The 72,089-nt window shown below is 40.8% G+C and overlaps 1 protein-coding gene and 1 pseudogene across 1 annotated transcript; both read left to right on the forward strand.

Moving 5' to 3' along the window:
- The first annotated feature begins 7,374 nt into the window (after nt 1-7,374).
- Nucleotides 7,375-43,289, forward strand: ubl3a (ubiquitin-like 3a). The gene is made up of 5 exons (XM_030746114.1): nt 7,375-8,088; nt 35,423-35,531; nt 38,069-38,155; nt 40,816-40,893; nt 43,015-43,289. Exons 1-5 carry the CDS (start codon nt 8,062-8,064, stop codon nt 43,065-43,067), a joined length of 354 nt encoding a protein of 117 aa, XP_030601974.1. The 5' UTR covers nt 7,375-8,061; the 3' UTR covers nt 43,068-43,289.
- A 21,652-nt stretch (nt 43,290-64,941) lies between these two features.
- On the forward strand, nt 64,942-65,668 carry LOC115792564 (olfactory receptor 1500-like; annotated as a pseudogene).
- The last annotated feature ends 6,421 nt before the right edge of the window (nt 65,669-72,089 follow it).

Consider the following 72,089-nt stretch of genomic DNA (forward strand, 5'->3'; position numbering starts at 1 on the left):
TGCATGTTCTCCTCGTGTCTGTGTGGGTTTCCTCCCACAATCTGAAGACATGCAGTTACTGGGTTTAGGTTAATTGGTCACTGCCCACAGGTGTGAATGATTGTCTGCCTCTCTCTGTGTTAGCCATGCAACAGGATAGGGCAAGAGGTTGGATGGAAAAAGATATGTTTAATAAAAAAAATTTGTATATATTTAATTTACCCAGCTTGATTGATTAAATGACATAATTTAATTTTTAAGAACTATAAAAGAAAAGTTTGGTCAATTAGAACATACAGTTTAGTTCAATTGGTAATGGAGTAGTGCTTACTTAACAAGCTGAGTTAAATAAATGGGTGGTGAATGATTGCTCAAACCTTCAGTTACTGAAACTCTGTTATTAGTACATTCAACTTAGATCTTTCATTTCATTCCAAAAGGGCCTCAAGTACATTGAATATAGTCCACTGCACTTATTCAGCTGATGTTTCATTACTTAAAAAATTTAAGGCAACGAGTTGCCTTGTTTTTTTTGTTTTTTTTAAGTAGATTCAACTTATCCAGGTTTACAGAGTACAAATCCCCTGTAGCATGAATGTTTAATCTAGGAGGTGTTGTATACACTGATCAAGCATAATATTATGACTACTGACTAGTGAAGTGACTACCACTGATTATCTCTTCATCATGGCATCTGTTAATGGGATATATTAGGGGGAAGTGAACATTTTGTCCTCAGAGTTGCAGAAGCAGGAAAAATGGGGAAGTGTAAGGATTTGAGTGAGTTTGATCTAGACCAGGGGTGGGCAATTCCAGGCCTCAAGGGCCGGTGTCCTGCAGCTTTTAGATGTGTCCCTGATCCAACACACCTGAATCAAATGGCTGAATTACCTCCTCAGTATGCAGTCAAGTTCTCCAGAGTCCTGCTAATGACTTCTATATTTGACTCAGGTGTGTTGAAGCAGAGACACATCTAAAACCTGCAGGACAGGGGCTCTCGAGGCCTGGAGTTGCCCACCCCTGATCTAGACTGTTATGGCCAGACGACTGGGTCAGAGCATCTCCAAAACTGCAGCTCTTGTGTGGTGTTCCCAGTCTGCAGTGGTCAGTGTTTATCAAAAGTGGTCTAAGAAAGGAACAGTGGTGAACCAGCGACAGGGTCATTGGCAGCCAAGGCTCACTGATGCACGTGGGAAGTGAAGGCTGTGGTCTGATCCAACGTATGAGCTACTGTAGCTCAGATTGCTGAAAAGTCAATGCTGGTTCTGATAGAAAGGTGTCAGAATATACAGTGCACTGCAGTTTGTTGTGTATAGGACTGCATAGCGGCAGACCAGTCAGGGTGCACATGCTGACCCCTGTCCACCACCAAAAGCGCCAACGATGGGCATGTGAGCATCAGAACTGGACCATGGAGCAATGGGAGGAGGTGGCCTGGTCTGATGAATCAGGTTTTCTTGTACATCACCTGGATGGCTGGCTGAGTGTGCATCACTGTGGCCTCTTTCAGCAGGATAATGCGCCCTGCCACAAGGCAAAAAAATAATTCAGGAATGGTTTGAGGAGCACAACAATGAGTTTGAGCTGTTGACTTGGCCTCCAAATTCCCCAGATCTCAGTCCAATCAAACATCTGTGGGATGTACTGGACAAACAAGTCCGATCCGTGGAGGCCCCACTTCACAACTTACAGGACTTAAAGGTTCTTTTGCTAACATCTTGGTGCAGATACCGCAGCACACTTTCAGTTCCCTAGTGGAGTTCCTGCCTCGATGGTTCAGGGTTGTTTTGGTTAAGGCGGGACTAACACAATGTTAGGGAGGTGGTCATAACATTATGTATGTACACCGTTTTGTCCCTTACTCCTAAAACACAAGGGATCATCAATGTGGTTTGCTTAGGATTTCCTGGAACATCCTTCAAGTGTTTTCCAGGTCTGACAAATACTCAGCTGGAGTAACCACACTGACAGTTTGTATATCATTAAACTGAGCTCATGGCTCATTATTAGGCAATAGTGCTAGTTTCGGTCGTTATGCAATTGTTTAACGCACTAATACCGGTCCATGTTTTTTCAAAGGTAGGCTGATTTATTTCTACAGAGCATGAGTAATGCAAAAAGACACACAGACATCAAGAAGATTTTTTTTTTTTGATCAGGCAAGCTGTTAAACCTAGTTCCATCAGGAAATACCTGACATGCATGCACTGAACAAGTTGAACAGGCAAAGAGAGGGAAGAGTACAAAGCCAGCTGATGGACTGAACAGAGGCTCTCTGTTTGGTATCTTACAAACGGAGAGAATAAATGCTATAATAACTCCCACTCACAGGTAAACAGAAAGTGCACAAGTAAGCGTCTACACTCCCCGCGGCAGGTGTATGTCGATACAAAATACAAGCGCCGAGCATTTATTTTATTCCCCTTCTGTGCCAGACAGATGGCAAAAATGTACAATGATGACAAATATTTTCACAGCCAAAGGGACGAGGTTTTTAACTGTGACGGGTGTGTGCTGCCTATCTCCCGAGAAACCACCGACTGCACTTGATTCAAAACAAACAGATAAATGAAGTAATTTGAAATCATAGATGCAACTGGATTTAGCCTTCAGCAAAATGTCTGTAAGAGGGATCTCAGGGCAGATCTCTGCGCAGATTTAACACTAAGTCTGTTAGACAGGTGGACAGATTAGAGGTGTACCCACGTCCCCTTGATCCCCAGAACAATAGTTAGCTGTAGATAAGCTCAGGCTTTGGCTGTCTCCTGGTAAGTCTGAGCCTAATCCAACTCAGGTTTAGACTACAGCTTTTGAGAGGGACCTGATTTGCATGATAATGGCAGCTCTTTGGGGATTGGTGATATTGGTACCAGAGCTGTCAGTCTCAGAAAAGAATGGATTCATCGGAGCGCCTCACAAAAATGACAGGGAGACTATTTCAAATGCAGGAAATATATGAATTCAGTGCCTTTGTGTGTGTTTCTAAACTATTCCTTGTATTGGCTGTTTGTTGGTTTTGTTCATTATTTGGATAAACATGCGTTTAGGTCATTGATCTCTCTCAGTGAGGGACTGATGAGCATGAAAGAAGACTGTAGACGAGCTGGAAAAAGACATAAAATGCTACACTGTGCCTGTGGTAGGGAAATAATTGCTCATACCTCCTCTGGGAGAGACAAACTGGATTGTCCTCTCAGTCTAAGGGTGTGAAGCGTCACACTGGGTGTTGTGTTGCGTTAGTACCTTCCAGCAAAAAAACAAAACATCTCTGTGCCACAGTCCGAGCTCAAAGTCGACTTCAGGATCTAAGAATAGCTGATGACACACGGTGCATGTTAATAATCTGTGGGAAACATGGAGAGGCAGCAGGCACCAGGAGAGGAATATCTCAGAACTGCTAGGCTGAGAGTCAGTGTTTATATATGGAGCAGTGTTAACCACTGAGTGTGTTCTGCATGCCGCCCTTCAAAGCCAAAATGCGACAACTGTTTTGGAGCGTCACTGGAAATGGAAAGAGATCTTCTCTGAAAGTGGATACACCGTGCTGCTTAATCTCTAATCACGTCCGCTGACCTATGAAGCAATCAAAAATTTGTTTCCTTTTCATGGCCAAGCATTGTGGTTCCATAAATGTGTTTCTGTTTGTGTGTGGCCTGAGTGAGACAGCAGGTGGTCACGAGAACAATCTAGAGCACAGTCAAAAGGCTCAGGGGCTTACAGAGGTGTGCTGCCTTTAAACCAAATGTAACATTTCTATTTGATCAGCAGACTTTAAATAGAGGAAGTAAGGGACTGTAGAGGTGACCGGGCAGTTTATAGCACACAGACCTGCACTGTCAAACAAGCAAAGACGAGCGGTGAGCAGGGAAACACATGCTGTACAGACGCACAGAGACTCCGAACACATACACATGCTTGTATTTATCGAATCCAGATATGTAACATTTTGGTTGGAATACATCTACAGAAGACCGCTGACAGTCTGTCTTACATCCATTCTTGGATACAGAGCACACAGATCAAATAACATGACATTAGGCATCAGGTTTGTGTACAATTTTAATTTAGTGCAAATAATCTGAACCTTTTAACACAATACACCAACAATAAAATGTCACCCAGTCAAAGTAATAATATTCTTAATGTGGAATTATGCTGAAATCAGCAAAATAACCAACTAATAACTAAGCCAAGTATGTGGAGATTTTACAACCAGACGTTTCCTTTACGCATCACAATGGAAAATATCTGCATATAAACTCATTTCACTTCATTAGGTACACTTTGTTAGTACCAGGATGGACCACGTTTCACCTTCAGAACTGCCTTAATTCTGTGGCACAGATTCGACAAGGTGCTGGAAATATTCCTCAGAGATTTTAGGTCCATGCTGACACGACAGCGTCACACAGTTGCTGCAGATTTGTCGGCTGCACATCCATGCTGTGAATCTTCTGTTCCACCACATCCCAAAGGTGCTCTGTTGATTGAGATTTGGTGACAGTGAAGGATCGAGAGTACTCTGAGTACAGAGCTCATCGTCACATTCAAGAAACCAGTGTGAGATGATTTCAGCTTTGTGACCAGGTGTGTTAACACTGCGGTCTTAAAAAGGGATGGACACGGCAAAAATACTCAGGTAAGCTGTGGTATTTAAACAATGCTCAGATGGAGCTAAGTGGCCCGAAGTGTGCCAAGAAAATACTGCCCCCAACCACACTACACCACCACCATTAGCCAAGGCAGTTGGCGTGTTTTGATGTTGTTTGCACCAAATTCTGTCTCTATCTGTGTGAAAATTTCTGTTTTAACGTTATATTTTATATTTTCACCCAGAGAACTGCCACTCACTGAATATTTTTCCTTTTTTGGACCATCCTCTGTAAACTCTAGAGATGGTTGTGTGGGAAAATCCTAGTAGTTCAGCAGTTTCTGAAATACTCAGAACAACCCATCCTGCACCAACGATAAGGCCACGTTCAAAGTCACCTTTCTTCCTATTCTGATGCTGAGGCTGCCTTTTTTACAAGCATAAATGCGCCGAGTTGCTGCCGTATGACTGTCTTATTAGATACTTGTGTTAGATGTACCTAATAAAGTGACCCAGGAGTGTATGTGTGGCATGTATCTATGATATAATCAATAGCAAAATGACACTTATTAAGCTTCTAAAATGTGACGGTTTTTGTGAGAGGGTTAAGGCAAATCAAGGAACTAGAAGCCATCATCTTGAGCCTCTGGAAGTTGTGATTTGCAATCAATTTGTCTAACATTTCTGTCATTTTATATATCACATAATTATCAGTCAATTAGAAAATAATCAAGCCGTGACTTGACAGTGACAGTAATCGTTAGTCGGTGCTCTTCTTTGCTTGGTGAAAATCACACACTGACCTTAATTTTGAAAACACAACAAACAAAACCACTTTCACACTTCAAAGTGCTTGTGCAGGCATGCTTACATTTGTGTGTGTGTGTGTGTGTGTGCACGTGTGTGTATGTATGTGTGCACACGTGCGTGTAACTCACTTGCCCTCTCCACTCTCTCTTTATAGTGGGGAGATTAGGTAGTTAATCCAGTAGATCTCTGAGAAAAAGCCTCTCCTGATGCCACAATGGATTTCATTCAGTCCACTAGAGAGATGACAGACCTGCTGCCGATACGCATCTCGACCCCTGACGGAAAGAGGGCCACACAAGTGTGCGCGCACACGCGCATACACATGCATACACACGCATGCACAAGAACACATACAATGCGGAGCACTCCATCAAGGACAGGATATTATATTACATGTAATAGATGCATGCTATAAATAGCCTGACAGCTATATTGATTCCATATTATAAAACTCTCATGCTTTTTTCCACATCTTAATCACATTACTTGTTGAATATTCTATTTATTATATATAATACTAATAATGTTAAACATAAAATACACAGTACTGCATCCTCACAACTCTGTACTCTCGCCATGTGTTGAATCCCTGATTTTTTGATTGAGTCATTAAAGGAGGATCCTTGTTGCCCTGTCTCATCGTCTAAGTTACAGCTCACTAATGGAAGTGATGTCAGTCAGTCATGTTTGCAAGTGAAAACTGTACAAGCCTGATTCCCTGACCTTTAACCTTTCCAGAGGGGCACTGGCCAAGAAAGGTTTTTGCTTTACTAATCAGCAGGAGCAGGGGTCTCTTAATTTAATTAGTGACAAATGATTAACAAAGGCTTTGGTAACTACGATTTTCAAAATAAAAACAACTGAAGAATAAGAAGAATAACCATCTGTAAAAGATTGGATACAGCCTAACAAATTTCCACCTTTGCCCCTCTTCTCTGTGGTATTGGTTATTCTTCCACCAAACTGCACTGCGCTGTCTTCCAATCCACAGTGTCAACGACTTTTATTGACTAGGTTCAACACTCACTTCCCTGACCCACCCCCAACCTGGACACTGACGCCATGTTCGTAAAAACGGCTGTATCAAGCAGCGCAGACACCCGGATATAAAATAATATTGACTTCAAAATAAAACAAAAATGAATCCTGAAAACTCTATTAAACATTTCTGAATAAATTGCGATTTTATTACTATTCTTTACTATGTCAGTCACATCAACCAAGATGTTAAGCCTATGTCTTTCTCTTTTATACTAACACTCTACTACCAGTACTACTATATTATTGTTGTTATTATTATTATCAATTTGGCAGTATGGTGGTGCAGTGATTAGCACTGTTGCCTCACAGCAAGAAGGTCTTGGGTTCAAATCCACCGACCTACGGAGGCCCTTCTGGATGGAGTTTGCATGCGCATGGGTTCTCCCCGGGTACTCCAGGTTGCTCCCACAGTCCAAAGACATGCATGGGTCAGGTAAACTGGCCACAGGTGAGAATGAATGGCTGTCTGCCTCTCAGTGTTGGCCGATCGACTTGCAGAAGAATAATCAGATGGATGGAATAAATAAGATTGAGAACATGCATAACCACTGTGGCCAGTTTGGGATAATGGTTCACTTTTCTCTTGAAATGGGGACATTGGGTATTTTCAGGCCCTGGTTCTATATGTAAGTTCGCTTTTTTTTATTATTATTTTTTTTTTTATTGTACAGCTCCTCTGTATTAATAAAACAAACTAACAATTAATGATAATAATAACAATTGTACTACAAGTGCTAATAGATAGATAGATAGATAGATAGATAGATAGATAGATAGATAGATAGATAGATAGATAGATAGATAGATAGCCCAGAATGCTAGACTACTGCCACGCTTTCATTTTTTTCAAATGAATTAAAAAATAAACTTTCACAAAAATACCGTCAAAGAATTAAATTGTTTTATTTTGAAAGCTGTGACCGGATGCTCCGGATCATTTCCCAGCTTTACTCGGATTTGGGGCAGTAGAGTGACAGCTGAAGGGGTCCGAAAGGTGCAGCAGTGCAGTCTGTAACGCCAACAGCGGTCACACACGCGTTTTAAAGAGAAGCACCGACTCATATCACCGTTTCGTCTTTTTGCACCGACCGGCGGACGTGTCCGAGTGTGTAAGCGGACGGCAGCCGTTAACCTTGCGGATGTTTTTTGTTCTTTTTCCATCCAGAGAGAAAAAGGTCCGTGTCCGGATGTGCCAGCAGCAGTGTTGGGTTTTTCGCATGGCGTAGGCACCTTTTCTGAATCAGGATATTGTTGATGTTTGAGGGTCAAAGGAGGCCCTCGGGTCGACAGCTTGCCCCTCTAATCTTAAGTATCTTTCCTAAATCGGTGAACTGTGTGGGAGGGAAATTAACGAAATGATTGTGCAATAGAGAGGAAGAGGCATTTTCAGACGTCTCGACTACCTCAGAGAGAGAGAGAGCGAGCAAGTCGCCGGGAATAAATTTTGTTTCCTGCTTTAAAATCCGACAAGGACGCGTTTATTGGAGCTTTTTTACAAGGACGAGAGAAAAAAAGAGGGGATATCGGCATCTGTCCTGCGAGGGAGAGTTGTGTGTGTGTGTGTGCGCGTGTGTGTGTGTGCGCGCGCGCTTGGGTGTATGTGCGTTTGAACACCTCCGAGTACCGGCAGAACCTTCACGATGACGGGCAGCACCCCAGCGGACATGGTAAGAGAAATAAATGCCTGTCAGCTCCTCCTCTGTTTAGCATTCACAGCCATTCATTTCCTCAGGGTTTGGACCTGAAAGCGGACCAGAGCTGCATGTCTGAGTGTGCGGTTCACTACTGCTACTTCTGCTTTTATTAATTCAGTTTCTACACACAGCTGTATGGAAGCCTTTATATCTGAGTAACAACGCACCGCTGTCCCTGCTCACAGTTGGTTCTCCAGAGTTCCTTGAGGAAAAAAAACAAACGGAAGTTTAACTATTGTTTTGCTGACTGTTTAAAAATACGCGTTGTGAAGTTTTAGACAGCCACTAAGTGGCTTTTGAAACTTTATAATGCTTCACCAAGTGTACCTTCATTTTATAAACATCATGCTGTGGTGAGGCATTTGTATCCAACTTAAAAAAGTTTGAGCAGGCTCATGAAGAACATGCAGGTTTGCCAGAAAGGAATGTGGACTTTCATGTTCATCAGAGGCTACACGATATATCGGGGAGTTGATCGAGGACATTAGCTGCCAGTTTTGAATAGTTATCCATCAAGGGAATAAAAAGAAAAGGGAAAAAAAAAAAACTTTAGAAAAATCAGAATTTGCTGCTTTTCTCTGTGAATTGAACATATTTGTGTTTTTATGGCAAAAGAACAATTTAGTTGCAGACGCTCAAGCAAGTTTAGTTTAGTAGTTTAGTTTATCCTGGAAAGTTAGATGAAATTAAACAGACCACACTCAAGCAAGTTTCAAGAGATCAGTACATTTTAAAACACAAAGTCTTCACTGAAAAGAAGACGTGAACATTTGTAAAAACAAGCTAAAACTGCAAAAAACCACCAGCACGATCTTGTGGGAACAGATACTTTTAATTATTTTGGTAAGATTTATTGCATTGCGATTGCTCTGTGTCTCCCAGTTTGACGATACTTCCCACTCATCCATCAGCGGCGTTCCACTCGAATCTGCTCACCATGCCTTCATCAAATTAAGGCCTTGTACCATCACTGATGTCTGCTGTTGAAGTTTTGTGACCCTCCAGCATCACAGAAAACATGGCTGCAAGGACCCGGGGATTTATGAGACCAATGTCATGCAGCAGCATGGCATCGCTACTGATGTAGACCTTTCAGTCACTTTCCTCACATGACATCTTAACTTGTTTTACACTAGCTTACTGGCTGTTGTGTGCATTATGAGCTCTCCGTCAGCTTCCCGTGCATCGCCAATACCACAAATTAAAAGCCATACAAAGTGCGGTCTTTAGACGTAATGCTTCCCTTCCCTTTCTCACGGGTATGACAGTTTTATTGCCATTATCTTTGCTGCTAGTGTGCGGTGGCACTAAGAATGCTTACAGGTCTATGTATAGAAAGGATAAACCACGTAATATGCCCCTCCAAGAGATCAGCTATCCCAGCTGTGGCCCTGCTTCGGCCTGTCCAAGTTCAGCTGATCCCCTGAGCAGCAGGTCCATTATGCTGTCAGGATATTTGGATAACGCTGTGTGGAAGTAAGTGAGACATCCACTGTGTATATGTGTTCCAGTCTGAGTTAATGCACCTAAAAGTGTAGAATGGCAAGGAAGGGATTCTCACAGAATATAGACACAATCATGAGCCAGATCTTTCATTTTCTGACCTGTAAAGAACTGAAAGCTGAATACTAAAATGTTATGTCACTGTGTCTCTGGTTGTATAGATTATTATTATTATTATTACTATTTTAATAGCACAATAGCATTGTTCAACCAGTGAACTTTGGTTTTCAGCCTCAAGCCTCCTTCTAAATTGTCTTTAAGTAACTCAGTGAATCCCTGCCAGCTGGTTTATGGCTCAGCCTGATTTGTTCTCTGAGAATTTCCCCGTTGGGGAAGTATCACATTATTATTGCATCATTTATCGGCAGTGCCGGCCATAAAGTTCATTTCTTCTGAGGTAGAGTAATAATATTCTTTTCACTTCTTTAAAGTAGTAATCCTTTTTTTTTCCCCAGCTGCCAACTTTCAAACTTGGCTTTAAATCGGTTTTATTCATTCCAGCTCCAGGCTTATGCTATTAAAATGTCTGCAGAAGAAACATGAAGGTCAGATTCTGCACATAAGTAAGACGATTCAGGTTTTCTAATCTTCACAACTGCTTCCCTTTGTGGTGTGGCTCAGTCTATACATCAAACTCGCTCCTCGTGCTCCCCACGGAAATTGGGGGGGAAATCTCAGCTCTCAGCACTTAGCTGATCTTGTGTGGCTGAAATCAGCAGCAGATGCACATTCTCCCCAAGCCCCCCCCCCCCAACTTTCACTCAGCCCGAGGAAGAAGCAAGTGTATACACACAGCCTTATAAAGGCTGTATAGAGTGGGAGTGAGAGTAGGAGGAGAGGAGATTGCTGGTGCCAAACACTGTGGGTGAATGAATCTGACAGAGAGAATAGGAGAAGCAATAGTCATGCCTCTCGAGAATGGAGGATGGGATTTTTTTTTCCCCATCTTCGAATGGGAGAAGAAGAGGAGGAGGGGACAGAGAGAAAGACTGCGGGGCATGGGGAGAGGGGCAAATTACCTCTCTGGGCAGATCTTAGAAGTGCTGACAGGGTTGAAATAGTCCCCATGGCAACAGTGAGACGCTGGGATGTGAAGTGTGTGTGTGTGTGTGTGTGAGAAAGTATGTAGAGGGATGGGTCTTTGTGCACTGCAGGTATGTGTTGTGGCAACAAGGCAAGACGAGAGACAGAGAGTAGCGGGATAGAGGAGAAGATATAAGCGCCCCTGTTCAGATAAGCCGAGCTGAATGAATACACGGCAGACAAGACTGAAAGGCCCACAGAGCAGAGACTGAATTTCAAACATCACTGCTTTCGATATGTCCCGGCTCAGCAGGCAGGATGGGGAGCTCCAGCTCCATGCAGTGTAACAGTTCATGAAACAACAGCATTTGCATGCTAATGCTTATTATAAGCCATCAACCACAGGAAGTTTTGGTTTAACCTGTTTCCAGACTTCTTAAGCACTGCTCATAGCTCGGATTTCTGTCAGTGATGCAGAAGAGAGCGGTGACTTGGTCAGTGAAGGGTGCTTCCCCAGGTCGGTGAATTAATCATTTAGCTGATCAACTAAAAATGTTTTGGCCTCTATTTTAAAACGAAAATGTTGCTTTTTGTTGTTTTGTAGTATTTTTCAGGCAAAGGGGAACTTGAAGTCATCCGCTGTCTTTAAGAACTTGCAATGGACATTTTCCACCTATCTTATCAAGTAACCAGTTAATCAGGAAAAAAATAGCCATTTGATTGGCATTAAAAGAAATAGTTTAAAAAAAATTAAAATAACTGTTTGGTTCTTCTTCCCGGTCAGAAGAGGTTACTACTACAAGGAACACATGCGATCCTGCTATGAGCTGATATGAAGAAATAAAGACTGCGATCGCACATACTCACTCACACTATGAGTGTAGTATTCAAACACCCCGTCATTTGTGCAGTGGCGAGAACATGTTAATTTGTGTTGGAGGAGGCAGTTCTGACTCAAACAAACCAGGTGGTACAGCACAGTTCTAACCCTTCAAACAACATTCATCCGTTCTCTTCTGCCTCTCAGGAGTTGGATTGAGGTGGTAGCAGGCTAAGCAGCATTTTCCGGTACCCCGGGGTTTCCTCTCGGTTGGGCGTGCCCGGAAAACATTGAGGAAGCCGCCCAGGAGGCATTCTTAGTAGAAACCAAACCGCCCTGGACTGACTACTTTTGACTTGAAAGACCTCGTTATCATTCATTTCTGTCATTTATGTTGCCAAACAAAAACACAAAAACATCTGCATGAGCCTCTAAAGTTAATGAGGTCTTCTGTTTTTGCGTGGAAATGCTGCTGGTGTCTTTTGATGGAGACGTTGAAGTTAGTGTACGTGGCCAGCAGTGTGTGGTTGACTTAATTTGTTTGTTACAGCAATTATTGAAACTTTGTAAGTTTTTTTAATTAACTGAGCATTTATTAAGACTATAAAAATAGAAAATGGTGTAAAAAATAAAACAAAACACATTCCACATTCACAGAGCCTAAGGGAAAAACAAGATATTCAGTTTTCTCACCGAGGAGGAAAAGATGAGCAAACTCTCACACATTTGCATAAACGACTTTCTTCTACTTATTATTTTTTCTTTGTTCTGGCTATTGACTTATTAATTAATTGATAAATGGCTAAATGCTTATTGCTATTTATAATATTGTGATTGTTTTAATTGTGCAATTGTGACTATGTTTGAAGTAAACAAATACTGAATAGTGGATTTGTTCACTGGTATCAGTATGGATAAATCTACTAAAACCAGTTCACTGACCCACTTTGGACACACACACACACACACACACACACACACACACACACACACACACACACACACACACACACACACACACACACACACACACACACACAGAGAGAAGTCAAAGGTCAGGGTCAGAGGCCAGCTGTGTGTTGGTGGCAGATGAGGGATGAGAGAAACAATGGGTGGGGAATCCTTGCTGCTGAAAACTTTGCTCCCAGTCCCAATCCAGCTTGAGCTTAACTCAGCACGTATGTCGTGGAGATGTAAAGAGGTCTGCAGGCGTTCTCCGCCTCAGGCCGGAGTTGCTAACAAGACTTTGATTGACACTTTCAGAGGGAGCGAGAACATGACTGAATCCTGACAGCGCCAGTTGAAGAAAGCGTGTCAGTGGAGATGTGTGTGTTACCAATGCCATGTGTTGCCAGTCTTGAGTCACAGATCAGGATTACATCATCTTGGCCTCCCCCCCCCATGCAGTTGACATATTGACTCTGACATTGTCACATGCGGGCCTTGCAGAGGCATGGACAGTTCTGATGGCAGTTGTGAAGGTGCAGGAGCTGTGTGCTTGATTCTTATTTACTTCAAGCCTGTCAGGAAATGGGGACAGATTGGCATATACGTTTAGTCCATATTTTGATTGATGGGATTGGAAAACTAAAAACAGCTGTTAAGGTTTTTGATGATCTGTCTGTGGACTGTGTTGCAGTATTTAGTGTTCATCTGTAAGGTGGTGCTCTGCCGCTGCAAAATGGACTGCATTGCTCTTTGTAGTTGTATTTACAGTTAATGATATTAGAAAAGCTTTTGTCAATGTATATGCCCAGCAGTCCTCTCTATAGAGGTAATTTAATTGTATTGATGCATGTCTACAACACCAACAGGAAGTCCAATTGAGAACCTCTCATCCATTGATTGCTTATGTAACTGTTTTTCTTGCTCGCGTTTGCCTGTGTGTTCCTCATTGTGCCTAGCCATGTGCATCCTGTGAATGTGCTGCAAAGATCTGGTGTTACTTGTCAGTGTTCCTGCATCCCCTTCTCCCAGCTTTCATGCCTGCTTCCAATGGCATCTGATTCTGTTGAACAATACTGTCTTTGTTAATGTAAAATGTCCAAAATATTGAATTTTCAAGAGCTTGTAAATGTAAGTTTTCAAAAAGCTGTGAATTTTTTTTCCTAGAGGTGCAGAGTATAGTAGAGCTAAGCTAGTAGTGTAAGTGAATACTGTAGACTATATGTCAATGATGGACTGAAGAACTTGCATGTAATATGCATAGACAGTATAAAGGATGGATGTAGCATCCGTGACATCATCATTGTCTTTGGTTAACAAGCTGCGTTCATAAACTGTTTCAGTGCAACACAGACATGCACATAGTGGCTAATTAGTGCTAAGTAACAAACTAATAAAATACTATGTAAAATTTCACTCACTAAAACTGAAGTATAAACATCAAACCACAAAATCCATCAGATAAGCCATTAAAAAAAAGGTCTAAAAGGGTTCCACAGCACAGAAGAGGTCTGATTTAATAACTGGAAGTATGTAGACGAGGCCTAGCAGTTGACTTTGATGGGATACCTGTCAAATCAACGTTGCCATGCCACTAAATTATCCAGGTGGATGACATAAAAAAAAAAAAATATCCTGCTCAGTTTTTATGAGGGGAAACTGTTCATACAGCCCCAAACTGTATTTTGTATCAGGCCATAAGCATACTTTCTAAGGCTGTAAAGTTGGCAGTTTTAACATGGGAATCGACTCCTTTTAGGACCCACAATTAAAAACTGATAGGGTTGTTCCACATAAGTAATTCTTCCTAGTTTGTCTCCTTAAAATGAATTTTGAAGTTAGATTTTTTTTTTTTTAATTTAGGATTGGCACAGATTTCACAAAGTATATCTTAAGCCAGCTTTTAGATTCCCTCACTCCCCAGGCTTGAAAGTGAGACCGTCTCTTTTGTTGGTTTGCATTTTCAATCAGAATGACTAGAAAATAGGGAGTAGTTGTGTAAGTAACCTAGAGGATTTCTAAGGAAAAAGGCAGAGTGTGCTTGTGTTGGGATAAGGAATTATTCCATTAGAAAATCCTCCTTTTTTCAGCAGTTGGTGTTGGCAGGTATGGCTTTGCACAGGCTGAGGAATGTGTTGAACTGCTTCATCATTTTTGGGGGCGAGTGGGGGCTGGTGGTAATTCAAGATGAAACAGGTCTACATTTATGATTCTGATCCTCTTAATAGTAAGCAGGCAACTGCTGCATGTAACAAACTTTAGTTATATAAAACATGAAGACATTTTATTATAATTTATTTATTTTTAGTTAAATTTGTCATCACGGCCAGCCAGAGGAGGATTTGTTGCATATGTTTATTGAGCCTGAGATGTCTACATGACCCTGAGTGACGTGTTTGTATCTTAGGTGTCACTTAACCACCTTTTGTCATGACAAGAAAAATAACGACCAACACTGAAACAAATGAAACTAACTGAAACCATAAAAGCTAAACTGAAATGAGGAAACCAGCTCTGTTAAATTACTGAAACAAAACTGAAATTGAAGATACAAAACTGTATATTATTCTGTTTGTGTGCCTTGAGTCCTTAATGTTTGTATCCTAGGAGCAATAATAGTGATGTGCTAACTCTGATTCCTTGGCGCTGAGATCTGCTGAGATCTCATGCTGGACACGAAACACCTCAGGACAAAAGTCAACCAGGGACGCTCTTACGCTTTTATGCCAAATGGTACAAAGTCCAAGCATGACACAAATGAGTGGGTATGAGTGAGTGAATGATACACAAACGCTCGCTAACACAACAAATTAATCCCCCGTGTGCTTGCAGCTGCTTTTGATATGTGTGTTTATTTTTTGACAAATGTATGCTTGCGCACATTTGCATGAAGAAAGCAGCAAAAGCACAACCTGTTCTTGCTGTTACGTATGACGTATTTGCTGTTGGTGTTGCCAGCGGAGGAACACCCACGCCAGTTCACTTTTGCTCCAGATCCCAGGACAAACTGGGCTGGATTCAAAAAGCCATTGTTTACAATGTAATGATGTTGTTCCTGTGCTGCTGGCACTGCATCATTTAATGCCTTATGTCACTGGCTAGCCATGCAAAAGACTGTGTCATTCTGTCATCATGCAAATGCAAATAATATATTCAATTATATTTCCTGTAGATTGCGTCTCCTAACATGACGCTGCTGAAGGCCCATCCCACGGTGGCACAAATATAACTCTGGTGGAAAAATACACAAATGCGCAATCCCATCACTATTCTTCATCTCATTTAAACCACCATAAACCCAGAAATATTATTAAAGATGAGACCGCAGTACATCTAAGTTAACATGGAAACAGCAGCTTAATGGTAGAAGAAAGATAAGGAGAAGATGAGTTACCGCCTAATACTAAAGAAATGAAATTCATATTTCAGCTGGCTGAATTAAGAAGCTGAAAAGAAAGAAAAGAAACGTGAGTTGAGAAAGGGCCGCAGAGTTGCACGTAAAAAGGAAGATGAGCAGTCTGATGAGCAGCTCATTATAATGTGCTTTACTTAGAAAGTCTTGTTTTGTGAAAGGAAGTGAAGTGAAAACCTTTTGTTCATTTATATTGTTTTCTCAACCACCCGAAGCAGTTGTGTAAAGGGGCATGATAGCATCATTAAATATTCTACCCATTGTCATTTTTCCCAACCGACAATGTGAATTAATGTGAATCATTAATGCAGACTGGAAGCTTTTGTATTTTTCTTTTCTCATCAAAATTCTGTTCATTCACAATTGTTAGTGCATGTAGTACATTTATTTCAGGTTTAAAGCTGGTATTCACTGCATTTACAAACTGAGTTTGCTCATTCTGTGTTTTATAGTTAATGTCATTCATAAGACATTGCACAAGGCAGACTTTACGTAAAAATGACACTGTTGTTTTTTCTGTATAAATTAAATAGATGTAAAAGAAAAAATGGAAAAAATACCTTGGATTTATTTGTAAGTGTGTGCATGGTTTTGTGTAGGAGAAATGGGAGATGGGTTGGGGTGTTTAACTAGCTCAATAAAAGCGGTCTTTCAGCTGCACTGGAAACAATTTCCAGCTGAGGGGACATTTATGTTAAAGCTTTACTCTGCCATCACACACTGTGTGTGTGTGTGTGTGTGTGTGTGTGTGTGTGTGTGTGTGTGTGTGTGTGTGTGTGTCTGTCTGCACTGTCTCTTTATCATGTTATGGAATGACTGGGTCAGAAACTGCCATTCTCTGCCAACTTATCAGTAATAGCAGGCTCCTAATAAACTAATTAGTCTATTTTATCTTTATTGTATCATGTATTCTGTTGTATGTTAATTTTGTGGAGAATATTGTATTTCTGTTCCTTTTTATTTTAGCCGTCAAAGGTTTCGTTCTCTGCACTTGTCGTGTTGCTGTGTCCTCTGATCGATGCTGCAAATTTAATTATCCTGGCTCTGCTTTGTGTGATGACAATAAACTGAATTGAATTTAACTTAATTGAAGCGAGCATGAATCAGATGTCCCTCTTCTTTATACATTTCTGGACAAGCTGCTGTTTCTAAATCGGTACTTAAATCTGTCCTGATATTTGAATGTCCTGTGCCAGAGCAGTCAGACAGACAATACGTACCGAGAGAATTAGAGGGTCAGTGTTGAAACTCTTTGGGCCCCAGACAGGGGAGGCATGAGCCATAGAGCAGTCATCCAAAGGTTAAGCCTCATTGACTGGATGTTCCAAAAGGATCCGCTGACCTCAGGTCTTCAAACGCATGTCTTTTAAACCAGACTTTTACTCTGCTGTGGCTGTCAATAATAGATTTTCCTTTCTGTGCTTTCAAAATGTAAAAGTCTTGACAAAGCTTTTGTAAATGAACCCACCTCAGCACGGCTCAGAAGCAGCTTGGGGAGGGCAATTTGCCAAAAGAAGATGATTTTATGTATTAGTCAAGATCCAAGATCTGAATCACTGTTCTCCCAACAGATTTAGATGACCCCATGAGATCTGATTATTAGTTGTACATATGGTTGCCTGGATACAAAACTTTTAACATCAGCTCAACTGACAAATCTGCATCATTTTGGCTCTGAATTTATTCTGAAACTTCTGCCCCCAAGTGGCAATTCATGCCTTGTGTTTTGATGCTTGTTTCAGGATGTGGGTTTACAGAACAAGTCAGTAGGGTCACTGTTGTGATGGCCCTCAGTTTCATTCACGCAGGTGGACTTCAGCATCATCATCTTTGACTGCAGCTGGCGAATGTAGTCATTGTGTGGCAATGAACCAGCTCTCAGCGTGGTGGTTGAAGCGGTCCTCCAGGTTGTAGGGCATCTCCTGGAGAGCAGAACCAGGACTACCATCACCAGCTGCAGTCTGAGACACTGGAGTTAAGAGCCTGTCCAACTTCTGGGTGACTCATATTTAGATCATCTGCGATCATCAGATGGGTCCACCCCTAGGAGCAGCCATGTTTTCACTATCTTAATTGTATAATAGCTAGTAGAGGCATTGACTGATGATGGTTTCTGTAAGCACTTTTGCTGTTGTGGTTGTTTGATAATTGATTAAGTGATTAAACAACCACTTTGCTTTTTTCAAATAAACTCCAAAGATCCCCAGAACATGACCTTTGTGATAATAAACAAAGGGGGAAAAATGAGTGGCTCAAGCTAGAAAATATTTCTCCACCATCTGAACTTTTTGTCTCAGCTGCTGAAAAGCCCTCTGTAACTTCAGTCCTTACATCAAGCCAACCAAGACTAACTCCTGTGTGTTTGTTTACGGGATAGTGTTCTTAATGCTGAGCTTATGCTGAACAGGATGTAACAGAAATTTGGCAGGATATTTTTTTGGCTTGTTTTTGGTTGTCATGATGTCAAATTAAAGAGTAATATAATCAGTGTCTTTTGCATCCTTCTTGCGTCTTTCTGGTTTTAATATATTCACACAGACACAGATGGTGGAAATGGGCAATGAGGAATAAAGAGGCAGAGGTCATAGATGAGTTAAAGAGGTGTGTGCGTGCGTGTGCATGCATGCATGTGTGCGTGCATGCGTTTGATGCTATGGAGCACTTGAAGATCTCTGATGATCCCAGCAGGGGCTGGTTGTGTGTATGTGTGTTCTTATCCAAACTAGCTAGAAGTAATGAAGCATTGGACCTTGAACTAAAGTGATTGAGGGCTTTTGAATTGTTTTGTTTCCCCTCAGTTTCTGGTAATGAGAAACAACCGTTTATGTCGAAGGAAACAGGAGAACTTTGACTTGAATACAAGACATCAGATATCAACCACGGTTTTGTCTAATTACACATTTCTGTGAAGTGGCTGCTATGTGTCAGATATACAGTTTTTAGCAGCCCCTAAATTAGTGCTTCAGGCTAGTGGCACTTGAAAGCTCACATGCTTGTCTGTGTAAAGCTGGCACATTTGAGCTAAGTTTAGCTGACTTTCATTTAGCGCAGACTGCTCAGTCAGCTGATGTCAGTAGAGTTACAGTTCATAGTACAGTGCAGTTTAAAGTTTAGAAGAGCCAGTAAGGCTCAGTCACAGTAGTCCTGTTTGATTTTGACTCTAAAGGTCACAGTGTTGAATAAACAGCACTCTGCACTGAGACGTGATGTTCTTCATTCTCAAATGGTTAACCTACTTCTGCATCTTAAGCCACTTCTTTTCATCCCAGGTTTGTTATGTGCAATGCAGACTCTCTTATTGTGAAACCTCTAAGCAACCATCTTGATTCTGGTCACATTACAGCCAGCACATTGCCCCATAAACAGCTCTCATTAGCTGATCATGCTATCCATATCCATACTATGCGCTGTTCTCTATTAGAACAGTATGAAAGATCTTGAATCCCCTCCCCCTCTGTCGCTGTCTGGTGCCTTCCTGTTGTTGCTTGTGTAACTGGTTGTCTCCACTGTCTCCCCACAGAGGCTTCCTTTTTCCTGTTGAGCATAAGCGGTGGATAAAAGCCCTAACCAGAACAATGGAAAAAAAAAAAAAAGGAAACCCCTATCAGTGTGTGTGTCACATTCTGCAGACACAAAGAGCCATGCACTAATTTTATGTTTGCTTTGATCAGATTAGTAATTTGTTTTTATTGTATTTTCACTTAAATACGATTATAGAAGATTTCTATTGAGATTAGTGGAAGTTTAGAATCTATGTGTTTAAACTATTGTTTGTGATGTAAGTAAATGGATTATATTGTAAAATGTACACAGTATAGTGTTTCTAACCAAAGTGTTATTTTTTTGGGGCTCTTTACCCTTTATTATGACAGGGCATTTGAAAGTGGTCAGGAAAGCTGGGAGAGAGAGTGGGGGAAAACATGCAGCTGAATGGCCCGGGGGTGGGGGGGGTGGGGTCTCTGAAATAGCCTTCTGGCCTTTGGCCCCCCTTCTCAACCTGGTGAGCTGTAGTGGCATCCACTGCAGTATTATCTAACACAACAATACCACAACCTGTCTCAAAAAATGAGACTAAACATAAATGTAGACATTCCAGCAAACGGCAAATGAGCACTGCTGGCTTGATGGTGATAACATTCATCGCAGAGCTGTTGTTGTAAGGCTCTTTCATTAGATTACATTATCTTATACAGCATTGTATGGTAATTTGTTCACCCTCAAATCTCTAATGTGCCTACTCTTGCAAGCTTGTGTCTAGCTTTATGAGGCTTAGCGCTAGTTGCATTGGTAATATTGTGAGTGCTTAATAGTCCATTTTTAATTGCAAACACCCAGACGACCTAAGTTTAAAATTTGCTTTAGGCTTGTTTTATAATTATTTGGTTTCTTACTGCATATTTTTGTGTCAAAAATGTAATAAATTACTTTAATTTTCATTCTTGAATAGGCTCAGATATTGTACTCTGTGTGTGTGTGTGTGTGTGTGTGTGTGTGTGTGTGTCATAGCCGTGGTTTCTGTCCAGTACCATCTGGTAAATTCCAGCACAGAGGGCATTTTAGCTTGCCAGCTCTCTCTCTCTCTGTGTGCCTCCCTCTCTTTCCCTGCAACAGACACACACTCAGACACATTCACATGCACATTTTCTCTTCTACACACACTCAGCATCACGTGAGTCGTGACTACAGGGCAGTGCTCTTTTCTGAAGGAGAAAAGAAAATGCAGTGTTGTGGATGTAAATGTTGTCTCCCAGCCGCTTCTACTCTCTACTCTGTCTTCTCTCTCTCTCTCTTACATGTTACATCAGTTTGCCCTTTATGTTATTGCTAAGCTTTTACTTAATAAACATGCACTTTTAATTTCAAGACAAGACTGATTTGAATTAATCTGTTGGCTGCAAATCCCTGCCAAAAAAGATTTACAAGGACGAATGCCAATAAATCTTCTGATGGCTATCTTCTTCTATTTTATTATCATCCAAATTCTCACACTCTAGAAACAATTAACAGGGGAGGAATTGCCCTCTTTGCTTAATTAATTGCTGGCTATGAATCTGAAAGTGCACGTGAGCAATTAATTCCAGAAGCATAGTTTTTTTTCCAAGCTTGTTCTTGGAAAAAAAAAAAAACACCTGAAAGTTACAAATTGTGTAGGTGGTGTACAGTACCGCGTTGACTGCACACCTCTTGGGAGACCTAGAAAGAAGACGGGGGTGGGGGTGGGGGTGAGTGTGGGTCGCGACACAGAAGGGAGGAAGAAGAGGAGACAGGGGAAGGCAGAGGTCATCTCAGAACATGCAGCTCTCTTGGGAGGTGGGGATGGGGGGAGCAGCTTTACATGTCTCCAGGGGTTTTTACATAGCAATAGGCAGGAAAGCACAGGGGAGGAAGTCACATTGGTGAGACACTGTGTGATGGAAGTGAAGGACAGTGAGAGGTGGAGGCGTGAGCAGGCAGAGCAAATGGTAGGACGAGGGAGGTAAAGGACAGGATGTTCCTGTTTTAGTGTCATCATCAACAATCATCAAGTCTGTGTGTGGCATGTTGACCTTTGGCTTTGTGTCTGATGATAGCTGCCTGAGCAGACATAATATGGAAAATTAGAATGAAAGAAGGAAAAGTCAAAATGGAATCAATGCTAATTCAAAATAAGAAAGCTTTAAAGGTCTTATCGTATACATGTAAAAGATAGTGTAAGTCTTACGTGTCCCCAGAGTGCATCTGCTTTTAGATCTGTTCCTCCAGCCTGTTTCAGCACCTGTAGCTTTCACACTCTGAGAGTTGCTGGCTGATGATGATGGCTGATGATAACGAAACCCTGTACCCTCAAAACTTTCATCGGTACCAAAACATGGAGAGATTCCTGATATAACACACAGTGTTTTCTGTGCTATGGTGTTACTGTTTTCAAAGGTACTTGCATCGTGACCATTTTCTTACCTGCACCATCAATGAGTGCTTTATAAAAGAAAAAAGAAAAGGCAGCTCAGTTACACTAGAGCACAAAAGGCAACATGAAAAAAATAGTAACCTACACCCAGCTCGTGTTTACTGGTTTCACAGCGCTCTTCAAGGTTCCTGTTTCTGATTTTCTTTCAGCGTTACAGTCCAGACATAGCTGCAATGTGTGAGCACATGATCACAGCTAATTGTAATATTACCCGCAATACTAATGTGCTATTAAGCATTTTTGTTTTGTTTTGCATGCGTTGCAATCAAAAAATAAGATTAGTTAGCTTAGGCTTCAGTTATTAATAACTGCACTTTACACATACCAAAAAAAATAAAATAAAAAATGAAATGCTGGGTTTGGGTAGGCCGTGCTGTGGTTGAATGTGACTGTAACTGACATTGCATCATCACTTCTGGATCATTGTGTTACTTGTGAGCTGAGTGTGATACTGCAGCACTTTGACCTGCTGTATAATAAAGACAGAAATTCAGGAAAAGTTACTGTTAATAGAGATTAGATTAGTTACAGTTTCTTGCTCACTAACCCAGACTGTTTTTATTCCCTGATTCTATTCATTGAAATCTTTATACTGGTATTCACAGTAGTGTTTATTGCAAACACTTACCTTGAAATATTTTTGTGTCATCTTTTGTGTGCCTCTTCAGTAAATCTTTCCAAGAAAAACACAGTAGGTCAATACTGTGTCAGTACTGGGGCTTTTGGTGCGTTAAATTTGTCATTCAGAAGACAGGAAGCTGAGCATGTATCTGTTAAGTGGGTTAAAGTTGTGGTTTCACTGTATGGTCTGAGCCTGTCAGAAGTTAGAGGTGTCTAGTTGTTCCAAAAGCCCACGCTTCAAGAAAGCAAGCAGCTGGGCAGATTGAATTGAGTTCATATAGGAAGACAAAAGGTGCACATTTTTACACTTATTGGTTTGCTAGAAATACGAACATGCACACGAGAAGAGTGACAGAATAGTTTTAAAAAGTTCAAGCTATGGGGAAGAGGGGTTTCTGAAGCTATTCAACTGACAAACATTTATGCTGAAATATGCTTCTAACCTACCATATAGCACTTTTCCAGAGGAAAGTTATAAACAGCTCTTGGTTTCTTTTGTTTTCACTCAGAAGCACTTCAGAAGCAGGTGATGTGTGTTAACCCAACATGTGGGTTTGAATCACCATGTGGGCAAACGTCTTGCTGAAATCGTTATCAGCTCCAGATGTGTTTTCTTTGACTTCTTTCTCTGCCATGGAAAGCATAATTTCATCACCACTTTGCTCGGCTAGTGATAGATTTTTTATCACTTTACCACAGGTTAGCAGCTTGTCATTTCTTTTTTTTTTTTTTTTGTGTGTGTCATCTTTTGCCTTGAATTTACCCACCGTCTAGAGGCTGACAGACAGATCAGGGGAGAATCACCCACATCTTTAAAAACAAACCATCAGCAGCTCCCCCAGCTGTCATTTTGAGAGTGCACAAATGATTATATGTTCATGTTCATTATATGTTCATGTGTGTGCACTCTGCTGAGAAGGTGATTGGCTGTAACCTCCCATCTCTCCAGGACCTGTACACCTCCAGGACACTGGGGCGTGCAGGTCGGATCACAGCCGACCACTCTCACCCTGGGCACAGACTTTTTGACCCTCTCCCCTCAGGCAGGAGGCTACGGTCCATACGGACCAGAACCTCCCGCCATAAGAACAGTTTCTTCCCCTCTGCTGTTGGACTCATGAACAATTACCCTAAGACTGTTACCACCACCCTCCACAAACGCTGATGACCCTATGTCTATGCACCTGTCTGATTGCACTGATGTACATATTAGTGGAATATAGTCTACATTCTTTTATCTTTTAATTAGTCTCTGCACTGTATATTTTGTAAGCTCTAATATCTCTGTATATTTGCAATTTGTATACTTGTATATTGTCTTATAGTTTTTATACTTATTTGTTTTTGTTTTTTTTCTGTAAGCACGAAGTACCGCAGCAATTTCCTAATGCTGTGAACCTGTTCACCCATATGGCAATAAAAACCTTCTGATTCTGATATAATGTGTATATGTTAGCAGTTAGTGAATGACTGAAAGTCCCAAATGTATTTTATCTCATTGTTTCACCATCACACTTCCTCTTCTCATCGCCTCTTGCTGACCTTTGTTATTTCCACCTTGTGTTCCTCTCTCTTTCCAGTAACAATGTCTCTTTTCTTACCTCGTACTGCAAGTGTCAGTGTTTCCTATGCATGCTATAGCTTCAGGTGCCGTTTACACGAAGCCGTTTTCACTGGAAACGGTGTCGTTTTGATGCGTTTCAGCCTTTCGTTTACACGATGGCGTTTCAGAAATGATCCGCGTTTACACGAGGACGTGAAACGATGGAAACGATGAAAACGATGTAGTTCCCATGCCAGGCCACAAGTTGGCGTTGGTTTTCTCTTTGCAAAGTTTGTTTATGCAAGACGCGCATGCGTGGAGTGACAGTAGGTAGTGCGGCAAATTGTTCATTACTTACAAAACGGCCAATGTGAGAGGTTTTGTGTGGACTGACGATGAGGTTGGATCGCTGCTGCACACAACGCTGAATTACAAAATGGTAAAAACACAAGAAAAGCATGAGAAGCACTCGTGAATCCGCGAGTACTGTTTATCAATTTGCGCGTGCGCGAAAAACTGTGGCCGTCGCAACCATAGTGCGCATGTGCGAGTCGAGCGTTTTCAAATCACCCCGGTTTCAAGTGGTTCGGCCTTGCGTTTACACGACAACGGTGTCGTTTTGATGCGTTTGCGTTTTGTCACATCATCTCATTTTTTTGTTGTTGTTGTTTGTTTCATTTCTCTGAAAGTATTTAGCGGTGTTTTGTTTTCCTTGTTGAGATAATGACAGTGGAGCCGTCCCTGAATGAAGGGTGAGGATAGGGCTGTCTTCCTAAACCCTAAACTGCTACAGATGCTCACAGACACTGGGAAGTGTCACTGAAAATACTGTTCAACTATTTATGTGAAACCATCATTGTTTTCTTCTCATTAATATTTCTGCATCGCGTCCTTCAAAGCCTCCTCAATTCTTGTGTTTACGCTGTGAAAATGTGAAAAAGCTCAAAGGGATGAGTCATGGTGCTGCTGTTTTTCCACACAATTTTCTAAGATCAAATCAGTTTGAACAGACTTGTGTTACACTTTTTTGGGCTCTTGGGTGAAATTTATTTATTTATCATTATTATTATTTTTATTATTGTTCTGAGAAAGTAAGTAGGCAGTGTGTATTACATTGTGGAAAGAGCATGGCATGACCTCCGTCCTGCATATAGCAGCTATCCTCTCTGCATTAGTAACCATGTTGTGTTAACCCTCACAGCTAATACACCACATGTTGTCGTCTTAAAGTAAAGCAGACATGTGTCATTGGTGGAGGTGGATTTTATTTTTGACTAATCTTTGCAGCTTGGTTAGATCTATAGACTGAAATCATTTTCTTTGACTTCTTGAATATTTGTGTTTATTTATTGTCCTGATACATAAAACCTAAGGATTGAAAGAGGGTGAACTTTCTTTTTCATGTGATGTGATGTGCCAGAGTAAAACTATATAATGTCTGTAACATGTACATTTTAAACCCTAACTACTCTTTACTGGGTTAGCTGGCACATCATTGCATGGTGCTGTCTGTCAGCTCCTGCACCGTCATCTTAACATTTTTTGACTCTCACGTCAGTGTTGGATAAAGATCTCTTTGATCTCTCTGCTGCAGTATACAGTATCATGTCAGGGTGTGGGCTGCCAGTAGGTAACTCACTGTCATTCAGTTATGGTGTGGGGCACATTTGGCCTGTTAATTCATTTGTCCCTGAGGTGTTGAACAGCCATTTTTAAAGTGTGAAGCTTCCTTAACAGTCACCTGAGAGGCAGGAGAAAGCCACGAGAGCTAAAACTACTTGTGACAGCTCTGATCGCACAGAGAAACTCGTTGGAGGAACGAGTGATCAAAAGCACCTACTTGGGTGTGTGTGTGGGTGTGTGTGTGTGTGTGAGTCAAGCAAATCAGGATTTCAGAGAAGGAGACTGGGAGCAGGATGATGAAGGCACGAAAGGAAGCCCTACCCATTTCTGGAGAAAAGAGAAGCAGCTGATGGATTAAAGGTTTATCTCTATGTAGAGGGGAATGATGAAGAGCAAGGACAGACAGCAGAGAGCTGTCAGGTACAGCACAGGAAGCAGCTGATCTTGCTTGTGACAGGCAAGAGAGAAAAAGAGGAGCAGAGCAGATTCTGGCTGTGATGAGGATGTCGTCATATCAAAGGATGGGTCTTTTTGAATGACACTACAAAGGGACAAGGGCTTGGAGAGTGATATGAGGCATGATGGGGCAATTGAATAATCAGACATGTGACTGGTAGTAGTAGCAGCTGAAAGAATGGGCTTTCGTCACTCTGTTACTCTTGATTTTAAAACCTGGAGGAGAAATGATGCTCGTAGATGCAAATCCAAACCATAGGGTTAGCGCTAAAATCAAGGGGGGAAAAAAGAAGGTTAGATCTTCCGTGTCGCACAATGATCACAGCATAACCTTTATGAATTTTTAGCCTTTACAGAAGATCTAAGTGGAGGTTCTCTTTATGTTGTCCAATCAATCAAACTGCTGAAAGTTTGAGGCTGCTGTGAAGGAAAGAAACCACACTTTTAAAATGCTATTAGTGCCGTAATGCAGCCATTAGCTGCGAATACTACAGGAAGCTAGCAAGCAGCCTAAGAAAGGGCATTTGATAAAGGTCTGTGGTGCTTTTAAAATCGCTCTTACAGTAGATCCTCTATTTAATGATTAATGTCCCCTAATAGAGTCCAATAGGAAGTAGGCCGGTGTTTTATGGTCACTGAACAAGATGCTCCCTTTATTCTGAAACAGGGAGACGTATGATTAGCTGAACACTTTATCAGCTTATAATCATGTTCCTGTATATTAACATTTGAGAACATATATGAAGCTTTTTAAAAAATTACATTGTGTTTATTGTAAAATGTTTTTTGGCTTTGCTTGTTTCTTGTTTTTGACAGTTTAGCTGTTAATTACTTCAAAAATCCTAAAATGCTCCTGGTTTATAATAGAAATGCAAAACCCACTGTAGAAACTAATAGAACCGTAAACCTTTGGGGAAAATAGCAGCCGGAGTATTAGCGGGGGAAGGATATGCTACCGTGATGAAAAACAGACGTAGCTGGAGGCATTATGTTTTTGGGTTGTCTGTCCATCTGTCCATCCCATTCTTGTGGGCTCTCAATCTCAGGAACGGCTTGAGAGAATTCTTCACATTTAGCACAAAAATGTGCTTTGACTCACAGAGTATCTCCTTAGAGTTTGGTTGTCAAAGGTCAAGGTCTCTGTGACCCCACCTCCATCTCCTTTTTTTAAAACACAGTGTATCAAAAAAGCTGAAGGGTATTTCATTGCATCTGGCACAAAATTTCACTTGGACTCAAGGATGAAATGATTTGATTTTTCTGGTCAGAGATCAAGGATGCTGAAACTTCACAAAATATGCTTTTGGCCATAGGATTTTATACGCTAATTATGAGAAGATGGGGGAGGCACGGTGGTTAGCACTGTTGCCTCACAACAAGAAAGTCCTGGGTATGAATCCAGTCTGGGGCCTTTCTCTGTGAAGTTTGCATGTTCTCCCCGTGTGTGCGTGGGTTCTCTCCGGTTATTTGGCGATTCTAAAATGACTATAGGTGTGAATGTGAGCATGGATGTTTGTCTGGCTGACTGTGTTAGCCCTGTGACAAACTGGCAGCATGTCCAGGGTGCCAAACAAGGTTGGATGCTAAATGGTTAACAATAATCTTTGATGCCCACGTTGAAATTACGGTGATTGGATCGAGTGTCGCACCAATAAGCTGAACTCAGCTCTGTTCAGTATTAATCTTATGTTTTTATAGGCTTATTAGTGCAGTCCTCCACAACAGTCCCAGTTTCACATGTGGCTCCTTGGGAAAATGAATTGTTCACTCCTGGTATAGATCCTGTGTGTTGCTGGATTTATAGGCGTTAGTCAAGGTTTGCAGCTTTTGTTTTGCAGCAACAATCAGCTTCGTTTGCCAAGCACGTGAATACATTGTTTCTCTCAGTGAATTTGAACACTAACACAGTAAACATAAAGCAGAACAAGAACAACAAAGCTGAGCAAATTCAAGTCAAATCAGTTTTTATATATTTTATATATCTCTATATTAGAAATCAGAAGGAGGAACTTTACAGTGCAGATGTGCAGCTAACAATATCTTCCATTCTTAGTCCCTCTAGAGAGAAGAGGAACAGCTCCATTAAACTGTCAAATGAAAACACAGAGATAAACTGCAACTTGACTGGGCTGCGGAGGCATGTAACAGTGGAGTGGAAATGCTAGTTGCTGTTTGGAAAACAGTGCCTAAGCCTAAAAGTCTCTGAAAGGCTAAATAACAACTGGTCACAAGTCCCTCACTTCAAAATCAAAAGAGGAATTCATTTCACAGCAGTAGTGAAGCCAAAAGCCTGATGAACCTACATTCTTGCACAATTTATAATAAAAGCCAACCTGCTTCAGGGTCCTTGTGTAAAAATAAATGCCCATCATCCTGTTGTTTCCTTTCTGTGGTTGTGCTTCAATGGAAAAAATAGGAAGACATGAAAATGCCATTTAAAAACAGGAAATACAAGCAAGACTGAACACTGTCAAGGTATTTTTTCTCTATTCTCACTCCATTCAGTAGTTAAGATGTATCAGTAACTGCAGGACTCCTAATGTCCTCTGGCATTAATGTCAGCACAAACATTGTGTACCAGGAGCTTCATGAGATGGGTATGGGTGCAGCTCCTTTGGGTGTAATGTCCATATACTTTTGTGAATATAGTGTATTTCACAGGTGCGAACTGAAAGTTGTTTAGAAATAGAAAAAAAAAAAACACTCAAAACTAAGTACATGTACCACATTTAACTTCCAGCTTTGAATCTGCAAGGACATCAGTCAGATGGTGTTTTTATTTTGTACGCTGATTACATGACCACAGTGAGAACCTCAGATATATCCAGAAAAACAGGACAAACTAGCACAGATGACTAACTAGGCCCCTGTTTACCACAAGTGTTGACATAGCAGCCAGCAGGGCATGGCTGTAGGCACAATCAGCAGTGTTGGAAGAAATCTTGACCAGCCAGACTGCTTTGCTGGAGCTTTCTTTTTGCAAGCGCAAAGATGACAATTTCTCTAAACATTAAAAGTTTGGAGAAAGATTAGGTTTCCTCTCAATCTGGCAACTGTTTGAAATATTCTCACTCTGCGTGCTGTTGACATGTGGTCTACATGATGTACACATGTAATACCAACTATTTTTAAACTATTTCAAAGTCCATGTTATTCCACTTACGCTTTTCAGGGTCAGGGGGCTGAGGCTGGAGCCTATCCAAGCTGTCATGGGGCAAGAGGCAGGGTACACCCTGCACAGAGAGACAACCACTCACACACTCATTCATACCTGTGGGCATTTTAAAATCACCAATTAACCAGTAACTGCATGTCTTTGGACTGCGGGAGGAAACCGGAGTACCCAGAGAGAACATGCAAACTCCACACAGAACGGTCCCAGCCAAGGTGGATTCAAACCCAGGACCTTCTTGCTGTGAGGCAACAGTGCTAACCACTCTCTCTGGAAACAACACCTACCTTAATGTTTGTTGGTAAGGTGTGTGTGTGTCAAAGCAAACCATGACCAAACCAACAATTGTAGATATGTGGTCTACAAAGATAGCAAAGTTAATAATAAACAAATTTAAACTGGGTCAAGGTCCTTCGGCCCTGTCTTTGCTACAGTGAACATGTTGAAATCCAGATATATTATCTGCACAGTCATATTTCGATGAATATGCATGAGTGTCACACTTCTTAAAAATTGGGTTAATAAACGTTTCCCTAAACCGATTCCTTTTAACTGAGATCTGTAAGAGTTAAAAAAAGGTAACCAAAAAAAAGAGAGCCTGATTATTGTCATTTTACTTTTTTGAGTTAAACACATAATCACCGCTTTGCTTGTGAAACATTTTGTTAAAATACAGTGTATTTAAATAACAGTGACTTTTGGAGAGTGCAGAGCATCATTAAGGCTGATTCTCTCACCAAACAAACACCTGAGTATTTGAACAATAGAAGGAAAGTAGTCAGTCAGTCAAATATCCAATCACAATTTTTATCACATCACTATAAAGACGTTCATTGCCAGTGTTTAATGTGTTTTCTCTGCAGCAGCTAAATGACCAACAATGGCATAATCAAGAATAAAAGAAGCCCACATCTCCTGTTGTTCTCACTTTTTTTTTGTCCACTGCTTCCATGTGGTAGCAGATATGTAGCCACATTTGTGTAGCACCAACATAGTATCGTGCTGCAGCCATAACAATTTGTACACCCCTTTAAGTGGAGAGAAATCATTTCATGCCGCCCATCCATTGTTAAACAATGAAGAAGTAAAGCTGGCCTGGCCTTGATGGCCACCTACCAAGCTGGTGCATCAAGCTGTTGTCTGGCATACCCTTTCAATATAATGTCTGGGATCCCTTTTTTGTTTCACAATAATTGAATTAATTCTTCCTCAGCACGTTCTTGCTCTTTGGTGGTAGCCTCAGCTGGTATGCGAAGCTTCCATTCGTAATGTTTCAGGTCTCAAAGCAAATATTAAATGTACCACATTGTAGGGAGGAAAGAAAGATAAGCTTGATAAAGCAAACGTTTAAGCTGATTAGAGTATTGCACTCCCCCCCAAACTGCTAGACACACATACTCACAGAGACTCGAAGATTACAAATCCTTGCCTAAGGCTTTGTTTTTTGTTTTTATATATATATATATATATATATATATATATATATATATATATATATATATATGTATTATATATATATATGTATAATATATATATATGTATAATATATATATCTCTCTCTCTCTCTCTCTCTCTGTCCTCTTTCTCCTCTCTCCCTCTCTGTCTCCTGTCTCATCTCTCCCTCTCTCTCTGTCTCCTCTCTCCCTCTCCTCTCTCTGTCTCCTCTCTCTCTCCCTCTCTTCTCCTATAGTCCCCCTCTCTCTCTCTCCTCTCCTCTCTCTCTCTCTCTCTCTCTCTCTCCTCTCTCTCTCTCTATCTCTATCTCTCTCTCTCTCCCTGTTCTCCGTCCGCCCCTGTTCTGCCCTCCTCCGTTTGTGTGTATTTGTGAACATAAAGGAGGGAACTCATACAAACAAAAAAAATCTATTTAGAATATTGACATTAAATATGCCAAACTCAACATGAGGAGCTTTGATAAGCGAAAGAGTTCATTTTCCTGTGTTCTTGCTTGCAGCTGCAGAAAAACCTGCAGCTTTTTAATACATGCATTTTACCTGCACTGCTAATATGTATAGTGATGTTTATCTGTGTTTTTATATATGACAGATGTGTTACAGGTTGCTCTCTGTTCAGTTTGTCTTACAAACCATAACACAGCCTATTTTGTAGCACTTATATATATGTATTTATTTGAATGTGTTTGGAGTCAGAGAGAAGCAGCAGAAAGGAAAGCGCCTGTCCACAATTATCAGTAAAATTACTGACACATAATTCATTTGTATTTAAAATGCTGTGCAGCTACACTTCTCAGGTTTACAGTTGAATTTCCTCCAAATTTAATGGGCAATTCAAAGCGAGCTGGCTGCTGGATCCAGCTGCCTCGCTTTAAACAGACCACAGCCGGGTTAATCACCCACGTCCTCTCTTAAATTCATTCATGCAGTTATGAATTTGCTCTGACAGCAGCAGCTAACCTTATTGCGTAGACTACATATAAAGCTGCTCTAATATATTCTCACAGGACGGCTTCCCACTCTGTAATTTGTTGACTGCTGCAGAGGGTCTAAAGAGCAGCAATACTCTTTAATGCACTTGTAAACATACACACACGCACATGCACACACAACACCGCCTTGAGAAAGAGTTGAGAGCAGCGCTAAGGGAGGAATAATTATAGATGGCATTGAATTTCCTGCTCTCCTCTGTGTGCAAACGGTGTTTAGCCAAGAGGGGTTGCTTGCTCACATGTTTACGGCATGGCATTTGTTGGCAGCCGGGGCACATTATTGTTAGTTTCTGAATGTCTGGTCTGCAGTGGTGCAGAGGCTTGACAAGCAGAAAGCTGTGTCACCAGTTTCCCACGTAAGCAACCTGTTTCTTTATTGTGTTATTTTCAGAAGCAGCCAGGAATAGGAGCAAGGATGTTTCCGCATTCTGTTACCAGAGCTTACAAACACTTTCATGTCCTCACACTGGAGACGTGTAATACTCACTAAGTGGCTTCTTCTTGGTCTACAAGCTCTGCAAGCAAGTAGAGCATTCACATTGCTAATTTCTGGCATTTCAGAGTGAGTCTGGTAGTGGGTTAGGATGTAATATTTGTATGCATGAGTAACTAGGAGTCTGCCTGGAGATATGTGTTTGTACTGTGATCACGCATGAATTGTTTCCCTCCTCATACCTGGAGCGATTGTATTTGTTAGAGACAATAGGCTGTAATTGAATATACTTCCCTGAGCTGGCTGTGCAACCTCATTACCCTCCCCTTTACAGAAGAGACAGTGATCCTCAGGGAAAAGGGGGCAGGGGAGGAAAAAATGGCAAGGGAGAACTGGGATCTCGATTCAGGTGAAATCAGGATTAGAACAGGAAATGAAGAGAGGAAAAAGAAGAAAATTTGAAATTCACCTCTGGAGACATGGCTCAAAAAAACCTAACATGAAGTGTCCATGCAGGGTTTTACACCACTATGAGCCACCAGAACAGAATAACTGTTGGTTTTCACTGATTCCTCTTAAGTCCAGTATGTTTTCTGTACACTAGTCTTTGAAAATATTTTTTTATGCTAAGATTTTATGCTTTGATGTTCCAGATGGCTCAAACATTGTTTGAAATTCCTGTAGGAATTTCAGTTCTGTGGAAATCTGGTGACTGCAGTGACCACAGAATTTTGATACTAAAAATCTGCATCTGTCTTGCGTATGATTTTTTTTGTGTTGATTTGCCATCTCTCTCCAGGAAGAAAACTGAGAGAGAAAGTGACTTGCAAGAATGGAGAAAGCAAAGAAAGATAGGCAGAGGCAAACACAGAGATCCACACTTGCGCTGGCATATATAAGAAGAAAAGCTCAGTTTGCCTTGTTTAACCCAGGCTACCTCAATGCTTCTTGTTATTCTGGCCTTGTATATCTCTCCACTGTACGCTGCACAGAGCCAGAGATTGATGGAGTGAGTGAAAAAGACAAAGTGAGTGAGGGGATGCAGAGATTGCTGCAAGCAGGGGAAGATGGTTTGATGTGACACAGCAGTAGAAAATGGGTGGGTTTAAGCTATCCTGTAGGTGTTATCAGGTTAAGCCGCCCACCATTGGCTGTCGCTATGGTGACACCATGGTAACTACCAGGTGTTCAACTAGGAAGGAGCAAGACCTTGCCTGTGCAAAGGGGATTCCTTTGAATGCTACTTCATGCTTGTTTCTGTTTCTTCTCTGTATTTGTTTTAGAAACATTTGTGTTCCTAAAAATCAAACACATGGAGTAATTTACACATTTACATTCAGCCACTCAAAAACATTATGCAGATTCTTGCTTTATGATCTGTATTAAAAAAGTCATTAAAGCTCTCTTGTGAATCACAGCAGGAAGCAGCTGTTTTTCACATTGGTTACAGGTGTGTTTGTGTGTCTGACTGTTTGACTGGATGGATGTTGTACTTTGCAAATGCATAAAAAAACAGAAGCTTAAAATTATCAAGTTGATCTAGTCTCTTAGAGGCTCATTTACCAATGTTTATGCTCATTATGTATAGAGTGGGGAGGGGGGGTTGTGTATTTTCTGATGATCATTGTGTATGTATGTGTTATTTTGTGTATATATAGTATATGTGTATATGTTTCTGGATGACTGGACCATGCTTAAACCTATAAGCTGATTTGGTTACGTACTTAAAGAGATCTCAGTTTCAATCCGTTGGTGTTAACTCTGTTACATCACTGCAGCCAGCTTTGTGTGTGTGTGTGTGAGTGTGTGCACGCATGCACATGCACGGCATTCAGCAGAGTGAGTTTCATAGGGCATGGGGTGTGGTATAGAGGGCTAACAGACACTTGGCGCATGGAAACACACAACAATGACACACGTGCTTGTGCCATGCGTGCACTGCAGGCCAGCCACACAAATACAGTAAGCAAAGGCAAACACACACCACTGATTTTTGCTCTGGCTCTTAAAGGCATACTGTACCACTGCTAAACACATATCAGACCAGATGAGGGAGTGCCTCTCATCTGCTTCCTAATGGTAGGCAATTTCATTGCTCTGCAAATTAACGGTTCTAAATGTACACCCTCTTGATGTGTTCAGTTCACTGGTGTATATTTTCTCGCTGGGAGTGGGTGATCTAAGGTGAGAGAAAAAATCATCTGACTGTAAGCAAAACACGTGTGTCCCTCTTATTTATCTGGTTATTTTTAGCCACACCAATCACACTGGTGAATAATGACCTTGTCTCTATGCAGAGCAAAGAGCACCACTGACTTTTTAGGGTTTTTTTTTTTCTGTTAGCAAGTATGTGCTTTTGTCAGTACAGAAGAAAATAATGGATGCATTTTTTAATCTGCTGACTGAATTATCCAGTACACATAATGAAAGTTTGTATGAAGCAAGAGTGAAGTTAAGTAGTGTTGAAGTTACAAAGGTGCAAATAGTCTGATCCATAAATAAACTTTGCACAAAAAGTAAGGAAGTTTGTATTTGGTTGATTAATGCTTCTTGGCAATGAATCTTATACTGTTGGAAAGCCTGTTTATTACCACATACCATATAAATGGCGTCACATTTGTAAGGAAAGTGGATGATGTGGAGGTACCAGGCTGTTGTGGCTCTTCCGCGTGCTACTGAGGACCCTGTTTGTTAAATGAATAAAGTTAAATTACTAATATGTCTGTTTTCTTCAGACACAAACAAGAGTCAGTAGCAGAGTAAGTTGTTTGGCCGAAATTCACTCAATGCCTGCACACTGCGCACACATCCAGGCAGTTAACTTCAAAAAAATGCAATACAATTTGTATTTGCAATGCAAAAATGCATCACAACTGTGGAAATGCAATTTTTAAAAAAAAGTTGACTAATTAGTTTATTACATAAACTAAAGTACAAAGCAATGTAAATGTTTACAAAAATATTTAGATTTCATGAAAAATGTGTCATTCAAGCAGCTACACAAACAAAGAAATGAGGAAAAGCACGACCATCAGTCCTGAGTGATAAACGAGAGACAAACTTCCATTAAATTACAGACTTGGAACCCAAAGACAAAGATATACAGTTTGAGGGAACAGAGAAAACTGAAGAGGAAGTTGGAGAGACAGATGGGAGTTCATCCAACGGAAGGATGCTCCTCAGGGTCCTCATATCCTTCTTCTGTTTCCTTTAAATTACTTTGCTTGAATGTGTGTGCTTCCTGACCCAGCTGTATAATGTGACATATGGGACAACTGTTTTAATGTTCACTTTTTTATGTGTTCAGTTTTGGTTCTCACATTGAGTACTAATGTAGTTACTTTGCTTTTATTTGTGTTGCAGATAAACCTCCGGCTGATTTTAGTCAGCGGAAAGACGAAAGAATTCCTCTTCTCTCCCAACGACTCCGCAGCAGACATCGCCAAACACGTTTATGACAACTGGCCAATGGGTGAGTAGCGCCATATAGATAGGCATTAGATAGACATTAGATACACATGCATCTGTAGGATAGCATACAGAGGAATCAGTATGCTATAAATTTATGTGTAATATAAATATGAAAGCAACATAAATGAATGAATAATATCATTGTGGTCTAAGGCAGTCACAGTTCTGTGAAAAAGTTTTCACAGCGTTCTATGTGGTCCTGTAAAAAACTAAATACACCCCATGAACTTGTAGAACCAACTTTAGCCACAATAATATGAAGTAATCATTTTCTGTGTGACTTTTGTCAGTTGCTCATTGTGAAAGAATTTCGTCCCACTCTTCTTTACACCGTTGCCTCAGTTCATTGAGGTTTGCAGGCATTCATTGATGCACAGCTCTCTTAAGGTCCTGCCACAGCATTTTAATCAGGTTGAGGTCTGGACTTTGACTGGGTCATTGCAACACCTTCATTCTTCTTTCTTTTTTTTTTTCTCCAGTCATTCTGTTGTAGACTTGCTGCTTTGCTTGGGATCACTTTATTGTTGCATGACTGCATTTGGGCCAAGCTTTAGCTGCTGGACAGATGTCCTCACATTGGGCTCTAGAATACTTTGGTATACAGTGGAGTTCATGGTTGACTCAGTGACTGCAAGGTGCCCAGATCCTGTGGCTACAAAACAAGCCCAAGTCATCACCCCTCACCCTTATTTACTCTTAATTCCTGTGGAGGGAGTAAGGGTGTACTTACTTTTTCATAGGACTGCATAGTTTCCACTTTAAGGTAATGGCTGTCCATATATGAGATTAATGTATACAGACATGTACAAACTTAAGCAATCAGGTTTCCCAAAGCTTTAAAGCAGGATAAATATATGTTCTTTTAATAGTAATCTATCATGTATGTAGCTAAAATAAACATGAATCTGCTGTTCCATATACTTCAGAGTAACTTTTTGCTCATTGTTTAGCTGTCCGGCCTGCAATTATATTGTTTCAGTACACTTTTCCCACTCTTATAAGATTTTTTTATTTTTATTTTTGGCATTAAAAACTAAAATCCCACAGAAAATCTACCTGCTCAACACCAAATGGGAGAGCACCCAGTCAGCAGTGAGCTGGTGAAGATGGTGGAAGATTTTGGAGCTGCTCTAGCCTGTTTTAATGTCCCTGTAATGTGCAAACAAGATTATTGCACAGTTAAAGAATTAGGTTAATGGTAAAATTGGCATTATGGTTGACTGATTCCTTACCTTAACACAGGTGCTTATAAGACAGTTGTATTATTTATTTGGTTTATGTGAAAAAGCTCTGCATTATCACATCTGCTTTACACATGCCAGATTTTAGCATCAGCTTCGGCTTTACTTACAGTTGCACATTGTTTAACATTGTGCACATAGAGAACATACACATTGCATATGCACAGCTACGGAATGTCTGCATAAGCTATAATTACACAATTTAACTGTAAACAATTTAGTTGTTAATTCACTTGGAGACCGGGTGATCTGACTTACGGCTGTATTTTCGAGGCCGCTGAATTGCTGTCAGACCAACTGCTAATTACTTACATGTAGGTCTATATGGCAGTGTGGGAATGTGCAGATCTTTAGTGTAGGGTAATTAGAGTGAACTCCTTTTAGCCTGATTATCATTGCATACAGGAATGTGGGATCACAGTGCAGCCGCCTCCTTTCTGTAATACACCCACTCGACTCACTGTTGCTGTGTACCACGGTTAGAATTCATTTGATACTACCCACCTTACATCACCTTCAAAAATGTAGCCTTTTCCCACGGTGCTGTTAATGTACTCCAGTTTAAGAGAAGCGTAAGGTACATGAAAAACTACAAATTACACAGCCAGACTCGATTTCTCCTCGACAACAAGTTTTTCGTTCAGTCCTGTCAGTGTTGGAAGCACCCTGTGTTCCTCCCAGACAACCCATCTGAACCCTGAGAGACCCAGAGCAGGCACTCAGTCAGCAACAACACCCTTCGCTTAGCTAGAGACAAACATCTGGTGGCCAGACACTGTTGCTGCGCAACTCCACACACTCTTTTCTCTCTCATTTAATGCATTCACTTTTGTCCTTAGCTCTTCCCAAGCCACACCTCGTGTTCTTCCTTTGCCTCGACTCTTTCTCACGTTGTGTAGTGCATCCCGCAAAGCCCAAATATTATACATTCTGCATATAAGGATTTAAAATAAAGGCCCTAAACGTCTTAAAATATCTTCAGTGTGGTTGTCTGTGGTTCTTTTCTTCTTTTTTTCCCCATTTTTTTTTAACCAGGCAGCAACTGATTTCTTTTCACTACGCTGTATTCAGCATTTTATACTCACGCAGAACATCGCTAACACGACAGCGTTTTATCAGCAGCTTTTGTTTTCTTACATATTGTGGGTTTTAAAGTAAATTTAATTATACTTACTGAAATGTAAGATAGCATTAATACTTTATGGAAAAACAGGTAAAATGAGAGGTAAAATGAAAGCACCAACACGGCCACTTCCTCTTTAACTCTCTCTTCTCATTTTTCTCTTCTTTCGTACAGACTGGGAGGAAGAGCAGGTCAGCAGTCCTAACATCCTGAGGCTCATCTACCAGGGACGCTTTCTACATGGCAATGTAACACTAGGAGGTGAGAAAACACTGAAGCTACACCACCCAAAGAAAATGCCTCGTGCGTGCATAGACATGCACACAAAATCACAGCCGTGTGCTGCTGGAAAGTTCTTTGCTGTTCTCATCCTTTTCCTGAGTCGCAGAACAGAGGTACCTCAGTGCTCTACACAAGCTTGCTTTGACGGAGAGAGGAAATACAGAAAAAGAGGGGAAAGAGGCTGGTCAGGAAAGAGGGAAGACTGGTCTGGTGTTAAAGGAGACCTCAAGTGGTACAAAGGGGTGGGGGTGGGGGGACATGAAAATGAATGCTGTAAGTGAAGAGAGAAAAGGACATCTTCTTTTATGGAAGGCCACACTGGCCTGGCTTTTAGGCTTTTGTTTTTTTTTAATGTGTCTAACCCAATTTGGATTTGACTGGCGTTTTGTGGCTAACGGTGTTACAGCGCACCCTAACCCTGTTACAGTCTTCTATCTGCCATCTCGCTGATAATCACCTTATCTTTGCTTTAGCGTGTTTGCACCTCAAACACAGAATCCTCTTACCGTTCAGCAAAACTTTGAGTGGTTTTGAGGTGCAAACACAGACACTTTCTAAAGCACACATCAAGTCAACAACTATTGCTTACATATTAACTTAAATGCAGTGTGCGGTTGTTAGAGATATAATACTTGGAACTTTCCTAAAAAGAGTGTGTGCGGACACATGCGAAGCAATGAGAGATCCTGCAGTATGCGTGTATTTTTAAAAAGAAATTTCTTCTTATTTTGTGTATTCAGGACATTTCTGGGCTCCAGCCTTTGGGCAGTGGTTGTTTAACCCCATGCCAATTACGGCTGTGCGTAGTCTGAGGACTCTATAAAAACCTACTGAGATGGTCCATGCCAAGTTCCAACAAAGAGGTAGCAATACGCTTATGTAAACAGAAACAGGGTTGCACTGAACAACCTGTTAAGTGTTGCGCCTATGGCAGCTGATCTGTTGTGAGCACTACCTTTTCTTCCTGTTATTGCTAATGAGCACTTCTGACACACCCACCAATGACAAAGGGTGTACCACAAAGTCTCACAGAAACATGTCGATGAACCCGGAGGCACCATGTCAGACTGAATGTGCCCCTTCTCCGTCTCTGTCCTGTGTCACGGATTTAAAAAGAGCTGCAGGTCTGTGTGTTTTGTGGTGAAGGGCGAGGCTGAGCCACACACATACACACACACACACACACACACACACACACACACTGAGCAGAGTGGCGTCAGTGGACAGGATGAAGCGTGTGTTTATGCTGCATTCATACAAAATCTGGCAGTGCCTCACCTTCCTGCAGGGTTGTTCAGAGGTGTGTGGGCAGGTTTTTTTTTTTTTTTTTGGTCTGTTAGAGTGTTGTGAAGGAATCAGAAAATAATATCTAGCTCAGATATAGGTTTTTGTCATAACATATCACAACAGGACCAGTGCTATTTGGTATTATAAAGGTATTTTTCCTTCCTAATAACCATGACTTTCCATGAATTTTTGTACAAACATAAATATCTACGAATAAAGCTCAACTGATATATCTGTCAATATATTAACTGATATATCAGTATTGACATTTATAACTGCTAATAAATGAAAATTTAAATAAAAAAGAGACAGAAAGACAAACATGTTACGAGTGTTGATGTTGCATGGTTTTCCACCAGAGGACACTCTGCAACTTCGCTATTGGCAACACGTTTGAATGCCACAAAAAACAGCAGTCAGCTGATCTGAGCAGAGTCAGGCAGAGCGTAAATCAGTAATCCACAGCTTCGTGTGGCAATAAAACAATAAAAAAAAAAAAAGCTGGAAAAATGTAAAGCACATTATTATTATTATTTTTTTTTAAAAGATATCAATTTACAGTTATTTAATTGCTCAACAGAAAAATTAGTTTCAGTGACTGAATGTTGTGCCAGCTCAAATTTGGGTATAAAAACAGGATTTCAGTTCAATTAATTCAGTAATTTTTAGTTTTAAACAAGCGTTGTTTTGTTTTTATGACGGGTGGTCTAATACATTTGTGTTGACTAAAGTCAGTGTTGTCTGCTAGCTCGTCCCATTAAACTTGAAATCATTAATGTTTTTCTTTTTAAAGAGTTTGCTGTGTGTGTGCACACTGCACTGTACAGATGTTTCATTCATACAGATGTTTTATAAAGGCAATTTTTAATCTAGTGTTAAGTGTACTTTAATGTGCAAATTTGAGAAGGCTCTGAGGCCAAGACTTTCCTTTTACTGGTGATTATGTTGCATTATTATCTGCATATGACAGTAAAACTTGGAAATGAGTGATTTTTATTATTAAAGAAATGCAAGCACAAGAAACAAGCTGATCACTCTGTCACTTGTAGACAGTGTTTAAATAAAATGGTTACATATGGATTTAGATTGGTGGGTATTTCCTTGTGCAAGTGATTATTATTCTGCAAAAAAAATAAAAATAAATAAAAAGCTCCCACTTAGCCGCACATTTTGACAATTTAATTTTCTCTATGGTGTAGCTCAACATTATCCACTCTATTATAATTTGTACTCAATTTCAGTAAGCTGTTACAAAGTCATGTTCTCCTGATGCTGAATGACATTGTGCAGACAGATGTAATGTAGCTCACTGAATAACCTTTTCATCCCCTCTCTCTTTCTCTCTCTCTCAGCTCTCAAACTGCCCTTGGGGAAGACCACAGTGATGCATTTAGTTGCCAGAGAGACGTTGCCTGAGCCAAATTCCCAAGGTAACCAGCTCCCCGTCTCCCCTCTTTCCTTTCAGAGGGCTTTTCACACACTGAACAACGTTAAATGTTCCGCTCCCAGCCATTATTTATTTCTGCACATGGCTTCTGTTTTAGGAGCAGCCACTAGTGCAAATAATTGGCTCCTTTAAGTGTATCCCCAAGATACAGCACACTGTGTAGAATATACAGCTAATATAAATCATGCCAGAAGATGTGCTTCTCTTTTTATGACTTTGTAGTGGGGGCTGATTTAGATTCAACAGAGTTCAAATGGACATCAAGTTCTACTGAGTGTGATATGAATAAAACAAGGCCATGTAAGGAAAGGTAAAATCAATAATAACCTTGTTAGTAGGTTAAATGATAAGTTTATATCAACTGTTAAAACAAATAATAATAAACAAAAGGTTATGATAATTATTTCAGTTAAGTTAGATTAGAATAAAAGCAAAAATAATACTGTGCAAAAGTCTTGAGTCACCCTCCATTATATTTTGCAAAGCCGCCAGACTAAATTGTATATTTTAAGTGGTCTTGAGCAGCAGTTCTCCAGGCTTTCTGAAAGTCCTTCAAAGCTTTTCTTCGGACATTGGCTGCTTTTTCACTCGTCAGTTCGGTCCTCGTTTTCAGAGGAATGTTTGTTTGTGTTTAAGCCACTTAACATTGACCAATTCAAGTATAAAAAAGACACCTAACTCAAGGGATGAATCAGTGTTGTGTCTACGCGTGGCAGACAACTTAGCAAAGAACCGATTTGAAATTGTATCTTCAGGCATTTTGTTGCTAGCAGCCTGTCACAAAAACACATCAGTTTTTCCTATTTCTTCAGTTGAGTCTATGAAAAATACCAAAGATAACACAGTTTGACAGGCATAAAATAGTATTTTTGCGCCAATACGGCATTTCTCAAAAGGCTACTTGGCATATTTCAGCATGATGTGCAGTGTCCTTAAAATCTGAATAAAAGGATAAAAAGTGGAGGATAAAAGAAGCAGTGGCAGACCTAAAAACTACCTACAGCAGATGAGGAGTATCTGAAAGTCATCAGCAACTTCAGTTGATCCATCTACTTTTCACTGAAGCCTCATCAGAAATGGTCTCAGTGGAAGGGTGGCTGTCAAGAAGCCATTCTTAAGGAAGGGAAAAGGGGAAAAGGCTGAGGTATGACACATTACACAAGAACTGGAATGAAAATCAGTGGCAACAGGTGTGATGGAGCGATTAATCAAATTTTGAAAGTTTTGGTTCAGATCAACCTCAAGATGTACGGAGGCGGTCAGGAGAGAGGTACAACCCTGAGTGTCTGCAGCCAGTGGAGCCTCTGCCAGTGCAGTAAAAGCATACTTGGATAGAAAAATACACAAAGGAACACTATCAGTCATGGACTGACCTCCCCAGAGTCCAGACCTCAACATTATTGAAGCAATTTGGGAGATTGTTGTCAGAGAATGGAACAAAGGGCAGCCAACATCCAAAGAAGAGCTTTGAATGTCCTTCAAGAAGCCTGGAGAACTATTCCTGAAGGATACTTAAAGAAATTTCAAGAAAACTGCCTCAGAGAGTTCAGGCTGTGTTGAAGAATAAACACTGACTTTCAAACTTGTTAGAATTGTACAAACTCTGTATTTCCATGTGAGTTTGCACCTATTTGCAAATTTCCTAGCAAAATATAAAGAAATGAGGAGTGGCTCAAGACTTCTGCACAGTACCGTAGGTGTGCCTCTTTGGTTAAAAGAAAATGCAGGAATGCTGCTTAAGGTACCACTGGGAAATGTAATGCTTAAATTTTGAGTTTAGGTAACAGATCCAAAAGTTTGCAGTCTCATTGAATCCTAAAATACGGTTCACTTGTTGTATGAGATGAAAACATGATCTGGGTGTCTGGTATTTCGTCTTTCTTTGCAACATTTATGAGGTATGGTCGTAGCACTTCAAAAGTATTTCCATGCAGTGTTACAGAGTCTGACTGTGGCCTACAAGCATGTTTCTAAAACTGTCCTGAGATCACATTTAAATTAAAAGCTTTTGAGATCATATCTGACTCTATTGAGCTGAGTAACTCTGTGACAGTGCAGTATCAGTGTTTGTTTTGATCATGATGTTTGTGTGCTGTGTGTCCAGGTCAGAGGAACAGAGAGAAGACCAGGGAGAGTAACTGCTGTGTCATTCTGTAAATACACACCTCCACCTCCACCCCTCCATCCTTCGCATCCGTTCTCACCCTCCATGTCCTGGACCTAATGAGCTTGTACCTTGTCCTGGAGCCTGTCTACAACGCAAATACACATAGACACACAAAAGAAACAAAACAAAAGAAACAAACACGCACTTTCTCTATTTCCCCCTCACTCGCTCATACACATGCATAGAAGGACAGCAGGCTCAGGCTGATCCAGGACAGACTTGGAGAGCAGTAAATTGATTAACGATAGAATTGATTCCTTTTGTTGTACTTGATTTGCTGTCATAACTGAAAATTAGAAGGAACTGGATTTGCATGTATTTTGTTTCTTTCTTTCTTGCAATCCTTTTGAAGCCTTCTGCCATACACATGCATGCATGCACACACACATATAGTAAAAAAATACACACATTGTCGAGCCATCCTCAGGCGGTCTCTTACAAGTCATTTTCTAACTGGCTTTTCATTCTGGCTGGTTTTCATTGTAATGCAGTGCCCAAATTTGTGTGTGTGGCCTTGTTTTCTCGTGCAGACCGCTGAGAATTTTAACCACTAACAGCTCATCAGCATACCAACCAAGACGCACGCTCCGATATCCAGTCCTCACATCCAGCCGCGCGTGCTTGTGTGATATCCCTTAGTGCAGCAGACAAAGCGTAGATGTGCCTCATCAGAGAACTCAAACCAGGACACACATTAACACACGTGTGTCCTCTTTACTGCCCTCCTCTGCATGTGCCCTTAAAGGTCGCAAGAGAGAAATTATTCCCTTTTGTCTGCTGAGCACTGTCGAGAGTGAACACATCCTACTCTTTTCAGTCCGTTGCGTTTTAGCCAAACAAAGCCTAACAAGCAAACAAATAGACAACAACCATTTTTTGATGGTCTTGTTTTTGGATATTTGTTTGTCCGTGATTTTTATTTAATTTTTTTGTGACTGTGTTTTGACAGTCCACTCATGTTGCTGACCGACTAGTGTTGCGATTAATGAAACATCATGCCAGTTTCCTTTCCTCCTTGGCGCGCCATCGCTGTCTCACTGTGCCCCCTTTTTTATAACAGTGTTGTGAAGGATCTCTCAGACAGTTGCTTTGTGAGCACAGATATTAACTCAAAAGGAAAAAGGGTCCTTATTTGTCTTAATTTGCCTCTTAAATCTGCATTAATAAGTCCAGTTTGCACAGTTGAAGCATGTGCTCCTTCATCAGATTATTAAAACAAATGTATAAAAAGTTTTGTTTTATTTTATATTTTTCCAGTGGAAGTAATGTTCCAAACTAAGGTAACATGTGTAGAATATATTTAATATGAATCTTATATAGAAAACGATGACTTTAGATCTTGGTGATATACATTATATTGGTGTTTAGTCTATGATTGTGTATATGGTTAGCTTCTAGCCAGTTCACAGTCACTCTCTGACAATGTCTTGTGCTTAACAGCAGCAAATCCTCCCTAATCATTTATGGACTGATGGATTTTTGCTTTCTTTCTTATGTTGTTTCTCTTAATATTCTTTTTTTTTTTTCATTTGTTTATAAATTAATATAATCCTGGTTCTTTGTGGGGGTTTTTCGCTTTAAAGAATCGCTTTGTAACAGCACTAGGTCTTAAAAAATATTGTTTATATCGATCAGGGTTCAAATCTGTACAGAGATAAACGTTTTCAAACCAATTGTAAATAGCACTAATGCTCTCCCCTCCCCTCCTGCAAACTTCAAAATGGAATACATCTGTAAACTAAATAAAAGTTATTGAAGTGCGCTACATTTTGTCATGTTTTATTGCACATAAATGATGTTTTGAGCATCACTGAGCAATCATTTTTAACAGCGTATCACCTTACAGTCTGCAGGAATTTAACCAGAGGGCTGAACCACAAACCAGTTACTTTTAAGCTGAAAATTTGAGCCACCTAAACAAGTTCAGCAAATTCTTCCAAAAAGTCTCTGCAGAGACTTTAGATTATGGATGGATTAGGATTTAAATGGACAGTTTACCCAAGAATCAAACGTGTAGATCATTCCCTATGAAGTTAGTAAAATAAAAGGAAAGTTCCTGTCAGAGTGACTAAAAAGGAGACCTTTCATATTAAGACTTTTGCTTAAGATTGTGTCCTTTGGAGTGGCTGTAAATTATTATGGCAGCAATTTTTAACAGCACGTAAATGTGTTTTTTTCAGCTCTTAAGATTTCATGTGGTTAGCTCCTGTACTTAAGCAGTTATGAGGGCTCAGAAATGCTGGTAAAATTTCATCCAAGCCCAGTGTACCTGTAACTTGGATGATTTTCATAGCATGATGCACAGAATTTGCATGGCTTCATCAGATATACAAAAAAACATCGGCTGGGACGTAAAGCCGCCAAATTTCCGTGAAATGATTAAAGTTTTCTGGCCTGTGGTGCTATTTATGTATCTAGACTGTTTTGGTGTGAGTTACCCAGCTTTGGACATCAGTTGTAGAGATGCTGTATTTGTGTTTACAGCTCTGTTACACAAAAGGCAAAACCCCCAAAAACATTTCACTTAAAGTTGTTATAAGTTCTTGGATCCTTATAACTATACTGCTGATGATTCAATATTAACAGCCTAATGATGTAATAACAATGCATATTGATGGGTGTAACTTTTCTCCAGAATTCACCATACTTTTTTTTAATTGAACACTAAGCAGACTACACTAAAGTTTTGTTATATTACTGAAAATCTGTATTTGAGTAAGTGATCCATATGGTTTTTCCACCAGTGTGTAAGACTGCCATGTGTGTAAATTATTGATATACAGTATAAGTAAATACAGCTGCTGGAGTGAACCTATGCAGCATTTTGCTCTGATATAATGAAGATGAAGATTTTGCTCTGATAATGAAAAATATTTTTCCTTAGAAGATAAAAAAAACTACAGAACCAGTTTCTTAACGCTGTGCCTGAAGCATCTCTTGAGTTAATGTGCTTGCAGTGGGGGGAATAATTATTTGATTCCCTGCTGAATTTGTACAACAGTCTCTGAGCTTTATGGTAGTTTCATTTTAAAGGAGAAAGACAGAATATCAACCAAAAGTCCAGAAAAAATACAAAACATAAATGTTATAAATTGATTTTCACGTCATTGAGTGAAATAAGTATTTGATCCCCTACAACCCAGCCAGACTTCTGGCTCCCACAGATGGGCTGTGTGGCCATGTGGCATACAAATTAGAATCAATCAATCAATCAATCAATTACAGATACTCCTGAGCTCAACTCATTATGTGTATAAAGCAAACCTGTCCACAGAATCCGTTTTTGCCATTTCAACCTCTCCACCACCACGGGCAAGACCGAAGAGCTGTCAAAGGACGTCAGGAACAAGATTGCAGACCTGAACAAGGCTGGAATGGACTACAAGACCATCAGCAAGAAGAAATTATGCTTTGGGGCTGTTATTCTGCTAAGAGATGACTCACTGCATCAAGGGGCCAATAGAAGAGGGCTTGAACTGTAAAATCTTGGACAAGAACCACCTTCAGGCAGAACACTGAAGATGGGTCATGGGTGGGTCTTCCAGCATGGCAATGACCCAAAACATACCAACAAGGCAACAAAGGAGTGGCCAAAGAAGAAGCACATTAAGGTCATGGAGTGGCCTAGCCAGTCTCCAAACCATAGAAAATCTGTGGAGGGAGCTGGAGCTTCTAGTTGCCAAGCAGCAGCCAAGAAACCTAAAGGATTTAGAGTTTCTGTAAAGAGGAGGGGGCCGAGATCGATCCTGAGATGTGTGCAAACCTGGCGGCCAACAAGGGTTTCTCCTCCAAGTACTAAGTCATGTTTTGCTTGGTGATCAAATACTTATTTCACTCAATGACATTTAAATCAATTTATAACTTTTATGTAATGTATATTTCTGGATTCTTTGATTCATATTCTCTCCATTAAAATGAAACCACCACAAAAATTAGAGACTGTTCATGATTTTGTAAGTAATCAAACTTACACATTCAGCAGGAGATCAAATTATTATTTCCCCCCACAGTACATACTGTGTGCAGGAATACAGTACATACAGAACATGCTTCTTGAATGGTGATAGTCAACAGATTCTCACTTGATAAAGTCTCCTGATTAGTGCTTGTGTTCTTCCTCAAATGTGTCAGTTAAGACAACTCTGGCTGACTGCTGACTTATTCAAAGTTAAAGGTGATACAGCCCCACAAGAAAGAATAAAATCAGATTGCATCATTTGTCACAAACATGTTGAGTCACTTGTCCGGTTTGCTCAACATTAACTAGACCAAAGTGCAGCAGGAGGAGCGGCACAGAGAACAGTCCGGCCTGCTTTCCTGGGAGAGTTTTGCAGACGTGTTATTCCTCATGTACTCAGCTAATGACACACTGTCACATGGAGAGAGTTAAAGAAATAAAAGATATGTGTTAGAATATCAGAAAGTGTAAAGTTGTGCCATAGCAGTGCAGTGTAAGAGAAGTATAAAAAGCTATTCTAGCTGAAGATGCTGACTGTTCTTGTGCTGCCATCAGTGAAGTCCTGTGTAGTTTACCCCCCCCCCCCCTGTTTTTGTCCCTCCTCTCCTCCCTGCAGCCATGCTGTGTCACAGTAACATGGGCCACATTTAACATGAATACAGCTATTCTTTCTCTAAGAGTCTGGGTATAGACAGAGAGGGCTGTGGTTACAGTAGTGAAAAGCACCACTCTGTGTGTGTGTGTGTGTGTGTGTGTGTGTGTGTGTGTGTGTGTGTGTGTGTGTGTGTGTGTGTGTGTGTGTGTGTGTGTGTGTATCACTGCTGCTTTGCTTCCGAACAATACACCAACAGTCTTTATACAAATTACTGTTTCCAGTGAAATGTGAGTCTGCATAAGAACTGTTTATAGTTTGCAGTGTGAGCTAAATATCTGTGACCTACACAAAAGTGACATTTAAGCGTTGAACTTGGCTGTAAACATTAATAAAACCGGACATGGCTCCATATGTCTGATGCTCACTCCAGATGACAACAACAGGGCTAAAACCTGCTGCACTGGCACCCTCCTATAAAGCTGCTTTTACACATTCATTTATTGCATTTACATTGATTATATGGGCAAAATATAATTATGGGATAAGATCTTCTACACAGTGTTGCAAAGCAGGATTTGCTTTGCACAGTGTGTGACTTCTTCACTGACAGCAGAAAAGATTGAGGATGACGCCACCTTGTGGCAAAACACTTTCATGACAGCTCATATTTCCATGCTACAAAATACACACTGTAAAGTTCTGCTGATAAAATCTCGTCATCTGATAGTTTTAAGTATTTATTGGATGAAATTAAACACTTAATGATCTAAAATCAAGCTGTTATTTAGACTTTTATGTGTCCAAGAGCAATAAATGCCCCTTTTTTTTAGTTTATTTTGACTATTGCACAATAATAATGTGTGTGTGTGTAAGTTTTTAAGCAGTTCCATACAAACTGGAAGTTCTGTCCCTATAATATAATTCTCAAACACTGCCTCATGCCACTGTGAGGGATAAAATATCAAACAGCTGATTCTTTGAGTGCCAACTTCATGAGTGTAGATGAGTTTTAAGATCAACTCTAGAAGTCATACTTTATGGTACACTTTTTTTTTACTTATTATTCTTTTGTTCCCACTTGTCTCCATAAATAGCAGTCTGTACCCTTTTCATTATATTTATAGATTGACCTTTTGTTGTTGCCCTGTGTAAGAGGATGGATACATCACCTCCGTCTGGACCACAAAGGTAAAATTCATGTTAAAAAAAAAACAACTTTCAGTTACTCCTGTTCTCACAAGGGGTCGCCATAGTAAAAGTCACTCAATATCTGTGTATCACTTTGCAATTCGAGAATTTGAACTATAGATAATAATGTTGTTTTGTTAGGTATTTGTATCTGAAACATAAGAAGTTTGGAAGAAGAATGTAAAGCAGATAAAGGAATGTGGTATGCAGTAGATGATAGACACCACTTTTGTGGCAATGACATCACCCGAACCCTTTCTGCCCTGAGGAAAAAAGACTTTTATGGTTAAAAGTTCACAAATATTGTAAAAGATGTGTGATTGCAGGCTGTAATATTCTAACATAGAAGGTGTAAAAATCGAAGATCATCTTAGGTCAGGTGAACCTCAGCTCACCAAAGGCCATGCTTACCTGTAGGCTGGGATTCACATACAGTAGAGGCGTTTGATGCATGGTGTCGCTCAAGGTATGAATGATTTGGCTGGGCCCTCAAAATGGCAACAAGGAAAAGCTGATGGTCCTAAAATCCAAGGACCCAGTAAATTAAATTTAGACCTATCATGATTTGGTTTATTGTTACCATCCAGCGTCTCAGAAGGAAAGAATAAAGAGAATAATTTGTGCTGATTCTTTAACTTTTGGAGACAGGATTGATCCAACTGCCTTTTTTTTCACCTGAGTAGAAAGCAAATGGTCGGATGTTTGTCCTGGTCAGAAAGATCTCGGAGTTCAAGGAGCCAGAATAGTGGAGTGCACATGGAAGAGGCATGTGTGAAAGCAAAGACTCCCACCGCTCCACCAGTAGTGAGCACAGACAGTATAAATATGGTACTAAGCAGTCAGCTCATGTAAAGCCAGTGTGAGCAGGTCTAGAGAGAAACAGAGAGGGAGTAAGAAAAGAAAGGGCTAAATAATTTACATGTGGCACCTCCGACTTCTTTAAGTTTCTAAGCTCCATGTCATCATAGGTACTGGTCCTAAGCCTAATGCTGTATTTTGGAAAAAGGAAAAACTGAGTTTTTTCTGAAAAAAAAAGTTTTTGATGTGTGTCAGTTCAAATGACCATTGCCTTTGCTTCCTGACTGCCAGCGCTTTGAACAATTTATTCAAAAATAAAATTACATAGTCTGACTGCCCTGGATTGGAGTTTGGGTTAGGGTGGGGGTTGTCACAGATGCCAACTTAGACCAGCGAGTTTTAACTATTTCATGCTAGTATATGCACCACATATACTAGCTTAAGATTACAGACAGCCCGACAGCGTGGCAGCAGCCTCTCAAATAAACAGACAGGAAGGACCTGGATGCAGCTTTGTCTCAGTAAAGGAGAAATAAATGCTCACACTCAGGATGCCAGACTTTTGGTCATTATTAAACTGATTATGACTAATAATAAGTATATTATGATGGACACAGTGTTGATGTAAGTTTCCATTTCAACCTGTTTTTCAGTCACTGAAGTCCATGTCTGTACAAAAAGGAAAACAAAAAACAACACAAATTATTAAAACATATCCTCACATTTTTTGAACTTTCCTTCCTTCACCCTTTGTCTGTGTATGAGAGATTACAAAAAAGGCATTATATCTTTTCACATTATTCTGTGTTTAAGAATTTAATTGAAACCAGCCCTAATACGCAGGTGGAAGAAAAAAAAAAAGAGTCATGAATACTGCTACATCTGAGATGGGGCTACAACAAAACCAGTTCTTTCCTGTCTCTTCCTCGCCTCTTCTCCTTGTGTCTCTAGTGGGAGTAGGAGACTAAAATATAAGGAAGGGCGGGAGGAAAGAAACTGTGCTGGTTACTTCCTGTGTTTGTCCCTTTCCCAGCACTGTGATTATTTGATCACAGTCACCGGTGTCACAGTGTCCTGTTAGCTCCTTGTGCATGCCTTATTTTCCCCTTTTAATTACAGTAGATTTAATTACTGTGTGTGTTTGTGTGTGTTAAGTTGTATTTAATTTCTTTGCAAAATTGTGTTGTTGTCTTTATTACCTTACAGCTGAGTAGACCTGCATAGGTTTTTATGTTTTTATCTTTTACACTAAGCATGTTGAGTTTACGTGTCATGAAATGTGCTATAGAAATAAAATTTCCGTTGTTCTTTTGTTTAATTTTCTGGACTTGCCTTTTTTTGTATCACCTTGTTTTCTCTCATTGCTGTACAGTTAAAGTGCCTTTGTTTCTGCCTACCTGGACATCTCCAGCATCTTGCGTTTGGTTTTAATTCTGAACACTTGTTAGTTGAACTACGGAGGAGTATTAGGGCCGCATTGAGAAAAAAAATTAAAGCGTGCATTTTGAGAATAAAGTCAAAATTTTGAAATTAAAGTTGTCTTTGTCAAACAACTGCCATGGCTGCTATACCCTCTACAAAATGCCTTGGGTAGATGAAGCAACTTGATCAGCTGTCTTATTGTGTCTTGTGATTTAACATATCCACTCTGTACTGCACGCAGGTGCAGCCATTGATATTCTTGCATCTGCAGTTTGTTTATTCTCAAAATGCACAATTTATTTATTTTTTCTCAATGTGGCCCTAATACTCCTTCGTACTCTACTCACCTTTCTTTTGAAAGAAGTTTGGTAACAGCTGGTTCCCCTCAGTTTCCCCTCTCCTTTCTTTCTTTTTTTTTTTTTTTGATAACCCAAATCCGCTTTCTTGGTGAAAGCCATCAGGAAGGCCAGTCTGAGTGAGAGGTTGATTAAGCCATGGTTAAACCAATTTATTCAGACAATTATGACACTAATTACATAGAAATTAAAAATGGCAAAATAATAGCAAGGATTTAGAAACTAAATTACCTTTAAATTATAATTTAAGCCAACAATAATGATAATTATGCTGATGATTATAGCCTATTAGCTAATGTTAACATTCATTCTGAGACCAGGTGTTACATCAGATATTTTTTCATTCTGGATTCAACTTAATCTCAAACATTTCATTTGGTCAAGCCAAAGTAGAAGCAAGACTTTCTACTTGGCAGCCACCATTAAATTATTCAAACACTTCCTTGGGAAGATATTTTAAAGCATGATTTAAATTAGCTTCATTTCAGTGGTCACCGGGACATAAAACTGTTTAAAACTGTTGCCAACCTCGCCCCAAACCCAAAGCTTTTTTCTCCTGGATGTTATACCACCATCTTTGCTGTTTCTTTCTCCACAGGATTTCAGTTCAGGCTGAGCTTCTCAGTTGTGAGTCAAATATGACATGTCTGACTTTCATTTGAAGCTGACGCCAGGGTGTCAGATCACTGCTGAGGTGCAGTGTCACCAGTAACAGCTAGATCCTGGCTCCTGTGGATTTACATTCAACAAGTGGCAACCTCTCTTCAAAAATACTAACTCATTTTTCCATGTTAAAGTTTTCAAGTTCTGTAGTCTCAGGCTCCTTAACAGGTGTGCTGTTGGCCATTTTGGAAAAGCTGCTGCCTTCGTGAGACTTAAAGTTTTTTTTAGAAAGCTTCGATATCTGCTATTTAATGACAGCTGTGGTTAACTGTTTGCTCAAAACAATTTTTTTTTCCTTTTTTTCTTCTTTTTTTTTTCTTTTTTCCTTTTTTTTTTGCTCAAAACATAAATGTTTTCACATACACCCTCATGTCTGTAGTGTTGCACGTGGGTTGATGTTTAAACATGGCAAATTTTAAACTGGAAATGTATCGATTTGTTAATCTGTATTGATTGTCAATTTTTGATTTCCTGAGTAATGCTCACAGTGCTGCAATCACTGAAAATGAATGCTGAAGCCTGCAGCTTTGTAGAATTATTTTTTAGTATCTAAGCTAATTGTTTTCTTCACCATGTCAGGTGTTTCCAGCAAAAAAACCCCAAAAACAACAACAAAAAACAAACACTCTGAGTACTGTTCCTGACCATGTCAATCCCTTTATGACTATGATGATATCATGCCACAAAGTTCAAATCCTCTCAAACTGGTTTCATGAAGATGAAAATCAGTTCACTGCACTCAAATGGCCTCCATAGTCACCTGATCTCAGTCTAATCGAGCACCTTCGGGATGTGGTGGAATGGGAGATGTGCAGCTGACAAATCTGCAGCAATGGCGTGACGCTATCACCAAAATCTCTGAGGAATGTTTCCAGCACCTTGTTGAATCTATGCCATGAAAAATTAAGGTAATTCTGAAGGCAAACCCATTAGTAGCAAGTGTACCTAATGGAGTGGCTGGTCAGTGTATATGGTGCCAAATTGCACACATGCCAAACTAACAAGTGGCTGGTGTGAAGCATCGATAAAAGTTAAAAGATAGTTTTCATCAAGGCTTTGTGAGGTTCATCTCTCAGTTAAAAAATGAAACCACCCAAATACTGCTTTGTGCCTTCCTTATCAGCCGGCCATATCAGTTCATCCTTAATAAACTCTTCCTAAATTTAAGTCATTAATAAGGTCACATAATCAAGATGTCTATTGCTGTGGGCCTTGCACCAAGAAGCCAGGGCTTTCATCTAAAGGACACTCATTCAGTTACTCTAAAGAGCTGAATAGATAATCTTTTTTTAAGAAAGAACATGAGTTGCTACATTTTGCCCCCCCCCAGAGTCCACCAAAAATAATAAACAAGATACCGTTTAATAAAAGACCACAATTGTCATATTCAGACATGCAAGGAAGACCCCTATTATGGACACAGCTGTATGTTTCAAAATGAGTGGCAAAAAAAAAGTACTTGAACAATAATAAGCTGAACTATCTGTGTGACAAATGTTTGTGTTTTTGTCTGAAGCCTCTCAGGATCAATTAGTCAGTTTGGTCATAACAGGTTCAGCAAGCAAGAGTGTTGTCCTCCAAGGAATAACCCATTAGGAGGAGAAAAACAGATCAGGCCTCTTGTGTGTGTGTGTGTGTGGGGGGGGGGGGGGGGGGGGGGGGGGGCAGACGAGACAATGGATACAGTGGCAACGTGGTGGGATTCCCCAGGATCAGCCTGCAGAGAGTTCACAGACCTGTTTGTACAAGAAGAAAGTAAGACTGAGTTAACTCTGTAATCCACGAGAGTCTCTTTCCTTGTGGAAATGTTCATATAATTTAAGTCTAAAGATTGTGTCAAACCAAATGATTTGTTGAACAAACTAACTGAAAGAGTCGGTCAAAGTTGGGGCCATAATTTGTTGGACCGTTTTTGTGGTTTTCCCTCTGTAAACCACACAGTGGATTGTAAACAATTAATATGTGCTTGAATTGCAAACTTGCAGCTTTAATTTAGAGGATTTTTCTAACATTTTTGCATCAACTGTTTATGACTGACAGCCTATTTTGTACATAGTCACCCATATTCAGAGGCTCAAAAGTTATTGGACAAACTAAGGTAATTCTAAAAATAGGGACTGTTTTAATACTTGGATCAGTCAGTGCCTGAAGTCAAGAACCCATGAACATCACCAAATTCTGTTTCTTCCCTAGAGATGTTCTGCCCGGCCTTTACTGCAGCTGCCTTCAGCTGCTGGTTGTTTGTGGGTGTCACTTTTCAGTTTTGTATTTAATAACTGAAAATCATTCTCTGTTGGGTTGCGATCAGGTGACTGAAGAATATCCTTTACCTTGAGAAACTCTTGGGTTGCTTTTTCAGTATTCTTTGTGTCTGAATTCTTTGGCTGAATCCGAGCAGAGCGCAGAGCCCTGAACACTTCACAATTCATCCTGCTGCTTCCATCAGCAGTCACATCATCAATAAACACTAGTGACCTGGTTCCACTGGCAATCATAACACTGCCTCCACCATGTTAGACGGATGATGTGGTACGCTTCAGATCATGAGCTGTTTCTCTCCTTCTCCATACTTTTCTCTTCCCATCAGTTCTTATTGGTTTCATCTGTTCAAATATTTTTTCAGTCCCGTTTAGACTCTTTTAGATATATATATATATTTTTTTTAATCTGGCCTTTCTATTTTTGATTATAATCAGTAATTTTCACCTTATTGTAAACTCTCTGTATTTACGTTCATGAAGACGTCTCTTACTTGTTGACCTTGACAGTGAGTGTTGTGTCATCAAGCACTTTAGTTGTCTTCTGTGGTCTTTCAGGCCTTTTGGTGTTGCTGTGCTGGCCAGTGCATGCTTTCCTTTTAAGAATGTACCTGAATGTTTATTTGGCCCCTGCTAAAGTGTGTAGTATCTCAGATTGGTTTGTGTTTGCTTTTTTCCAGCCTAATGATGGCCTCCCTCATTTGCACTGGCATAGTTAGAATCACAATGAAAAGCTTAAAGCTATAAAATACAAAGTCAACACTTTGAATAATCATTTGATTTTATGTATGCTTCATTTATATATTTATCATAAAACAACAAGGGAGGAAGCTTCACCTGCCCACAAAACTAAAAATGTCTGTAATTTTAAGTGAAACCTCTTAAATGAAAGCTCAAAGCCTCAATTTCAATCACACATTGATTGTTTGATTTTAATTCCGCTGTGGTGGTGTATAGATGCAAAAACTACAACATTTTTATCTTTGTTCAACATATTATGGCACTAACTGTGTGTTACAAACATAATGCTACTGCAATTTTGGAAATTATTTAAAATGTAAAACATGTTGATTACCATGAGGGACTACAGAATGTAGATCAGTTTTCTGCAGGCCTAAGGCTGGGAATGCATCCCATCATTTATCTCTGAGGAAAAATCTGAACATCTCTAATATACCAGGGGACCAGTTTCTTTTATTTAGCAACAATACCTTATTAGTAATGTCCCTGTGGATATTAATCACTGTAATAGTTTGAATTTAGAGGCTCTGGAGATTTAATAGTCTCTTGAGTATTCTCTAACGCTGGTGTGCTATAAGAAATATACCGTATGTGTATCCCAGCAAGGAGTTTGGGTTTAGTCAGGATTATACCACTTTATTCCATCCTGTTGCATTTCCTCTCTTAGTTCTGACTTGATCTAAGGAGCCAAAATCTCCAGAATGAAATGAAACCAAAGTGAACATTTAACCTGTAACCTTTGTTTCCTGGCGCACATGTCATATAACACTAAATCTTAAACCTTGAAAACAGTGAGCCTTTAGTTTTAATTTAGTTTAGGGAAGATGACAAAGCTGCTGTTCATGTAGTGCTTAAATGTTCCCTTGCGAACAAATCTTTTGTGTGGCAAGATTTATTCTGACTCACAACTGAGTCTGGTCTAAGCCCAGTATACCAAGTCCCACTGAGTGAAGTATGCCTCCCTAACTGCTTGTGCTTTAATCAGCCCAGACACTCATGCCATGGATGTGGTATGATATGTTTGAGATTAGAGGTCAACAGGTATGAAATCTCTGTCGAGCCACCAGTCAGGAAAATTGGGTGACCATTCCTGAAATATCCCTCAGACCTCTGAGCATGGATAGTAGGAGGACCTAAAGTTTATTAATAGTGTCTTTGTCTCCCTGAATTGCATTGCATGAAGATTCTTAGATGCAACTTTATTACCTGATTTTTTTTCTACTGGTTGCAAATCATTTTATAACAATTTTATTATTTTTTAAATAAGCATCAATATATGATCCTAAAACAAGACAAAATCAAAAATACTTTGATCATTATGTTGGATAAATAACAGAGATCAGTTTCCTGTAAATCTGAAGCAAGGAACGCATCTGAAAGCCATCTGTCTCTGGGGGGAAATCAAAACATACACAGCTGTGGGCAGAAGTTCCCACTCCAGGGTGGAATGATGGAAGAGAATACATCTTTAATGACAGGGTGCACAATTTTAAATTTAAACTGGATTGTTTCTAATCCACACAGTGTCAATAATAATAGTAATAATAATAATAATATGCTTCATTGTAAATTATCATTATAAATGTTCCAAGTCAAAAGTTAATTTAGTTTAAGTAGTCTGTAAAGTTGCCTCATGTAGCTCTATAGAATATGACATCCTCTGGGCTCAAGTCCCATGTCATGAAAAGTGTTGAACTTCATGAGGCAATGTAATTTTTGTTGTCTTACAACTAACCTAACATAATCTCCTTTCTCCCTTGACTGTTGCAAAGTGTTTGCCTAGCTGTTCAGGATGTAACATCATCCTGTGAGAGCAGCGGCAACAAACAACTCATTAAAAGCCTCATTAAGCTGTGTTTTTCCCACTTTCAGCGAGGGAGTTAAGAACTGTTGAGAACTGAAGTTTGTTCATTCAGACTTTCTTAGAGTATTTCTTCTGTAAGCAGCACGACATGTACAATCTGAATACGTAGATCAATCAATCTGTTGTCCATAGAAGCATTTATTGCATAATATTATATAATAAGCTCAAGTTATTCATGTCAAGTTTTTTACAAATCAGTACCTATTATTCATTACCTACTCCTGCATAATGTTTGTGTAATCAAAGTAAGCGTCTGCTACCCTTATCAGATTTTTAATGCGCTACAAACTTCTTAAAGTACATTTAAAAAAGAACATAGGAAACAAAATGAATATATAGAAAATATGTTAGTATTTGCTTTAAAGTAAATACTGCCCAGAGAGTGAGCTGCCTTGGTGGAGGAGTACTTTGTGTTTACAGCATGTTTTAAGTGTAATACAATTTGTGCACAAGATGGCGTTTGTCTGTCTCTGGAACGCAGGTGTGTGCATGTCTACTTATGGTTTAAGCATTACAAGACTGATAGCTATTAAGTAAGGTTAAGATTTAGGCCCTGTTTTTCCAGAAAGTTTCAGTGGAAACGGTGTTGTTGTACCGTTTTTGTTTTAGAAAAGTGACACGTTCAGATGGAAACGTTTCAAAAACGATCTCCGCTTACATGGAAACGCAAGACATTAAAAACACTGTAGTTCCCCTTTTCAGATGAAAACTCACAACAATTAATGCCATGATTGGCATGCCCCCCCCCAAAGCATCCCTGGCAGAAAATCTGGCTCCATGCAACCGACCACCTTTTATGTCAAAAAATACCCAAGAAAGATATCTGACAGTCATCTGAGCGTTTGAGGTTCCATGTGGAGAGCTGCATCAGGAGAGTCAAAGAGAACAAACTCTTTGACAAAGTGTGTGGAAGCACTGAGGAGCTTTTCAGTGAGGCTTGCTATCTTGTCACCTACCGCAGAGGACCGTTGGTAAAAGCACTGACAGCTCAGTGTTAGGTGCAGAGGTGGGAAGTAACAAAGTACAAATACTATATTACTGTACTGAAGTAGATTTTTCAGCTCTCTGTAGTTTCAGGTATCTTTACTTGAGTATTTATTTTTCTGACAAAAAAAATACTTTGGTAAAAGTTGAAGTACTGATTCAACTTCTTTACTTTACTTTTGTTCCCTACATTTTCACACAAGTATCTGTACTTTCCACTCCTTACATTTTCAAAACAGGCTCGTTACTGTAGGTTTAACACATCTGAGAGAAGTTTTCATTTCCGGTCACTGCTTTACAAAAAAATAGCTGATAGAAATGTCCTCCAAAGAGCTACTTTTACTGTCTCACTTTGAGCACATTTCAGCACATTTCAGTTTTTACTTTCACTTGAGTAAAGAAGTTGAATCAGTACTTCAACTTTTACCAAAGTATTTTTTTAACACAAGTATTTGTACTTCTACTTAAATACAGAATGTCTGTACTTTTGCCACCTCTAGTTAGGTGTTACTATGCTGTACACAGTACACTTTCTCTGACACAGTAATGTAATACATCTCTGTTCTATAATCAGCAATTGTATTATAGTTAGAAATTAAAAACATTGTTACTGTTACTTTAGTGAAAAATGTGTAGTACATTCATTTTTTGATTAACAAACGAACCACTGACACTGAATAACAGGATTTCTATATTTAACATTTCACTTATTCTTGAAATGTAAATAGTTTGAATATTCTTTTAATATTCTTTGTTAGTAATTGCTTAATTAAGCAGTCTCTTGTTGACATATTATTTTTCATTATTTCTTTAAAAAGATGATAATTTTTAAAGTCACGTCTATAGAACTGAAATGATGAAATCAAATATATGATCAGGGTTCATGATAGCCAACTAAAGTGCCCACTAGAGGGCCCACTTGTTCAAAGGTCTGCAGATATCACAAATAACACTTAGCAACAATGAAAATTATAAAGTTATTCCAATCTACCCTGTTATGCCAGACATAATCTACAGAGAATGAACATTTATTAATGGCTTGTACAGAAAGATCAAGAGAGACTACTGAATCATAATTCTAGTTTATTTTTTCTGAAACTTTATTCGAATGCCACCAGAGAAGGGAACACACAAGAACATTTACTGTAACAGATTTATTATATTAAGACATGAGCTTCAGAGTTTTAGTGGTTATTATCAGTCTCATATTAATCTTCAAACTGGCATGTAAAAATAAGAAATTATCTCCCTTTTTCCTGATGATTTGAGCCACGTTGCAGTCTCTGTAGACTGTTTTGTATGAGGATATCCTCCTTTACATAAACAACAAAATCACACTATTCCATCCCTGTAAGCAGGAGCTGACACTGCACCTGCCAGTAGTGGCTGTGAGTCTGCTTTGATTTTAGTGTGCCACTATACATTTTTAAATTGTTACATGTCCATGCTCTTTGCATTGGGGCATTTGACTTCTGCAGCCCAAAGAGTGGGTCAGACACCACACCATTAGGAGATGATCCTAACCAGGGGGCCCTTAATTTGTGTTTTTTACTACTCAATAACAACTGGTTCAATTGCTAGTACCCACTTCATTGCAGCTGTTTGAGCCACACCCTTTCTAATTATTTGTACCAAGTTTTTCTGGGAATCCTGACACCGTGCCACTCCACAGTGTTGCTCTGATCCTTGGTGACAACCTGTTCTAATGAAGTGGCAAGTGACTGTAGATGTAGTTGTTGGTGGTGGCTGCACACAAACTGGAAACTTGTGGGCTCTAACCTGTAACCATCGATTGGTAGAGGTGGTGGTGGAGGGGTGTCAGGGTGGTATACTACAATACAGCTCACTGGTAATAGATTTTGGTAAGAGGACTACTTTCCTGTACTTTTCCAAAAGCTGAATCATCATGGCACTTATTGCCATGGTGGTGGTGAATGGAGCAATGTCTGCCGAGAAATCCTTGAATACCTCATTGACTTTGAGTACATCTGGGTCAGGTAGCCCCCCCCGAACTGCCTTGTGACATGTAGTCCTTTAAAGAATATAGTTTTACAATTAGGACTTTAAGAAGAATTTTACAATAAAAAAACAATAACAAAGACAGAAAGTAGGCAATGATGTTGCACAGGACAATACATTACACCATAAGCAACAGTACACTGCTTCGATTTGGTGCAAATGAAGACCATGCCAATCACTCAGCCTGGTTTCACAACTTATCAATTACATAAAATATTTTTGAAATTAATTGAAATATTAGTTTTGTTTTTAGTATTTTTGGGCTGTTTGTCTTTATTAGATGAAATGCAGTGAAGAGGAGACAGAGAAATGGGGAAAACAGCGGGGAAGACACGTAGAAAGCCCTCGGTTTGGAGTCGAACCCAGGCTGCTGCATTGAAATGCATCTGAACTACAGAACTTGTTAATGTGAAGTGCTAAACAGCTCCTGAAAGAAAGGAAAACTCCATTTAACAACAAACATGACTTAGCAAATCCTTATTGCCAAGCACTCCGGTAAGATGTTTCTTGTTGTTGGCCACCAGGTATGCACACATCCCAGGAGGGATTCTGGCCCATTCCTCTTTAGAGAAACTCTCTAAATCCTTTAGGTTTCTTGGCTGCTGTTTGGTTCCTCGAAACTTCAGCTCCCTCCACTGATTTTCTATAGCTTAGTAGCCACGTGCACAAAGACGCCAGTGCGCAGAGGCAAAACTGTCTGCTGTGTGCACGCTGCAGACAGCTGTGGGTGACTCCGGGGGAGAGCCCCAAGGAATCACAAGCCCTCACATGACTGGTCACTTTAAAATTGATCACGCCCACAAGGTGAGGGCCTTAACCTTGATTGACAACAGTTGTTACAGGAAGACGAAGTTGGAATACCGCAATAAGGTAATGAGTATCCACTGCTAGCAATATTACCTCAGCTAGAAAAAGAAGATTTAATGAAGTAAGTGTATTTTATTTTGACTACAGGCTTCTTTCACAAATGCTCACACAAATTGGTTTTGAAGAAACAGTTGTGCAATGTTACATAACAACTGCTGTCAAAGTTAGCTTAACTGCCCCTGTTGGTGTCAGCCCCCACCGCTCAGTTGGTGTGTGGGCTGCCCGCAGCTAATTTTGAGTTTTTCTTGTGCTTGAGTTTTTGGTATGAGTACCAAGCCGAAGAGGGCAAAACAGACATCTTCTGTTTGCCCCCTGTCGTCAGAGGTGTGTTTTTTTTTTTGCCACAGCAGCTTTTATCGGCAGTGGAGAGAGACAGGAAATGGGGGAAAGATACACGGGAAGATTGGCGAATTGGCAATAGGCCAGGACTCGAACCCATGCCGCCCGCTCCACAGCATATGTATGTGGTTGCTGGCTTCGCCACTAAGCCACCGAGGTGCGGTTTCTCTTTGCACGACAAGGACCAGGACCAGTTGACTGAGCCAGAAGCCTGTGCGTTTTGTTGCCAGCTCCGGTGCTCGACCCTGGAGAAATGGGTGACGTTCGTAGAGAAAGTGCTGTGAAGGACAGCTGTCGCACGGCATGACCCTTTTCCCCTCTGAGTTTGGGACCCTGGCTTCATAGGGGTCTGCTGGATTGAGTGGAGAGGGGCTCCACCCCTCTCCACCGGCAGGGAGACCCCCCCCCCCCCAAATTTGATGCTGTCCAAAAGGTGCCGTCTAACTTTTGTTCAGGTGGTCAGTCACTGTACACTTCTAACACTGTCTCCCAAGCACAAACTCCCTGCACACAAAAAAGATGCCTCCAACAAAATATGTGAACGTACATGTTCCCATGTTACGATCAATAAAAAATGCATATTCTCAAGCAATTGTAAATTCTCAGCCTGCAGGCCAACTGAGCCAGGTCAGGCAGGCAATGCTTTCCCCCACAGACACACTGGGGGGCAACAACACCTCACCTACAGTCATACATACAAACACTGGGATTTTCAGTGAATCTTCAAAAAGCTCACTGATGCAGAGCTCACTGTCAGCAGATCTCTTTTTTCTGGGCTAGAAATATGCTCACTCTCTATCCGCGCATTTGTCGGAGCACAGAGTGGGCGCGTTTCACCGCTGCCTCGCTCAGTTTCAGTTGGGACACAGACTACATTTCCAAACGATCTTACAGTTGTGGGGCATGATGGCATCTATGATTGCTGTAGTGTCACTCAGGCTGTTAAAGATGAGGGCATTTCAGCGCTGGACACTCTCTCACTGCCTTTGTGCGTCGGGTCACCCTTGGATGAGGCTGACAATAACTGCATCTTGCATCTTATAGCTCTGCCCTTGGAGGGAGCTCAGCCTGCTGCACCGGGGCTCTCAGACTGGGAGGTTGTCGTTTCGCAAGCTGTTCTCCACAGATCCCTCCCTGAGGGGATGGGGGGGTGCTGTGCGATGGCGCATCAGTGAGCCGGCTCTGGGCTGCGGAGCAGTGCAAGCTACACATAAATCGCTTGGAGCTGCTAGCCGCACTTTTAGCTCTCAAACACTTTTGTCCAGTTCTGATGGGCCAGCATGTCTTAGTCAGGACAGACAATTCAACAGTGGTCTCTTACATAAACAGACAAGTATGGACAAGACGTCAAATTTGATAGCTAAGGGTCTGCCCCCAAGCGTGGTGGCAATGATCCAGAGTGCTAGGGCTTCATCCACTAGAGCGTTGTATGCTTACAAATGGTGAGCCTTTGAGCAACGGTGCCAAAACTGGCACATTATCCCATTCCAGTGCTCTATTGTGGATGTTTTCACATTCCAGCAGGAGCTGTCGGATAAGGGTCTGTCTTTTTCTACAATTAAGATCTATTTAGCAGCTATATCTGCTTGTCATATTGGCTTTGATGGGGTGACACCAGGTGCGCATCCTCTTGCCGCACGCTTTTTGAAAGGGGTTCACTGACTGAGACCTGTGGTTAGGTCCAGTGTCCCCTTGTGGGACTTGACTTTGGTGCTGGAGGCCCTTTGTGGTCCCCCTTTTGAACCCATTGAGTCTGTAGATATGAGGTTTCTTTCATACAAGACTGCGCTTCTTCTTGCTTTGGCTTCCACAAAGCGAGTGAGTGACCTTCATGCATTATCTGTGCATCCACAGTTCTATTCTGATGGTCACAGAGTTGCACTACGCCAAATGCCACATATCTACCTAAGGTTATTCCTGCAGCTTATAGCTCTATGGAATTTGAACTTCAGAGTTTTTGACCCCCTCCTTTTGCATCTGAGGAAGAGAGGAGGCTGCATTCTCTGTGTCCGGTACGTCTGCTATGGGCCTACATTGGCTGCACTCAGAATGTGTGTTTATGTGACCAGTTGTTTGTCTGCTTTGCTAATCCAGCTAGAGGTAGAGCTCTGTCTAAACAGAGCCTCTCCCACTGGATTATGGAGGCCATTTCCTTGGCATATGGCACTAAAGGTGTCGCTTTGCCTCAGGGTGTGAGAGCACATTCCACCAGGAGAATGGCAACCTCATGGGCCCTTTTTAAAGGGGTTCCTGTGAGTGACATTTGTGCTGGAGCTAAATGGTCATCACCGCACATTTCTGTTCGGTTCTATCATTTGGATGTGACAGTCCCTTCAGTGGCTCATTCTGTCCTTTTTGCTGGGTCTGCCTTGCACTAGGTTGCTGGTGATCTGACTCCAGTTCGGTGGCTACTCTCCAGGTCATGTATATATGTCCCATACTATATGTGTTGTACTGAATGAATCAACAGAAAGGGAATGAACAGTTATTTCTATAACTTCTGTTCCCTGAAGGAGAGGAATGAGGTACAACACTAGGATGCCCCGCCGTGCAGCTGGGCTTGGTGAAGAGCGGCTACTGAACTGAGGGGTGACTGTGATGACAGAGTATATATGTATGGGCGGAGCCACACATGTCATCACAGGTCATCTGTCTTAAAGAAGTGAATAGAGGTGTCTTCAGCAGGACACGCAAGGGCGTGATATCCCATGCTATATGTGTTGTACCTCGTTCTGCTCCTTCAGGGAACAGAAGTTATAGACATAACCGTTCACTTTGATTTCACATGGAGAGTGACTGCAGAGCCACTGTGTTGTGTGCTGGAACGTGTCAGCCTGACTTGGCTGGGTCCACCTCACTATTATCCCTGGTATTGCTAAAGGTAAATGGTAAATGGACTAATTCTTATATGGCACTTTTCTACTCTAGTTGAGCACTCAAAGTGCTTTATACAAGCGTTATGTAGGTTTGTTAGACAGGCATGGGAACCAGTGAAGCTTGTGGGGTTGATTTTAGCAGTAATGTATCATGTGACTGAGACAAGCGTCTTGACACACATCAATAAGGACTCATAGATGGATGTAATGGAGAGAATCCACCCATTTTTCAAAATAAAACATTGTTCAGTCTCAGATAATAAATAAATAAAATGGAAATAATGTAAGTTATTTATTCTTTCAGTGCAGCTTGGTACCAAATGACCCACAGACCGGTACCGAGGTGCGGCCCGGGGTTTGGAGACCTCTGTTGTAAGTGATCAGATACTCATTTGACTTAGTGACATGCAAATGAATTTATACGTTTTAATGTAATGTGTTTTTTCTGGACCTCTGGTTCTTGCCAATAAAAAATGTATAACTATTAAAAGAGCTTATTCATTTCTTTTTAAGTGACCAAACTTACAAATCCAGGAGGGGATCAAATAATTATTTTCCCCAACTCTACAGACACAAGAAGTTTAAATACATATTTGAGTTTAAAGCAAAATCACAAAGGCATGTTTTTTTTATGCCTGTGAAGCCCTTTAAACCTGCATGTGTTATACTGGGCCAGACTAACAAATTGAATTGAACTGAAATATCTCTTAAAAACAACTAGAAAACATTTCTACCATAACCTTTTTTGTGAACCCACTCAGTCCAGTACAGGCACTATGACTGACTGTACAGTTGACAAGGGAACAGGTCACTGCTATAAGAGACAGAACACAAAGCTGCTCTGCTTCTATTTGGAGACAGCCTTCACTAAACAGGGCTTGCTTAAACAGATGATAGAGGACAGTGAATTATAGAAAATTAACAAAAGGTCTTCTAATGGAATTTTTTAACTCAGCTGTTGAGAAGAACACCACCTTTGTGCGACCTGCATATTTCATAATAAGTGGTTTTATTGGCATACCTAATATTAGCTATTACTTTGTCTTTCTCTGTTTTATTTACATTATTTCAGTGGTGGGAAACATACTTGTGATGATTATAATTATTTTGGATCATACTTTGAGAAGTCCTAAACATATTGCAGTTTGTAATCTTGCATTTACAGACTTGTTAAGTAGCTCTGCTTTGGTGCCAAAGGTTCTTGATATTTTTCTGTTTAACCATCAGTATATTTCCTACAATGACTGCCTGACATTCATGTTTTTCTGCTTTACTTTTGTTTCAATGCAGTCTTTTAATCTGGTTGTACTGTCCTTTGACAGAGTGATGGCAATCATCTTCCCACTGCACTATCAAATGAGAGTGAGCCACAAGCTCATTTTATCTTTGATTGTTTTTTTCTGGCTTCTTGCCATTACTGTTACACTCACAGCAGTTGGTTTTCTCACAAGACTTTCTTTCTGTAAGTCTGTGGTTATTCAGAGCTATTATTGTGATCATGGACCTATATATCGACTTGGCTGTAATGATGTTACCCCCAATCGTGCAATTGCTGGTTTGGGCCCAGTTCTTGTTCTTGGGTTTCCACTGGCATTTATCTTGGGAACTTACTGCTGTATTGGCTATTCGTTGTCAAAAATTTCTACATTTGGGGAAAGAGTGAAGGCTTTAAAAACCTGCACAGGTCACCTTTCATTAGTAGCAATTTATTTCCTCCCTATTACATTTGTCTATGTCTTTGGGGGTGTAATACATCCAAATGCTAGGATTATAAACCTTTCTATTACTGCTGTCATGCCTCCCATGTTAAACCCGATAATCTATGTTCTTCAGACACAGGAAATCAAAACATCTTTAAAAAAGTTATTGAAAACTAAAGTGCAGTCTAAAATTTTGCAACAAATTAATTGAAAAGATTTTGACTTAAGGTTTTGTAGTAACGTTACAATCTAATGTCAACGTTTCTTTTAAAGCTGAAAATTTAGGTGTTAAGTGTTTCATACAGAGTACTGCAGCTTAATACAACACATGCAGCCAAAACAAGATTTCACTTGAAATGAAATAATAAAAAAATTTTTAGTATGCAACTGTCACTGCAAATCATGCATTCTCTTCTGCTTGTCCTGTTCAGGGTTGTGGGAGAGTGGGTGGAGCCTATGCCAGCTGTCATAGGCCTGACAGGCAGGGTACACCCTGTATAAGGTTGCAAACCTGTCACAGGGTTAACACAGAGAGACAGACAACCTTGCTTATGCTCATGCTTTTACCTATGAGCAATTTACAATCACCATTTAACCTAACCCCAGTATGTCTTTGGACTGTGGGAGGAAAACCATGCAAACACAAGGAGAACATACAGGGGTTGGACAATGAAACTGAAACACCTGGATTTAGACCACAATAATTTATTAGTATGGTGTAGGGCCTCCTTTTGCCAGCGTCGACGAATGTCTTGGAAATGACATACAGTATACAAGTCCTGCACAGTGGTCAGAGGGATTTTAAGCCATTCTTCTTGTAGGATAGTGGCCAGGTCACGACGTGATGCTGGTGGAGGAAAACGTTTCCTGACTCGCTCCTCCAAAACACCCCAAAATGGCTCAATAATATTTAGATCTGGTGACTGTGCAGGCCATGGGAGATGTTCAGCTTCACTTTCATGTTCATCAAACCAATCTTTCACCAGTCTTGCTGTGTGTATTGGTGCATTGTCATCCTGATACACGGCACCGCCTTCAGGATACAATGTTTGAACCACTGGATGCACATGGTCCTCCAGAATGGTTCGGTAGCCCTTGGCAGTGACGCGCCCATCTAGCACAAGTATTGGGCCAAGGGAATGCCATGATATGGCAGCCCAAACCATCACTGATCCACCCCCATGCTTCACTCTGGGCATGCAACAGTCTGGGTGGTACGCTTCTTTGGGGCTTCTCCACACCGTAACTCTCCCGGATGTGGGGAAAACAGTAAAGGTGGACTCATCAGAGAACAATACATGTTTCACATTGTCCACAGCTCAAGATTTGCGCTCCTTGCACCATTGAAACCAACGTTTGGCATTGGCACGAGTGATCAAAGGTTTGGCTATAGCAGCCCGGCCGTGTATGTTGACCCTGTGAAGCTCCCGACGGACAGTTTTGGTGGAAACAGGAGAGTTGAGGTGCACATTTAATTCTGCTGTGATTTGGGCAGCCGTGGTTTTATGTTTTTTGGATACAATCCGGGTTAGCACCCAAATAAACCTATCAGACAGCTTCCTCTTGCGTCCACAGTTAATCCTGTTGGATGTGGTTCATCCTTCTTGGTGGTATGCTGACATTACCCTGGATACCGTGGCTCTTGACACATCACAAAGACTTGCTGTCTTGGTCACAGATGCGCCAGCAAGACGTGCACCAACAATTTGTCCTCTTTTGAACTCGCCCATAATGTTGTGTGCATTGCAATATTTTGAGCAAAACTGTGCTCTTACCCTCCTAATTGAACCTTCACACTCTGCTCTTACTGGTGTAATGTGCAATTAATGAAGACTGGCCACCAGGCTGGTCCAATTTAGCCATGAAACCTCCCACACTAAAATGACAGGTGTTTCAGTTTCCAACCCCTGTATAAACTCTCCACAGAAAGGCCTGGGTGGATTTGAACCTAGACCTTCTAGCTGTGAGGCAACAGTGCTAACCATCACGCCACCACGCTGCCCTGCTGCATATAAAAACAATTAAAAAATGTAAAGTGACCAAAGAGAGTCTTGTTATTTATATTTTATTGGAGTAACCCCTTAACATGTAGACATTTTTTTCAGCTCTAGTCAGCATTGCAGCAGCAGCCTCCTTTTTTCTTTGTGTTTGTTGTTTCAGTAGTCATGCATATCACTGTTATGGTGCTATCATCAGGGTAGCTGCAATAACCATTCTGAACTGAAGTTTCTTTATTCTGACTTTATGGACATAGAGTATATTTTATGTTTAAAAAATGACCGCAAAAAACATTAGTATGTATGAGAGGATTTATGAATGATTTTCATCTAATGAAAATAAAATAAATAATAGACTTGACCACCTTCTGCAGGGTGTTTTTTTTTTAACCTCCTTTGTCTGGATTCTATTTATTTTATTGTATTCTTAAGCTTCTGGATGCCCTAATTTCCTTCAGGATCAATAAAGTATCTATCTATTAGCTAGCTAGTGATGAGAGTCCCCAGATATTTAAAGCTGGAGACAACCTCAGCTGCTGCTCCTCCAATGCACAGTGTGCAGGATGGCAAATGATGTTCCTCCTCAAATCCACAATCATGTCCTTGGTCTTGGCCACATTGATGCAAAGGGTTGTTGTACTTGCACCAGGTCTCCTGGTGTTTCACCTCCAATCTGTACTCTGTCTCGTCATTATTTGAGATGAGTCCAACCACTGCTGTGTCATCTGCAAACTTAATGATATGGGTGCTTGGGAATGTGGATAATCAGTCATAAGTAAGCAGCATGTACAGCAGAGGGCTGAGCACACATCCCTGAGGGGAGCCAGTGTTGAGGGTGATGGGGGAAGAGGTGATGCCAAAGATTCAGATGGTCTGCTTCCTGTTTATTAAAAAATCCAGGACCCAGTTGCAGAGTGAGGCGCTCAGACCAAGTGTGTCCAAGTTGTGAACAAGTTTCTGTGTTAAAGGCGGAGCTAAAGTCCAGGAAGGGCAGCCTGACATAGGAGTCCTTTGTCTCCAGATGGGTGAGAGCCAGATGGACTACCTCTGAGATAGCATCCGCAGTGGACCTGTTCTTCATATATGCATGCTGGTGGGGGTTAGTGCTGGGGGAGATTACTGATTTGATTTGTTCCATGACCAGCCGCTCAAAGCACTTCTTGACTATGGGTGTGAGTGCTACTGGCCTCATGACACAGCTGAGGTCTTAGGAACAGGGATGATGTTTGTTTTAGGACTATTTCCCGTTAGAGTGAGGTGTTAAAGATGTCGGGCAATAACTCAGAGAGCTGGTGTGTGCAGTCCTTCAGGACATGGCCAGGGATATTGTCTGGTCCTGTAGCCTTTTGGATATTGACCTTCTGGAATGACCTCCTGACCTTTTCAGTCATGAGTCTGGGATGCTGCTTGTCTGGTGATGAGGTGAGTTGGATGGAGGGCGATTTTTTTTAGATGCTTCAATGGAAACAGAGGTGTTAAGAGCATCAGGTAGAGATGGGTCCCTGGAACATACAGCATCTTTCCTACTGTAGTCAGTTATGCTCCTAATACTCGCCCACATCCTCCAGGGGTCATTGGTGTTGAAGTGACCCTGAATCTTTAGGGCATATACAGCTTTGGCTGTCTTGATACCAGCATCTAGAGTTCTCCTTGCAGTTCTTAAGATGACTGCATCACCTGACCTGAATGCAGAAGAAGAAGAAGAAACAGCCTTTATTGTCCCACAGAGGGGAAATTTGGGTGTAACAGCAGCCGCAGTTATTATAAATATAAGTAAAAATATAATAATTCACACTATTAAGAAAAGAATATAAATATATATAAAATCAACAAACAAGATTAACCTTAATACTACTAATAATAACACTATATACAATGTACATGATGTGCCTGTGTGTTGAGCCTTAACAGGCCGGACTATTTACAGTATATTATATATTATCCTACAATGTGTAGGTTATTGTGGTTTTTGTTGGGAGCAGTGATGGTTATAAAGTCTTACAGCTGCTGGGAGGAAGGATCTGCGGTAACGCTCCTTTGTGCATTTAGGATGCAGCAGTCTGTCACTGAAGGAGCTCTCCAGCTCAGCAACAGTTTCATGCATGGGATGGGAGACCTTGTCCATCAGTGATGTTATTTTGGTCAGAGTCCTTCTGTCTCCCACCACCTGCACTGAGTCGAGAGGACATCCTAGGACAGAGCTGGCTTTCCTGATGAGCTTGTCTATCCTCTTCCTCTCAGCTGTAGACAAGCTGCTGCTCCAACATACTGCTGCATAGAAGATGGCTGATGCCACCACAGAGTCATAGAAGGTCTTCAGGAGTGTCCCCTGCACTCCAAAAGACCTCAGCCTTCTCAGCAGGTAAGAGTCTGCTCTGACCCTTCCTGTAGAGCGCATCAGTGTTATGAGTCCAGTCCAGTTTATTGTTTAGGTGAACACCCAGGTACTTATAAGAGTCCACTATCTCAATGTCCACTCCCTGGATGTTCACCGGTGTCCGTGTGGTGGGTCTGCGCCTGCGGAAATCCACCACCAGCTCCTTGGTTTTAGCGGCGTTGATCAGGAGGTGGTTCCGCTGGCACCAGTCCACAAAGTCCTGAGTCCACTGTCTGTACTCTGAGTCATCCTCACCTGTGATGAGGCCAACTATGGCAGAGTCGTCAGAGAACTTCTGCAGATGGCAGCGGGGGGAGTTGATGGAGAAGTCTGCAGTGTAGAGGGTGAAGAGGAACGGTGCCAGCACAGTTCCCTGTGGAGCCCCCGTACTGCAGACCAGCCTGTCAGAGACACAGCCCTGTGTCCTCACGTACTGTGGGCGGTCAGTGAGGTAGTCCAGTATCCACTCGGAGATGTGGTGGTCCACTCCTGACAGTTCCAGCTTGTCTCTCAGAAGTCCTGGCTGGATGGTGTTAAAAGCACTGGAGAAATCAAAGAACATGATCCTCACAGTGCTTCCAGGCTTCTCCAGGTGGGTCAGAGCTCGGTGTAGGAGGTAGATGATGGCGGCATCCACCCCGATGCCAGGCCGGTAGGCGAACTGCAGCGGGTCCAACGAAGACGACACCATGAGGCGTAGATGGTTGAGGACCAGCCTCTCGAGGGTCTTCATTAGATGCGATGTCAGGGCTACCGGCCTGTAGCTGCTAAGATCCTTTGGATGTTTGGTCTTTGGTACCGGTACCACACAGGAGGTCTTCCACAGTTGTGGTACTTTCCCCAGCTTCAAGCTCAGGTTGAACATGTATCCCATGATGCCACACAGCTGATCTGCGCAGCACCTCAGGAGCCTGGAGCTGATGCCGTCTGGACCAGCAGCCTTTCGCACCTTGATTTTACGTAGCTCCTTCCTCACATGATGAGTTGAGAGGGACAAGATGGAGGTGGGGGGTGGGGGTTGTGAGATGGAGTCCTCAGAAGTGAAGGGGGTGGGTGATGGCTGAGAGCTGAGAGGTGTGAGGTCCCAAGAAGAAGAAAGGTTGGCAGTCATTAAAGATGGTGGGGCTGACAGCAGGGGGGACTGGGCTGGGGGAGGGGTGGGTGGCTGGTCAAACCTGTTAAAGAACTGGTTCAGGTTGTTCACCCACTCTAAGTCTCCCACAATCCTAGGGCTTGGTTTGTGGCCTGAAATTGAGTTCAAACTCCTCCAAACCCCACTGATGTTGCTCTGCTGTAGCTGGTCCTCCATCTTCTTCCTGTAGATGTTTTTTCCATCCCTGATTTTCCTTCTCAGATCCTTCTGCACGGCTCTCAGCTCCTCCTTATTTCCTGATCTAAAGGCTCTCTTCTTCTCCTTCAGGAGAGCCTTTATTTCGGAGTTGATCCAGGGTTTGTTATGTCCTCTTAGAAGGCGTCATGTCCTGTGCTCTTAGAAGGCGTCTAACTTCTGCATTCATCCAGGGCTTCTGGTTGGGGTGAATGGTGAATGTTCTGGTGGAGGTGGCATCGTCGACACACTTACTAATGTAGCTGAATAAATCACATTAAAAAAATCACCCCCAGTAGTAGTAGTTATGACAAGGGAAACCCAAGGTCCATAATTTATTGTACAAAGACACAGTTTTTGTAATTTTGCCTCTGTACACCACCACGGTGGACCTTAAATCAAACTGTCAATACGTGTCATGGATTCTGCATGGCTGAAAAAGTAGGGCTCAAAATGCAGGACTCTCAGGACAAAAACGAAACTTAAATGTACAACCCCAATTCCAATGAAGTTGGGACGTTGTGTAAAATATAAATAAAAACAGAATGCAATGACTTGCAAATCCTTTTCAACCTATATTCAACTGAATACACTACAAAGACAAGCTATAATGTTCAAACAGATACACTTTGTTTTTTTTGCAAATATTCACTCATTTTGAATTTGAGGCCTGTACCACGTTC

Source organism: Archocentrus centrarchus, chromosome 14 (genome assembly GCF_007364275.1).
Source record: "Archocentrus centrarchus isolate MPI-CPG fArcCen1 chromosome 14, fArcCen1, whole genome shotgun sequence".
NCBI lineage: Eukaryota > Metazoa > Chordata > Actinopteri > Cichliformes > Cichlidae > Archocentrus > Archocentrus centrarchus.

Excerpts from the sequence above, each read along its gene's own strand:
- ubl3a (XM_030746114.1), top strand. The coding sequence starts at position 8,062 with ATGACGGGCAGCACCCCAGCGGACATG. Across the intron at positions 35,532-38,068 it reads TTATGACAACTGGCCAATGG|ACTGGGAGGAAGAGCAGGTC; the intron begins GTGAGTAGCGCC and ends TCTTTCGTACAG. Across the intron at positions 40,894-43,014 it reads GCCTGAGCCAAATTCCCAAG|GTCAGAGGAACAGAGAGAAG; the intron begins GTAACCAGCTCC and ends CTGTGTGTCCAG.